The sequence below is a fragment of the Schistocerca nitens genome, chromosome 6 (genome assembly GCF_023898315.1).
Source record: "Schistocerca nitens isolate TAMUIC-IGC-003100 chromosome 6, iqSchNite1.1, whole genome shotgun sequence".
In the NCBI taxonomy this organism is placed as follows: Eukaryota; Metazoa; Arthropoda; class Insecta; order Orthoptera; family Acrididae; genus Schistocerca; species Schistocerca nitens.
In genome coordinates, this window is record NC_064619.1 from 170,466,969 (window position 1) to 170,539,057 (window position 72,089).

Genomic DNA, 72,089 nt, shown 5'->3' on the forward strand with positions numbered 1-72,089 from the left:
GTCCGATGGCGTCAGGTCTGCAATTTGGCGACGTGTTCCGGGTTTCTGAGACTTCTGTGTGGGCGTGCATTATCGTGTTGGAGCAGGATTTCTGTTGGATTCTTGTCGATCGAACTCGTCGGAAATGGTTCTTGAGTTTAGTTTTCACTTATGCATCTGAATTGATGGTTGACCCTCTTGGCATCACATCCACGAAAATGACGCCATCACAATCCCAGAAGACTGTCACCATGGCTTTTGCTGCAGAGCAGGTTGTCTTGAATTTCTTCTTCTGTGGTGAATGAGGATGATGTCACTCCATGGACTGCGTTTTTGGTTCCGGCGCAAAGTGGTGCACCCAGCTTTCGTCCCCCGTAACGATCTGTAACAGAAAGACCTCTCTGTCGGTCTCGAAACGCTCCAACTATTCAGAGGAAATTGCCTTTCTTAGAATCTTATGGTCTGCTGTGAGCATTCGTGGAACCCATCGAGAGCACCTCTTTAAATATCCGAGTGTCTCGATCATTGCAGACGCACTTCCAATGCTGACCAAGAACTGTAGAGCCAATTGTAGAGTTATGATGCGCCATTTGGCACGAATAATGGCATCCGCACGATTCAGCACGTCTGGAGCAGTGGCTGTGACAGGACGTCCCGAGGGTGGCTTATCATGGAGCTCTGTTTCCGCACTTTCTAAGGCTGTATCTTCCTTCACCCATCGTCCTACTGTACTGCTATCAAAGGGAGCATCGCCATACACTGCACACGAATGTTTATGGATGTTCAACACGGTTTCTTTTTCTGCACACAATAATTCAATAAAAGCACGCTGCTTGTAACGTGAGTCGTATGTAGACGCCATTTTGACAGTGTACTATGGCTCTGCCATGACCCGCCAGGCTAGCCGAGAGCGCTAATGCGCTGCTTGTATGCGCGCCAGTCCCGGATCGAATCCGCCCGGCGGGTTAACGACGAGGGCCGGTGTGCCAGCCAGCCTGGATGTAGTTTTGAGGTGGTTTTCCACATCCCACTAGGTAAATACTGGGCTGGTCCCCAAGTCCCGCCTCAGTTACACGACTCGCGGACATCTGAACACGTTCACACTATTCCATGGATTACACTGGACACAGACAGCTGGGGTACACTAATTCCGTCTCAGGGGAGGGGGGAGGGGGGGGGGTGGTACGGGGTGGCGGCAGAAAGGGCATCCAGCCACCCCTTAACATTAATCTTGCCAAACCCGAAACCAACAATGGCGACCCTACGAAACCGCGGGATATAGGCACCAAGTGACAGATGACTTTGCCATCTGCCCAACGGTTCAAAATTTCACTGGTACAGAACAAACATCAAATGTGAAGCACCAACAAGGACGTCGGTCTATGTATATTTATTGCTTTTTTTTTAAAAAAATTGTCAGGCATTACTTATTGAACGAACCTCGTATTATGTGGCGATCGCAAGTGTACACTAAGCAGCCACTGTGAAAAACCCGATAAATCAAGCCACTAATTCAACACACATTTGTGAATATGCCTTTTATTTGAAACATAAGCACTTGATTGGAAATAAAAGTAGAAAGTAAGAGAGCGAGTGAAAATGGCGCATTCTTCATTGTCCTCAGAGGAGGGCGCGGCTCGCGCCGCTGCAGTCGCCGCCACCCCCGCCGCCCACGCCGCCTCCGGCGCCCTGGACAACAGCACATCGGCCGGTGTGTGGGGACGGGCCCCGCGGTCGCCGTGTTCCTGCGCCGACGGCCAGTGCGGCTGCTGCACCGGCTTCCTGCTCTCGCAGCTCAACATCAACCTGCGCCAGAGGGGTACGCACTTACCTTACCTCGAGAGTTCTCACAGGCACCGCAGGCAAGTGTCTGGGAAGTGAGGAAAAGCCAAAGATGGACACTGCTCGCCATTAAAATTACAACACCAGGCGAGTTAGCAAATAAGGAAATTTTACTCATTTTATGTAGCCTACACAGTGTAGTAGGAAGAATACAGCATTAAATTTGTACACAATTTGAAGGTATGAAGAGAGATTTTGCTGCAGGAAACAATCCCTGAAAGGGTAAGGAATAAATGAAGGTCATATGGACGTATGGGATAAGACCATTTCCATGGGGGGGGGATATACACTTCCCACTTGAAGCTGGAGACAAAAGATATTTGACAGTTATCCAAATATCAACAGGAAGCAGATGTCGTACCAGCATGTGGTAAGTCACACGACCGCGTGGAACATTCTCCAAGACAAATGTCACTATCTGTATCACATTCTTTCGCTGGTTCGATGCACAGGCCAGCACGGAGATGGGATTTCTGTGATCCATCGTACCCACAGATGAAGCTAATTCTACTAGGGGCAGTGTAGTCAACCTCCAACGTTGGGCTATATAGATATCCCACGACAGGACGATAGCGGATCGTCAGCACTGGGTCAGCCTCAATGTGTGGGTTGCGATTACTGGCGACCGCTTCATGGGGCCATTCATCATTCTACAACGCCTTAAAGGCGAGTCACATCTGCGCTTCCTATGCGTGACCCTGCCTCCCTGCTGCAAGATGTGCCTTTGGTGGTACAAACAGTAATGTGGCTTCTACATGACGGTGCTCGAGCTCATTCCTGTGTCAAGTGTGGAGCTACAACACTAACATAGACAAATAATTCTTCTTGCTTAGTACATCCTCGTCCTGCTTTCATTTTTGAAGCATATACTGTTAATGATCTTTTCTCTTCAAGTGCGTGTACCTCCCTTGGAACAGCTTTCTGGCTGTATGTCCATATCTCACAGCTTTTCCCCTTTTAACAAAATCGCCCTGCATACTCTGCGGAATTACATACACAGAGCTGTCACCTCTGTCAGCAGCAGCTCCAATGGCATCGAAATGAAGTGAGCTTTGATGACAGGTATGTGTACGCTATTCCATGTCACTTCATCTCTGTGCTAGACTTCACTAACGGTAGTGGATGCTGAGTGGTGACATATTAGTCTCCTGGCATCCATGGCCAAATGTTTTCAGTGGATCAGAGGTCTGAAGAACGTGCTGGCCGGGGTAGTACTCAAACACCCCCTACATCCAGGTAGATCAAACAGTATGGGTTACGTGTGGTCTTCTGTCATCTTGCTGAGAGATAACGTCACGGAGATCTCGGAAATAGGACACAACCACTTACATCAACACGTCAGAAATTTAAAGCCTGTTATTCAAATTACCAGCTATCCAAATCAGAGGTGTGCGTGTAATGTATCCAAGTGCAACCTATACCATCACACTAGGTACAGGAGCCATGTTAGGGTGACGAATGCAGTCTGGCAGCATTCGTTCATCTTGCAGCCTCCTCTTGCATATTCACCCCGATGGTGATGATGCACGCAGAACTGACGGTATTCTGAAAAGATGACGTGGTGCCGTCCTTGCACCCAGTGTTCCCGTCGGGAGCAAAACCGCCGGCTTGCCTCCCCTGCTACCATGCCAAGGGAAGCCAAAACACTGCTCGCCGTGATGCCACACTGTAAGAGCTCCACACAGTGCCGTACCGTAAATCTGGACACTTGTCTCGCTGCAAACGAGTCTATTTACTGACTCAAGGTATGTGACGTGGCTGAGTGATCCCACGCAACCAAGCAAACAATGTGACTCTCCTCTCGGGCGCTAGTCGCGTCGGGCCGTTGAGATTCTGCAAGCCGTTGAGTACTGCTCCCCTGAGCCCATCGATTCCATATCCACATGTCTGGAGATATATTTACTGGAAAGATAAATGCAGCGTCAATGGGTCAAAACCATTCCACTGTCGGACTGCAGCACGTGCCATTCGGTATCTCCTTTGAACACGAAGCATAATGCGATTTTCTTCCAAACAAACAACATTCAAATTTGATTTCTGAATGAGAAACCCACTGCGTAATTATGCCTTAGAATCTACACTGAAGCGCGAAAGAAACTCCTTTAGGCAAGCATATTCAAATACAGAGATACGAAAACAGGCAGAATATGGCACTGTTGTCGCAATGCAGACAAAGTGTCTGGTGCAGCTGTTACATCAGTTACTGCTGCTAGAATGGCAGTTTATCAAGCTCTGAGTGAGTTTGAACGGCGCCCGAGCGATGGGACACAGAATCTCAGAGATAGCGATGAAGTGGGGATTTTCCCGTACGACCATTTCACGAGTGTACCGTGAATATCAAGAATCCGGTAAAATGTCAAATCTCCGACATCGCTGCGGCCGGAAAAAGATCCTGCATGAACGGGACCGACGATGACTGAGGAGAAACGTTCAACGTGACAGAAGTGCAACCCTTCCGCTACTTGTTAAAGATTTCAGTGCTGTGCAATCAACAAGTGTCAGCGTGCCAAACATTCAACGGAACATCATAGATATGGGCTTTCGGAGCCGAAGGCCTACTCGTGTACCCTTGATGACTGCATGACACAAAGCTTTACGCCTCGCCTGGGCCCGTCAACATCGACATTGGACTGTTGATGACTGGAAGCATGTTGCCTGTTTGGACGAGTCTCGTTTCAAATTTTATCGAGCGGACGGATGTTTACGGGTATGGACACAAACTCTTGAATCCATAGACCCTGCATGTTAGCAGGGGTGTGGTCAATCTGGTGGAAACTCTATAATGGTTTGAGGCGTGTGGAGTTGGAGTGGTACGGAACTCCTAATACACCTAGATACGACTCTGAAAGGCGACGCATACGTAAGCATCCTGCCTGATCAAATGCATCCTTTCATATCCATTGTGTATTCCGACGGACTTGGGCAATTGCAGCAGGACAATGCGACGCCCCACACGTTCAGACTTGCTGAAGAGTGGCTCCAGGAATACTCTTCTGAGTTTAAACACTTCCGATGGTCACCAAACTCCCCAGACATGAACATTATTGAGCATATCTGGGATACCTTGCAACGTGCTGCTCAGAAGAGGTCTCCATCCCCTAGTACTCTTACGTATTTATGGACAGCCCCGCAGGATTCGAGGTGTCAGTTTCTTCTAGCACTTACTTCAGACATTAGTCGAGTCCATGCCACGTCGTGTTGCGGCACTTCTGTGTGCTCGCCGGGGCTCTACACGGTATTAGGCAGGTGCACCAGATTCTTTGGCTCTTCACTGTAGATGGCGTTACTCCAACCTGCTTTATGAGGTTGCACTGAAAAGCTGATCCTATACATATCCAAGTGTGCAAAAGACTTCATGCCAAATTGACGTTTGTTGCCTGCCTCTTTCGTGTATCCGTTATTTTAATGGGCAGCAGTGTACAAAATTGTCTGGAGTAACAAACGGAAGGGGACATAATTAAACAGTGATGAGAAAACAGACAATGGGCTCCTTATATGGAAACATTCAGTAAATGTTTCCAAACATCATTTGTCATTTTATATGTAGCACTTATATCCACCATGGAAAGTAAGCGAAACAAGTACCTGATAGGGCAATTTTTACGCTTTCTTAAGATAGTGTCACTAGTTTATTTCAGTCCTTTAATATTGGGACAACAGTCATGTGTACCTCACATCTAGCATAAGTTACTAGTGCCACGAAAGCTTCTACTATTCAAAATATCGATTTCAGTTGTACAAAAAAATAGATTCCTGCTTCGCAACAGCCTGTATTCTATTCGTTAAGCTCTAATAGCAGTGCAACTGCATTACTTAGTTTCATCAGTAGGTTAACTACCAACAATTTATCCGTTTTTTTATGTTAACAGGTTGTGTAAATGTGACATACGATCCGGATGATTTTGCTATGAACATGGCGTTATACTTCAACGATCGTGTACTTTACTCCAATACGGTGTCAGGTAAGTACAAGATATATATTTTACTAGTTATCATACAATCTTTGTTACATTACAAACTCTTCTGTTACAGAACAATTTTCAGCTTTACAAAATACCTGTAGACACTAAATTTGGTTACTGTTAACTATTTTTGTTACACGTCTGAGTGTGCTTTTCTGTCAACGACAGGGAATAAACGGTTCATAAAGACAGTCTAAACGGCTTGAGCAGTAAATCAACCATCAACCAAAAAGTTAATTTGAATGTAACGTCATGCACGATAGGGTGGTTGAATTTCGGTTCCAACTGGTGCTGTTGTCGTAACAGACATCAGTTTGAGATAAGTTTTGTATCGAACTCACAGTATGTTATTTAATAAACTCATGTGTTTTCGTATATGGTACACTACTGGCCATTAAAATTGCTACACCGAGAAGAAATGCAGATGATAGTTATTCATTGGACAAATATATTATACTAGAACTGACATGTGATTGCATTTTCACGCAATTTGTGTGCATAGATCCTGAGCAATCAGTACCCAAAACAACAAACTCTGGCCGTAATAACGGCCTTGATACGCCTGGGCATTGAGTCAAACAGCTTGGATGGCGTGTACAGGTACAGCTGCCCATGCACCTTCAACATGACACCACAGTTCATCAAGAAAAAGCTGGCGTATTGTGACGAGCCAGTTGCTCGGCCACCATTGACCAGACGTTTTCAATTGGTGAGGGATCTGGAGAATGTGCTGGCCAGGGCAGCAGTCAAACATTTTCTGTATCCAGGAAGGCCCGTACAGGACCTGCAACATGCGGTCGTGCATTATCCTGCTGAAATGTAGGGTTTCACAGGGATCGAATGAAGGGTAGAGCCACGGGTCGTAACAAATGTGAAATGTATCGTGCACTGTTCAAAGTGCCGTCAATGCGAACAAGAGGTGACCGAGACGTGTAACCGATGGTACCCCATACCATCACGCCGGGTGATACGCCAGTATGACGAATACACGCTTCCAATGTACGTTCACCGCGATGTCGCCGAACACGGTTGCGACAATCATGATGCTGTAAACAGAACCTGGATTCATCCGAAAAAATGACGCTTTGCCATTCGTGCTCCCAGGTTCGTCGTTGAGTACACCATCGCAGGCGCTCCTGTCTGTGATGCAGAGTCAAGGGTAACCGCAGCCACGGTTTCCGAGCTGATAGTCCATGCTGCTGCAAACGTCGTCGAACTGTTCGTGCAGATGGTTGTTGTCTTGCAAACGTTCCCATCTGCTGACTCAGGGATCGAGACGTGTCTGCACGATCCGTTACAGCCATGCAGATAAGACGCCTGTCATCTCGAATGCTAGTGATACGAGGCCGTTGGGATCCAGCACGGCGTTCCGTATTACCCTCCTGAACCCACCGATTCCATTTTCTGTTAACAGTCATTGGGTCTCGAACAACGCGGGCAGCAATGTCGCGATACGATAAACTGCAATCGCGATTGGCTACAATCCGACCTTTATCAAAGTCGGAAACGTGATGGTACGTATTTCTCCGCCTTACACGAGGCATCACAACAACGTTTCACCAGGCAACGCCGGTCAATGCTGTTTGTTTTTAATAAATCGGTTGGAAACTTTCCTCATGTCAGCACGTTGTAGGCGTCGCCACCGCCGACAACCTTGTGTGGATGCTCTGAAAAGCTAATCATTTGCACATCACAGCATCTTCTTCTTGTCGGTTAAATTTCGCGTCTGTAGCACGTCATCTTCGTGGTGTAGCAATTTTAATGGCCAGTTGTGTATATGCAGTGACGGAAACGTAAAGTATTACATCAAGGACACCTGGACCAAAACTAGCAAACTGATATTCCACTACTTCCACACGTGTGGGACATGTTAAAATTTCATTCTTATACGACTTTCTTTTCGGTGCAGTAGTATGGTATGAGTACATGCTGGCTATTGGATGTGTCCATCGTTACTGGAACTTCTCGGGCGGAGATCACAACACGATTTCTCCAGAGGAGGTGCATGTGCAGCTGATGCATCTCTTGCTCTTTGAGAAAGGCCAAATGATTGGCGTGAAGGAATTGGAAGTATCATACTAACAGCAGAAGAACCACAGTACGGGAAGGTCGTAGGGTCGTTCCACTGGCTCTGACGAATAGACGGATGGTACCAACTGAGATGCGGACAGAGGTTACAGCCAGAGTGTCACCACGAACTGTCGGGAAGAGATTACTGGTGTCCGGGTTGAGATCTCGCGTTGCAGTGCGCCGTTTACCACAGACGGCAGAGGCTTGCAGGGTGTGGAGCGGAAGTCTATTGGAACATTGGGTGGCATCTGTAATATACAGTGATGAGTCTCGCTTCTGTTTGTCTTTATCAGATAATGTGCCTGTAGAAGAACTGGTGAAACGTGCGGGCTTTCAAATAATATAATGAAATTATGTGATGTGTGGCCCTTAACTACGTACTCTCCGACTCAACGTTGCAATATTATAAGTTTTGGCTGGTTTCGTTGTCTAGGGGCTGGGATACGTAGTTGCCGCATTACAGGCCAAATAATGCTGAGTCTACAGTATACGATAAGAATACACAAATGAATCGAATGGACGAAGGTTTCTATCACTCGGCAATTGCGAATTATGAATGTAACATATAAATTTATAAATGAAAGATTGCAATTAAATAAAATCTGCAAGGTACTATCTTAACGACCTTAAATGATGAGTACGATAGTAGAAGTACTTTTGAGAATGCGGTATATTTCTGCAAAACACTTATTGGTGTCAATGGTCCAGCAATTAAGTAAAATATAAGTTGAATAACAGGAAAACAATATATTCCTACTGCAAGTAATTAGCTATAACAACATAGCTCCCGAGATATTCACTTCTAAACGTACACTACGTCTTCACTGTAGAAGCCACGGAAATCTCACAAGTGCACAAGTCGGCATTACAAATATTTCTATCTCTCGCGACCACGTGCAAACTGCTCCACTTCAAGTCTTTCCCACGGCTCCGTGTCCTTCGCGCCGTCGAGTCCAGCACTTTCCGTGTCCTCTGCCCCGTACTCCCCGTCCAGAACTGCCCCCCCCCCTCCCCCGAGTCCTATCTCGAAACGATCCTCCTCTCCCACTTCCATACAGTCTCACCATTAACGAGCGCTGTGATTGGCTAGGGCGCTCCCTCCATGTCTACAAGCGAACGTACACTCACAAACTTACACTCCTGGAAATGGAAAAAAGAACACATTGACACCGGTGTGTTAGACCCACCATACTTGCTCCGGACACTGCGAGAGGGCTGTACAAGCAATGATCACACGCACGGCACAGCGGACACACCAGGAACCGCGGTGTTGGCCGTCGAATGGCGCTAGCTGCGCAGCATTTGTGCACCGCCGCCGTCAGTGTCAGCCAGTTTGCCGTGGCATACGGAGCTCCATCGCAGTCTTTAACACTGGTAGCATGCCGCGACAGCGTGGACGTGAACCGTATGTGCAGTTGACGGACTTTGAGCGAGGGCGTATAGTGGGCATGCGGGAGGCCGGGTGGACGTACCGCCGAATTGCTCAACACGTGGGGCGTGAGGTCTCCACAGTACATCGATGTCGTCGCCAGTGGTCGGCGGAAGGTGCACGTGCCCGTCGACCTGGGACCGGACCGCAGCGACGCACGGATGCACGCCAAGACCGTAGGATCCTACGCAGTGCCGTAGGGGACCGCACCGCCACTTCCCAGCAAATTAGGGACACTGTTGCTCCTGGGGTATCGGCGAGGACCATTCGCAACCGTCTCCATGAAGCTGGGCTACGGTCCCGCACACCGTTAGGCCGTCTTCCGCTCACGCCCCAACATCGTGCAGCCCGCCTCCAGTGGTGTCGCGACAGGCGTGAATGGAGGGACGAATGGAGACGTGTCGTCTTCAGCGATGAGAGTCGCTTCTGCCTTGGTGCCAATGATGGTCGTATGCGTGTTTGGCGCCGTGCAGGTGAGCGCCACAATCAGGACTGCATACGACCGAGGCACACAGGGCCAACACCCGGCATCATGGTGTGGGGAGCGATCTCCTACACTGGCCGTACACCACTGGTGATCGTCGAGGGGACACTGAATAGTGCACGGTACATCCAAACCGTCATCGAACCCATCGTTCTACCATTCCTAGACCGGCAAGGGAACTTGCTGTTCCAACAGGACAATGCACGTCCGCATGTATCCCGTGCCACCCAACGTGCTCTAGAAGGTGTAAGTCAACTACCCTGGCCAGCAGGATCTCCGGATCTGTCCCCCATTGAGCATGTTTGGGACTGGATGAAGCGTCGTCTCACGCGGTCTGCACGTCCAGCACGAACGCTGGTCCAACAGAGGCGCCAGGTGGAAATGGCATGGCAAGCCGTTCCACAGGACTACATCCAGCATCTCTACGATCGTCTCCATGGGAGAATAGCAGCCTGCATCGCTGTGAAAGGTGGATATACACTGTACTAGTGCCGACATTGTGCATGCTCTGTTGCCTGTGTCTATGTGCCTGTGGTTCTGTCAGTGTGATCATGTGATGTATCTGACCCCAGGAATGTGTCAATAAAGTTTCCCCTTCCTGGGACAATGAATTCACGGTGTTCTTATTTCAATTTCCAGGAGTGTATTTAAGCATATATGAAATACTGGAGTTACATTTAAGTAACTTGAAATTAAGTAAATATTCCTATGGCTGGAGCATAAACATGCTCTAACACATATTATTAGATACACGAACAAATTAAATATATATCAAAGGAATAGAACAAAGGGTAGGCCAGTAGCCTAATATCTCTGTGCTTTCTAAAACACAGTAAATATTTAACCAATTTCTTGATGAATAGTATATATCGGATATAAACAAAGACATAGATGAATAAATATATTTATAAGCATGCTACTACCTTTTTTTCGTGTAACTGTGGAGTACTTATGGCCTGACGCGATCGATATTAATCGGCCACTTTGACCTCCAATAACTCATGTACTATTTCAGTTACATGCCTGTAATTCATACCAATTTAGGTTTACACTAATAGCTTTCTAAAGCCATGGCAATCAACAAAATCGGATGAAGCGTTTATATTTTGGAAATTCGTTGCTGGGTGTTACCTGTATAATTTACTGTCAGATACTAGACTTTAAACTAATAATGATATTGAAAATCTGATTACACCATCAGAATTGTTGTGCAAATAATAGTAATGCGCATGTTTCTGCTGTGTTGGCAGAAGAGCCAACACCGTGTTGCTAGAGGAGGCCGAAATGCACGCGTTTAATTACACGCAGACTGGCGTGAGGTCTGGAACAGTTAAGGGAATTTTTAGTAGCAAATAAAGTACGTAGTTGATGTAATACTTAACTTTAATCAATAATTGTAGAACATCGGTCTGACGGTACAGGCATCACAAGTTAAATATCTATTGATAATGGCGCCTTGCTAGGTCGTAGCAAATGACGTAGCTGAAGGCTATGCTAACTATCGTCTCGGCAAATGAGAGCGTAATTTGTCAGTGAACCATTGCTATGAACGTCGGCTGTACAACTGGGGCGAGTGCCAGGACGTCTCTCTAGACCTGCCGTGTGGTGGCGCTCGGTCTGCAATCACTGACAGTGGCGACACGCGGGTCCGACGTATATTAGCGGACCGCGGCCGATTTAAAGACTACCACCTAGCAAGTGTGGTGTCTGGCGGTGACACCACAGTTTCTTTTTGAGGTATCATGATTCATCTGGCTGCTATTAATTTCTATACGAACTGTGAAATTTCTGTCAAGAAGGTTTCACAAAGTCCGCCATCTTTGGCACTCTCATCGACACAGCGTCACCATGGAATTCCCAACCACGCGGTTCTTGGACCCCGGTTAAAGTTCGGCACCAAGCCGGGCCCTGGCTTGCCGATCAGCCTGTGCGGCCACGCCAACTCCGAACTTAAAATATTTCCAGGGCGCCACAACTCGCCCGTTACCTCACACTCTACAATACAAGACATTATAATAGCGCGTCTCGATATTTTTAAGCATATAAAGCGCCTCACATCAATATGATATTCACTATTAGAGACTTGTAGTAAGTACCCATGAAAAGTAACAGGTCCTCCTTTCACGTACTTCTCTTTACATCTGTATAACAACAATACTGCACCGTGGCTGTTATTACTACTAAAACGTGTAGAAACGTAAGTAAAAACAGGTGAATACATGTAATATTGAAGTTTCGCTGTTACCACAAATTGCAGACAAGCAGCGACGTCCCAGTACTGCGAGACTAGCCCAGTTTGATGTTGAGAACATGCGCAGTAGGCTACGCTCACTCCTCAGGTATTTATACTCTGTGATTTTAGCCATGGAAAACACCCCCGTACAGTAGCACCACCTCACTGTCGGCAGTACAAACGGCGGTAGTAATTTTCTCCAGGGATTCGCCAAACATAAGCTCTTCCATCCGATTGCTACACGGTATAGCGTGATTTCTCCAAATCACTCTTTTTCCAATCGTACAGTGCCCAATGGCGCCGCACTTCACACCACCTCAAGCGCTGCTTAGCGATGTCTACAGAAATGTGCAGCTTATGAGATGAGGGTCTGCCCGACCACTGTAGCCCACTGTTTTTAATTCTCTTCGCGCTGTCATTATCCTAGATGGACTGCTAGCAACAGTTTCGAAGTCATGACATCTGCCTGCTCTTGGTTTAGAGTGACTGTTCCTTCGTGCTCCACTTTAGAGTCACATCACCAACAGTCGACTTGGGCAGCTGTAGAAGGTCTTAAACGCCGCTGATGGATTTGTTACTCAGGTGCCATCTAGTGACCACCCCACATTCGAAGTCACTCAGCTCTCGTGACCGACCCAGCTGCTGACAACACGGTACTGGGTGCCTAGTCTGTATCTTTCCGCCATTGTGCCGATAGCTTCGGTACTCAATAGCACCGAACGGTCTAGTACTCGAGTTAGAGTCCCTGCGTTATTCAGTATGCATTTCGGTAGCGATACCGTTCGGGTCTAGAGAACCGAAGCGCTGTTGTTGGTTCGTGTCGCGCAAGCCAATCAAAATCAAGCGGCCGCAGATCCGCGCATGCGCACTGCAGCGCGCACAGCGCCACGAACAAAAAGCGGCTAGCAGACGACACAGGCGCGCTATTCTTCCAAGTACCGAAAATTGCGTTCACGTTGCCATAACGCATGACGCCGCATTCCATCGAGCTGACGTGCCCGCCTTCATCGCCCTTGCCTCCTCCATAACAGTATCACGCGCAGTATATCAATTTCCATGATTCTCAGCTGAAATGCATAAGAATTTTTACAGTTTCTCTGACCACATGTTTCCATTTGACTGTATTCTGCAGATTGTCGAAAATGCCGCATTACGTCATCTTATTCTCTTTCGCACTGACATCGTGTTTTGGATTTTACGTTTCGGAAAATGAGTTAGGAGTAGTGTGTAGTACCACATTGTACTAATACATCTACAAAAACACCCGAAAAATTGATTCTGAGAGTTTCAAAGAATAAGAAAATAAACAGAATGTGGTTATAACTCGCTCCTAGAGATCCAAATGATTAAGTAGCCCACTTCCCTATATGATGCGTCAACGATTTGGATCTTAAAAACAAAATTGAAAAGAAAACTCATTTTCGAGAGCTCCTGCAGTTCGTCGAAGTTTATAACATTCATCTCATGAATGAAAATGTTTCGTATATGGTGCTATAGTCTAAAAATATTACGGCAGAGATGGTTCATCTCTGTCTGCTGTGGTTGAGGATTCGAGTGCATATAAATACTTGTGACAAACAAGATTATGAAGATGACTGCTGCTAGTTACACTCCTAGTAATTTAAGCTGTGCTCTTAGATTCCTGTCTAACCGCATGCTCGGAAATCGCTACATATTCGGAAAAAATTGTGAATTATTTCTGACAAGAAAAAATATAAAGGTCACTGTCGGTTGTTTAACTCACAGCAATTTCATCTCCAAAAATTTCATATTTCATATTTTAAACACACAGGAATCACGAAATCATTAATGTGGAAGTGCGCTCTTAAGTGTAAGTAATAACGAATATTGCAGAAAAATCTTAACTTACACGAATAACAATGTCTCAGAACGTGTTGCATATATGACGATGAAAAAAATTTTTCCATCTATCCATGCGCGAACCTGTGACCTTTCCTATCGCATTCCCGCGCGCTACCCACTTGGCCACGTCAAACAACAGAGACACAGTGCTCATTTGTTTTAGTATCGTGTAGAGGAACGTAGGATGACTTCGTTGCCAAACGGTGCTGCGTAAATTATAAATGCGTGATAGTTTGGAAGGTTTCCAATATCAGGCTTCGCATAATTGCTTCCCATTGTTACTTGAAAGTTGTAAACACGTTTCAATAGTTACTAACTAACCCATTTATGGGAAAAAGTACACAAAGGCACTAGTAACGTCAGTTCACACTCATGTAATATACGTAGGCAGAGTCGATGTCTTGAAGTTTTATGATCTTTAAACTCATATTTGCATAAAAGTAACACTATTTTGAGAGAATATTGACCGAAAACCTTTTTTTTGCTGTAATCATTCACAGTAACAACCTAACCTAACCACATTTCTAACAAAGGAAAATAGTCTATTACGAACTCACTTTTCAACTGGATGCGTTCTCTGGTGATTCTTTAGTACCACAGTCGCTAAATCCAAAGCTAAAACCGCTAAATATGTTTAAAATAACAAATTATAGGTGTACATAAATCACAGCTTACCGATCGACAGGGCCAGACCGAAATCCAAAACCTCTCGGTACAATTGTCGTAAAATCGGTGGGAGGACCGTTCGGTAACAAGTCTCAGAAGCTTACTGAATAGGATATATTGGTTAAAGAACCGAAAATGACGTCACTACCGAGACTAACCTACTAGACCGATCGGTATGAACGATACAGAATAGCGCCCCTGTTTGGCTCCTTTTATACTGGCGGGTCCGCTTCTCGTGACATCTACCGGTCAATTCCGCATTACACAGCGGTGTCCAGATCCTTTTGATCAGATAGTCTATCTCCCTGCAAACAAATAAATAATTAATTACGATACTGTAGTTCACGGAGATGGTAATCAAAACTTTATGACTGCCGCTAAACTGAAGTGGCAGCTGCAGCAGGTGGCAGCGATGACTAGCCAGTGTTCTCCGACAGGGAAGAACCCGCGGCCGGTGTGCGTGTCGGTGCCGCGGCTGCCGATCCTGCAGATGTGCGTGCGCTTCTCGAACGTGTACCTGGCGGGCCGCAACATCCACGCGTGCGTGTCGCTGCTGGCGCGCTGGGATGGCGACCAGGTGTTTCGGCGAGACCTCGACTGCCTGCGCCTCGGCGCCGACGGCGTCGCCGTCGTGACGCCGGAGCAGGGCGGCGGCCTGCCGCTCGGCAGCACCGGCGGCGGCGACGACGACGACGACGACTACGACGACCCCGAGGACCCGGACGCGCAGAGCGCGGCCGCCGACAGCGACGACGACGACGACGACGATGATGATGACGATGACGACGACGACGACGACGATGACGACGACAGTATTTTGTAGACTCCCTGTTTTGCTGGAAACGCTCTCGATCAACTGTGCAGCTGCGGCTGCGTTATACATCTCAGTCAACATGATTGTGAACAGGACTCCAATATCATCGAGACGGTGTTCAATCATTTTTCAATAAAGAAACGTGTGGCGATGTGACTATTGTAGTGTCAAGCTGTTTTAGAATGTGAAGGCAGAATAGCGCAAGTTTAGTTGTAAAGCAGATTATTTTGTTTCTTCTGTAGACTTCATACAGGGCCAACACCATCGACAAAATTGTCCGACGGTATTTTGCGAATATAATGGACCCCTTGTCCACAGTGTTTCTACTAAGTAATTAGATTCCAGTTGATCTCGTAATCCATTTTTGTGTCTGCATTACACTACAAGTACCTGTACAACAGTGTCAATGTCGACTGTATGCACTTTGTACGTCGTTTCGAAAAAAGTTTTTTCCAGTCATTCACGGTACTTGCTGCTAACATCGGTAATGTCCACTGCACTCTTGAACCTTGCATTCGGTACTGTTCAGTTTTGTCAGGGGTTTACTTTTCTGTTAACAGAGATACAAAACTCTATGGCTAAGTTCATAGATATGCTCCTCGTGTATGGGTTCACTGAGTGAGTGCAATGGAAAAGCTTCACAATGCACGACATGCAACTCTATCTCTCAGCGTGGCAACGACGTCACAATACTTTTGCATCTGAAGGCTGTCGCATTCATACACAATTTGTGTTGCACTTTTTGGTGAATGTATATTTCCGACTTTTTCACCGTTCTGAAGTTTTTTTCACAGAAGCGAAGTTAATGGGTTAACAAACCGAGTACATTATATTTACATTATCATTGATTAAAAGGACACCGGAAATCATGGGTCTCTTATCCAAAAATAACCTTACTAATATCTCTGAGAAATTTGTGAAAATTTCACGGTGGAGTTCGAGTTCTCCCAGTATATTACTTTGGAAATCTGAGCTCAAATCGTCTCAGCAGACAACTATAGTGTTGTGATCGAAAGCTCTTTTGGCAAATGCGTTACGCGAAGTATGTTAAAAAAAATAGTCGAATTTTTAGTTGAACTGTGTCTCCTCCAGAGTAGCCCTCCACCACCACAACCACCATCACTCGTCAAGTACTCTACTCAGACACTTCCCGCGTTGTTTCCACTTCGCCACACAGCTGAAAACCTTAATGTGGAACGTCCTTCAGTTCAAAAAATGGTTCAAATGGCTCTGAGCACTATGGGACTCAACTGCTGAGGTCATTAGTCCCCTAGAACTTAGAACTAGTTAAACCTAACTAACCTAAGGACATCACACACATCCATGCCCGAGGCAGGATTCGAACCTGCGACCGTAGCGGTCTCGCGGTTCCAGACTGCAGCGCCAGAACCGCGCGGCCACTTCGGCCGGCCGTCCTTCAGTACCCTCCTTATTGTCGGACCCAAAACTCGCATATCGTTAAAGCTAAGTGATGCAGGGCGTTGTCATGGTGAAGGGACGACAAGTTATTGCAAACTTTGTAAAAACAAACTAGCTGAGATCCTAATCTCATCTGCAATTTTTCTGATAGACGAAGAATACTTCCACCAGTGTCTTAATTTTCTGAACGTGATTACTACTTGTTGAGGTGGAAGACCTTCCTAGTCAAGGGTCATCTTCATTTAATACACAACAACTTTTTTATGTGGTGCACCATACGTAACACCGCGTTCGTTTGAGAGTATCGTCTCCGTAAGCTTACTTCTGAATCTCAGACGTCTTCGTGAAGTTGCAGAGTGAATCTCTCACCCTGCAGCGGAATGTGCCCTATTTTGAAACTCGCTGGCAGATTAAAAATGGTGAGAGCAATGCTCGAGGAAAGCAGGATTCCAGGTTCGAATCCCATTCCGATGGTTTTAGTCCCCGCAAATATTTTCCCCACTTCCGCACAAAAGTTTGCGTTGCAACTTGGTGCTCTTAAGTCTGCCACTGCAAAAGCCGCAGAAACTCTACCACCTATCACTCAACTGACAACTGTTCGGAAATCAACGAAGTAATGAGCAGTGTTAAGCAATGTGATTCTTGAAGTTTACCCGGCGGATAGAGTATTCCACCATCTTTCGGGCGTGTATCCGGCGCAGCAATATTTCTTCTTCCAGTAGTTCTGCTGATGCCTAGAAGATTGCTGTGCGGCTATAAGCTGAAATATCGGAAGAAAAAGATTTGCTTTGTCGGATGCATTCCCGAAATATGATGGGATCGTGTAACACAATGTGGCTACTCAGGGACTGTCACTTATTCAGTGCTACCAACGGGACATCAGTCATTTTTTTGAATAGAGTTGGTTGGCATTGTTCACATGTACAGTTAAATGTATCGTTCACTACCATCTTGTGAACGAAATTGATGAAACATTACGATAACCTGAATGTAATGCTATATTTAAGAGATTTTACACTGTAGTGATGAAAAGCGCATAATGGTAATGGTTGGTGTAAACCAGTGCATTCTATTTATATTAATTTATTTAAATATTATTTATTGTCTGCGGTTGCAAATTGTATCATATCTCTTGCTAGTAGGCACATACTTTGAAATCACATTGTAGAATCATTTTGATGAATAAAGTCACTGTCATAATCAAGAATTATTCACAAAATTTCGAGGAAAAAACCTCCGTATCATGTTCCAAGTGTAAGGGGGAGTCAATGGCGATTAGTTTTGAACTAATAAACAGTTTCCTTACTTTTTTTCAATCTGTCTCGTTTTCATTTCACTGTCCCTCTTAAATGTGTAGTTCTATTACGTTTTTGTAGTGTATCACACTCTCTGTTGTTTGGTATAATTACGTGACTTCTTTTTCAGATCCAGAAGTTCTAATTTGGTTATTATGTGATGCTCTCAGTAATGACTAATTCACTTGTCACATGCAAAGACCATATAGATGGTGCAACCCAAGGCCCAGGAGCACACACATTTCCAGTTGTCCAACAGTGGCACTTGATTAGTGCATTGCACTTATGACGATGTGTACCGCCGCTTGGCAGTCGTACACTACTCGGTGCATTTCGTAACGATGTATTTCGTGTCATGGAACTTTTATATTAGTAATTTAAACGTCTGTACCTCTTACAGGAAATTTTATACACAGGGTGTTCATAAAGTCCGAGAACACTTGCAATTATTTATTGCACAAGAACCAAACATTGCACAGATATCATACATATGTCATTTTGAAGATAAACCGTGAATGTTTGGTAATTTGCCGATAGTCAGCGCTAGTCGCAAACAGGGCGAGTTCAGGTGCGGGGCGAGCTTTCTGTGTGTTGGAGTTCGAGAAAACCAAATTTGCTACAGCTGTTCAACCGATGGCTGATGCCTCAAGTGTAATCGGACTCTCCGTTCATCTTTTAGCAGGATAGGGCTCCACCCCATTTTCATAGTGAAGTTCGTGGGTACCTGAACACGGAGCTGCCACATTGATGGATCGGCCGTGCTACAGAAGGGGACAGCTGTTTTATGAAATGGCTTCCCCACCCACCAGATCTCACTCCGTGTGAGTTTTTTCTGTGGGAACTCATTAAAGATCTAGTGTATGTACCGCCTCTACGACGTAACGTAGCAGAGCTCCCGGAGAAAATACGGCAAGCGACTGCCACAGTCGACGATGCCGTGCTGGGACGGGTATGGCAAGAATTCGATTACCGTATTGACCTCTGCCAGGTCACTCATGGTTCGCATATCGAATGTTTGTAAAAAAAGACTTTCAGAGTTTCTCATATGTATGACATCTGCACAATGTTTAATTCTTGTGCAATAAATACGAGGTGCGGCTAGAAAAAAACCGGACTGATGTTGGAAAAAACATTTATTTATAATTATTTACAATTTCATGTTATCTCCTTCAATGTACTCTCCTCCTCGGTCTCTACACCGCTCCATACGAATTTTCCACTGTTCATAGCAATGCTGCAGATCATTTTCGGTAAGTCCATACATTACGTCCGTCGCTTTTTCTTTTTCTGCTTCAACAGTCTCAAATCTAGTTCCTTTCAAAGCTGACTTGACTTTAGGGAAAAGAAAAAAGTCACAGGGGGCCAAATCAGGTGAGTAGGGTGGATAATCTAAGATGAGAATGTTGTGTTTTGCCAAAAACGTCTTCACTGACAACGCACTGTGAGCTGGGGCATTGTCTTGGTGAAGGAACCATGACTTTTTTCTCCACAAATCGTTCCGTTTTCTCCGTACTCGCTCACGTAGGGTAGCCAGGACGCTAATGTAGTAATGCTGATTCACTGTTTGTCCCTCTGGTACCCAATCAATGTGCACAATCCTTTTGATGTCAAAAAAAACAATCATCATTGCCTTGAATTTCAATTTTGACATTCGTGCTTTTTTTTTGTCGTGGAGAACCAGGAGTTTTCCAATGCATCGACTGGCGTTTAGTTTCGGGATCGTAAGTAAAAAACCACGATTCATCGCAAGTAATAACATTTTGGAAGAAGGTGGGATCACTTTCAATGTTTTCCAGGATGTCAGAACAAATCATTCTTCGGCGTTCCTTCTGTTCAATTGTGAGACACTTTGGAACCATTTTTGAACACACTTTGTTCATGTTGAAACTTTCATGAAGAATCTGCCTAACACTTTCCTTGTCAACTCCTGTTAACTCAGACACTGCTCTGATTGTTAAACGGCGATCTTGTCGAACAAGTTTACCGATTTTTTCAATGTTTGCATCAGTTTTTGCTGAGAATGGTCTGCCAGTGCGAGTGTCATCACTGGTGTCTTCGCGGCCATCTTTAAATCGTTTAAACCACTCAAACACTTGTGTTCGCGATAAACAATCATCGCCGTACACTTGTTGTAACATTACAAACGTTTCACTTGCAGATTTTTCTAGTTTGAAACAAAATTTGATGTTAACACGCTGTTCTTTCTGTACACTCAACATTTTCCGACGCACAGACAAAACCTCAACTACTTAAAACAGACGCCACGGGCAGACTGAGTGCAGGAGGCAGATGAAACTCGAGCAGTAGGCGGAGCGAGAGTCACGTGACAGGCCACGCGACTTTCAGCCTTATTGCATTCGTTTTATTGTTTCACCAGTACTAGTCCGGTTTTTTTCTAGCCACACCTCGTAACTGAAACTTGTGATGGCTTGTAGATAATCCGAAAGGAGTTGGTTGGTTGGTTGGTTTGGGGAAGGAGACCAGACAGCGTGGTCATCGGTCTCATCGGGTTAGGGAAGGATGGGGAAGGAAGTCGGCCGTGCCCTTTCAGAGGAACCATCCCGGCATTTGCCTGGAGTGATTTAGGGAAATCACGGAAAACCTAAATCAGGATGGCCGGACGCGGGATTGAACCGTCGCCCTCCCGAATACGAGTCCAGTGTCTAACCACTGCGCCACCTCGCTCGGTCCCGAAAGGAGTAATCAAATAAAATTACATTTGCGACCTTGAATATTAATATTTTTCTGAATAAACAGCTTTGACTATGTCAAATAATAAGATATTATTCACTGAAGCACCAAAGAAGCTGTTATAGGCATGTCTATTCAAATACAGAGATATGAAACAGGCAGAATACGACGCTGCGGTTTCCAACCCCTATATAAGACAACAAGTGTCTGGCGCAGTTATTAGATCGGTTATTGCTGCACGTTGGCAGGTTATCAAGATTTAACTGAGTTCGAACGTGGTGTTAGAGTCGGCGCACGAGCGATAGGACACAGCAGCTCCGAGGTAGCGATGAAATGGGGATTTTCCCGTACAATCATTTCACGAATGCACCATGAAGATCAGCACTCCCGTAAAACATCATATCTCCGACATCGCTGCGGCCGGAAAAAGATCCTGAAAGAACGGGACAAACGACGACTGAAGAGAATCGTTTAACGTGACAGGAGTGCAGCTCTTCCGCAAATTGCTGTATATTTCAGTGCTGGGCAATCAACAAGTGCAAGGGTGCCAAACATTCGACGAAACTCATCGATATTGACTTTCGGAGCTGAAGGCCTACTCGTGTATCCTTGATGACTGCATGACACAAAGCTTTACGTCTCTCCTGCGCCCGTCAATACTGACATTGGACTGTTGATGACTGGAAACATGTTGCCTGCTCGGACGAGTCTCATTTCGAATTGTATCGAGCGGATGGACGTGTACAGGTATGGAGACAACCTAATCCGTGAATGGGAACAGAGGACTGTTCAAGCTGGTGAAGGCTCTGTAATGGTGTGGGACATATGCAGTTGGAATGATATGGGACCCCTGATATTGAAACTTCTTTATTTAAATGTGTGTGTCTGTACTTAAATTGCTGAATGACTGAGAACATGAAACTTCTACGTTATTTGATTCTGGAACAGCTGAGTAAAACTGAACGTACTGAGCCTACTTCCTCTTTACTTTTTCTTATCATGGCAACACTGATCCACAATTTTCTAGCGCAACGCAGTCTGTCTGTTCAAAAAAATTACAACTTGATTTCAAATAATTAATTCAAAAGAATGGCCCTGACTAAAAAAAATTCTTAACAATGACCTATACATTTCATTAAGCACTTAACTCACAAAAATCTTCATTACGCGAACTACTACAATACATCGAGCATCAATACTGCCAACTAAATAAAAGATTCTAACTGCTGAAGCCACTAACTACCAATAGGCGTGTGGTTAGCAAAGGAAAGATTTTGTTGCAAACCAAATAATGTATTTTTTTTACCTTAATAATGTGACATCCAGTTCAAACACGAATATAAATCGTATTTGACATGCAGTACAAAGATATATAATCATGAATAATTTTTAATCTCAAGGTCGGGTACTTCCAGATTGTTAGCCTACGCCTAGCACTTCAGACCTCTACCCTCCATCAATGCTAACTTCTCACATTTAACATCCATCACTGCTGGCTGTTCACCTGTAACTGCCCAACACTACTTCCATCACTGCTGGCGACTAGCTTCCAACTGCCCAACAGTACTGGCGATTAACTTCCAACAACGAGTCCGACCAGCCACAGAGTCTCTTACAAAGAAAGCGCATCAGAAATCCAATCCATAACGCTACACAGCGCTGCCAACACAGAAGCAGTGTATTTCGACGGACTTGGGGAATTCCCGCAGGAGAATGCGACGCCCCACATGTCCAGAATTACTACAGAGTGGCTCTAGAAACACTCTTCCGAGTTTAAGCACTTCCGCTGGCCACCAAAGTCCCCAGACATGAACATTATTGAGCATATCTGAGATGCCTTGCAACGTGCTGTTCAGAAAAGGTCTCCACCCTCTCGTGCTAGACATTAGTCGAGTCCGTCTCACGTCGTGTTGCGGCACTTCTGCGTTCTCGCGGGGGCTCTACACGATATTAGGCAGGTGTACCAGTTTCTTTGGCTCTTCAGTGAATTAGTAATGCCATCATATGGCCTACTTCAAGGACGGTAGTGGCAACAGAGCTATTAGCACTAGTCGAGTTATCATCTTGAAGAACAGATTAAGGCTACAGTATTCAGTGCTTCAAATTCACCGATACTTACAACAAAAATTTTCGAAAAATGCGTCGTCTGCTTTAGTTAACCCATAGCTATGAGGAACAGATGAGGACTGCAATATTTAGGGATCAATATACGAATACTTACAATAACTGTTTTCAATTAAATGTGTTACGTCTGCTGGATTAAATATGTCTGGAAAGGTTACGTAAACTAGCAATAAATACAGCGGCAATATCATCTATTGGAAAACTATGTAAAAATTATAATTCTTTGAAGTACAATAAATAAAGAGAGAATAAGGTATATATGTAAAAAGCCTGTTTGGTCAGTTCTCGCAGGCCTCAAGTAGCAGGTGGGTTTTCCGTCACTGAATATGAAAGCTAGAAGTCGTTAAGAGGCACGTGTCTCTGAGGCAGTGTTGTTTCATACATGCTAGTGGTTCATAAATGTATGACACGAATACATCGAAGAAATACGGGGCATTGCAAAAAGATTATATCTTCTACACGAATGAAGACGGAAACGTGGAAGAATTTTACTTTACGCCTAGGGTTACAAGTTTCCATTTTCAAGAGAACATTCGATTTTACAACGGTAATTTTTTTACACGGAAACACAAACAGCCGTATGCTATTTTCAGAAATGTTGTTTCGGATAAAAGTTTTATCTCTCACAAATATGTCCTCCATTGGGCTCACATCAGACATTCAGACGATAGTCAAACTCTCGCCACATTTTATTACATAAAAAAGCGTAAGTTCAGAGACCTTGGATGCCAAGGGGACCTTAGATGCCAGTAGAGCAATGCGAGACCAGCACTCACCTACCGGTGCCTTCTTCGAATGCTTTCAAGTGTGGGACGTGAATTGCTGTGCCCCGACGAACGTCACGTCGCCCGGCCGGGGTGGCCGAGCGGTTCTAGGCGCTACAGTCTAGAACCGCGCGACCGCTACGATCGCAGGTTCGAATCCTGCCTCGAGCATGGATGTGTGTGATGTTCTTAGGTTAGTTAGTTTTAAGTAGGTCTAAGTTCTAGGGGACTGATGACCTCAGATGTTAAGTTCCATAGTGCTTAGACCCATTTGAAACATTTTGAACGTCACGCCGCGCGCAGTTGCAACTGATCTGCACGTGTAGAAACGGAGAAAGCGAAACTCCTTTTGTTGCTGCGTTACCGCCGTCTCCACTTCACGCACACTGGGCTACGAACGCGCTGCACCTACCGGTAACCACGTGGACCAACAGCTTGCAACTGCTGCCGAGCAAGCTTTAAGTTTTTACTCGCAACTAAAAATTCACCCCACTTTTGCCTCACCATTCATGTGGAAGATATACTCTTATGAAATCGGATGACTCTTTTAAATCATTCCGTATTTAATCTCAGTTAATCATACCAACTTAAGGGATTGAAGCATCCATTATTCAACAGCCATACGTGTGAACATTTACCTGTTTCCTTATTGTGAGCCTAAGGCGTAAAATAAAAGCAGATAGTTACTTACCTGAATAACAGTAGGGAGCAGTATAAAAACTATAACACGTCAGTTTTATGTAGACCATTAATATTAAAGGTTGGTTGGCACGACGTGGAGAACCACGCGCTATTCCCTGCATCAAAATTGAATTAAACAAGCAGTGCATTATATGCCTTTCAGTTCCCTTCAATACTCTCCCATTCTATGAAACTGTGTGTAACATATAAATTCCATGCTGTCTCACAAGACAAACGAAGATTACGTAAGAGGATTGCGTCTGACCATGATATGATTTGTAATATGAACTGTAATTCAAAATTTGGAAAGATGAGGCTGCCTTTTCAGTAGAAAGATTTCTTGATATTTTAAACATCTTGTGGCTGTGAGCTCAGCAAACGTGTATGCAATTATATACAATGTAATATTCAGGCAACCGGTTGCGCGCAATTTAATTTTATTTAAAAAACACATTAACCAGGCTTCAATAATTCTAAGACTATCTCCATCAGAATGGTGATTTCATGTAACTTTTACCATTCTGATGAAGACAGCCTTACAACTATCGAAACCTGGCTAATTTTTTTTTAAATAAAAATAAATTGCGCGCAACCAGTTGGCTGAATATTACACTTCATGCAAAGAAAAGATTTCTACTGAAACGTCCCCTTAGAAAAATTATACATGACTGTGTTTAAACTGACACACAATATTTTTTAGCGCAACGCAAGCTGACTTTCAATAATCCCTACAAAAGAATGGCCCTGACTAACATTAACCTATATCTTTCACAAATCACTTACCTCACAAAAATCTCCGTTACTCGAACTACAGCAATACAGCGAGCGCCACTACTGCCAGCTAAATAAAAGATTCAAACTACGGAAGGCACTAACTACTGATAGGCATAGTTAGCAAATGAAAGATTTTAATAGAGAACAAACAATGTATTTACCTTAATAGTCATAATATATATAGCAGTTCATGACATCCAGTCTTACAAATTTCAAAACTCCGCCATCTCTCTCCCCACATCCACCACTGCTGGCGGCTCACCTCCAATTGCGCAACGCTACGTGCTGTTAACATCCAGCTGCCGCTGCCCAACACTACAATGGCAGACAACAATGCAAACTAGCCACAGACTGCACACAGCACAGCCAGTGATTTTCATACAGAGCGCTACGTGGCGTTACCAATAAGAGAACATAAACAGTCTACTTACATAGCCCCCATGCTCCCCATAAAAAAGTTTACAAATTGTTTTGGGCAGTGGCCAATAATGATTTGATAAAATTTTTCATAATTACACTAACAAATATATCAAATGCACACACTTATTGATACAATGTTGGTCAAAAGCTAAAATTTTCCCACAGTCCATAAAGACAGTCCTGATCGTTCATCACAGTAAAATAGCAGCGTTTTTCTCAAAGTCTGAGCAGTAGAAGAAAATGCACATGGAAGTAGTGGATTTCCATGCAGTCTTGAAGAAGTAGTGTTGTCCTTCCAACGGAAAGACAGTGCTGACTCTTGACATGCAGACAGGTAATGGGCCACAACAGAGCAAACCCACAGAAGAGTCAGTCGAAATTTTGAAGAGTATTGGTAGGTAGGTCAACACAGAGCAGACCCACTGTAGTCCTGGTAGAGATTATGGTATTGGTGGGCCACCAGAGGTGCAGACCCACTCCAGTCCTTGTAGAAATAATGGTATTGATGGATCATCAAAGGTGTAGACCCACTGTAGTCCTTGTAGAGATGGCCAGCAGCCATCTGCTGCGACTGTGCAGGTGCACAATCACCATCGAAGAGTCTTGCAGACAATATATCAAGTCCATAACCACCACTTGTGCACTCACAATTTTTTTTTGAAATGTCCTTAGAACCAGCAATGCTGTTATCCAGTCCCTTGCTGAATTATCAACACACGTGCAAGCACTAACAGTCCCAACTTCTCTCATACTGTGCATATACTATGACCAACAGAAACGTGTGCAATGAAATGTAATTTACAAGTTACTTAATTTGATGAACTGGTGTCAATTACAATTTTATAACATAATAATACATTAACAAAGGTACAAAATACATCATTAAAAACATAATAATACAGATAACATTTGTAGTAATACAGGCTTTACAAAAGATAAGAAATAAACATATAAATCAATGTTACAGGAATTATGACATAAGTAAATATATAAAATAATGAGAATAGTTTTTGAAACATTAATTTCACATATGAGCATTGAAACAGAACAGAATTAATAATGTCTAAACATCTTTACAAAGTAAATAACATATTATTAATGCAAATTATATTTGAGGATAACAGTATTCCTCATCATAATGAATGTGGCGTAGTATTAGAAGAGAAAAAATTTTATGAAACAGTACACAGAGACAGGAAGAAAACAAATACACAAGGGTAGACAAACACATAGTGGGATAACACAAAAGGAAAGGACAGGGTTTGTTTTCAGTGTAACATTTGGTACTGCAGTATTTTGCAAACAAAACTTTCTTTACTTCTTGGAGATCTCCCTTCATTCATCATTATTCCCAAAAAGTCGTATCTATACCTCCTTCCTGTATTCTATTCATATTTCTTTCAAAATAATTATTTCTCATTGTATAATACTTATTTTGGCCAAAATCTTTTTCATATAACTTCTCAATGCATTCTTTCCCTATTCTCCATAATCAGTTTCTTATATAGTCTACCCCTCTTAAGCTAACTTAGATCTACTGAACTCAGATGCTAAACTAAGGGACGAGGCAATGCAGCAGCACAAAACAATTAACGCAAACAGCAATGAAAAAAAATGCAGATTTGCGAAGCAAGCAGCATTATAGAAATTAGCAAAGCAATTGCAATATTACAACTAATATAAGGCAATGTGCAGCAAACAAGAAAAATAAATCAGTAGTAACCTGGCATAGAAGAGTAACACAAATTAAAATTCAGTAGCACTATGCCAGGCAAACAGCAGCAGCAAATGCAATAACTTATATCTAAACATGACAAAGCAGCAGAAAAAATATGACAGTAAAAATGGCCATGTTTAATACCTATGTCACATCTTAACACTAGGGTGATGCATCACCTTAACTTACACTACTAAATAAGTTACCCAGTCATTGACAAAAATTATGTATGCAATTCCTGTGAAGGGAAATGACTTTTTGTGCTCCCTCGTTTTTTTTAAGTAGATTATATAGTTATTATGTACTGGATCTGTAGGCATAAAATATTTATATTAGTACATCTATAAAATTTTATTTTAACCAATGCTGCAGTGCAGCTAGAAACTAGATATTAAATAAAATGAGCAATCTCTAAACTGCAGAGACAATAGATGTAAAATGTTTCTCATCGTTTCATTAGGCATTTTAGTAAATATCATAAATTAAGAGCTCCACAGTGTAATCATATGTTTTCAAGTTTGAGCGTGTCGTATTTGCGATGCTATCGACAAAGAAATGTCAATAGCGAGGATAATAGCCTTTTTTTTCTCTCCACCTAATGGCTTTCCCTTGTCAGACGACTATCTGTCAGCTGGGCGCCCAAAATGCATTACGTCAAGGTCACTTACCTTTCTCACTGAAATATTTACGACAGTAGTTTCTGCTACAGTGGCAGTCTCATATAAAGAAATTCCACAGGTTGAGAATTTGCGTTACGAATGTGTAGAAAATAAAATACTATAAATATAACAGTGTCCAAAAAATTTTCGCCAGCATAGTGATACATTCACGCATTTACATACATTTCATAACTCTTAAAGTACGATTCTTGGTTTCCAACAACCTTTTTCACAAACCAGAGTCCCTAACCACTACTCATTATTCCTTACCTTATTACACATATACATATTCGTCGACACTTCCTCAATATTTCATCATAATAAACATTCCTCAACAACATAATACACATTGTTGTCGTAATAATAACATCATAACACCTCAGTCAAATCTCAAAAACGTCGTAGCTTTCTGCAATAATTTCAAACCCTAAAAAATATTCTCTGCTCATTTCAATAGTGTCATCTACCTCAAACGTACCTTAAAAATCATAATGTCATACCAAATACATCATTCAAAGCTCTCATAGAATCAATGGTTCCGAAAAAAATATGAACAGTTCACAAAGTACAGACAAAATACAATTTCGTAAGTGTGAAGTTATCCAACTGTGTAATTACGCAAACATCTGTCACTGACGTAGTACAAAAAATGTTTCTTTCTCTGTTAAATGATCAGATAGCTGTGTAATTTATGTGTTAGAGAAATATGGTACCGATGTGTAAAGTTGTATAAGCAAATACCATATTAGCTAGGGCTCCTTGTGCTTGCCACACACATGGTACACAAAGTAAGCGTGTACCCCCCTGAGGATTAATGTAATTATACCCTCAGGTGTTACAGATTACAGCAATGGAATGAAATGTATCACGGAAAACTTTCTTTGTAATTCAAAAATCTTTAAAAATAAATGATTTAAGAACAAAATTAATCACTCAAATACGTGTCCTGTAGCGCTAAACTGTGCTCTTGTTGTAGGATAATCTCTGTGGAAGTGTTGTAGTTATCGTCCTCTGAAAGCTAAGTTCCACAAAAGTCAATGTACTTACCTCATGATAAACAAAAGTGAAATGCTTTGCGTATAGATATCGTAGTTATTACGTACACTACCGTGATCAAGAAAGTACTATACTGTAACGTATTTTTGTGCTATGAAAAAAGGCTGTCACATTGTAGCTATACTGCAAAAGTTACTACTAAAACATGTTTTACTTTCCAGAATAATACATAAAACTGTGCAGATATAAAACAGAAACACCGCAAGAGCAACATTGTAAATTGTCACTCATTAGTAGCGTCGCGATAAAATCGTGTACCTGTCACATAAACTAACGACTGTGTCATCTGGTATCTCACAGAAAGTACTTTAAATCCAGAATGTATTTTCAAGTAAACCAAAATGTTGCATTAAAATCTCATTAGCAGTACCAGTATATGTTCTAAGTTTGTAAGTCTTATAGTCGTTACGTAAACGTGCAACTAACAAGCAAGAATGTACACACACAATAACACTGTGTCGTCTGTTCACCATAACAATGCATTCGTAATTTCTGTTTAAATATGTTCTCTTGGATCTTGACTGGATATTTAACTTCAAACATTGTTGCATGTTAACAGTTTCTTAAGTCTTACAAAGCATACTAGAAATGCGAAGTGAAAAATTTTATGGCAAAGACTAAGTTAAAAAGCAGATTATCTTTCAATAAACGGTTTTACATGAGAAATGTGGTGGAAACCTTTACTCTTCCTAGTACGAAGAGTTTCAACTTCAACGCAATTATCGTGCAGTATACGTCGGTAAAGAATACTGGAATTTTTCTGAAGGTTAGCGTCTATGTTATTTTTCGCTGAGCCAGCCGGCGCAGGTGGCTGCCTGCGGTGCGAGTCATTGTCTGTCTCTTTGTTGGCGCGCGTCGTTATTGGGATTAGGAGACCTAACTTCTACAAATTCACCTTGTCGAGAGGGCCCTGCTCTGTTTGAATCCCGCCAGTTCTGATGCAATTCAGGTCTGTCGTTACGATCATATCGTCTGTCGTCATGTCGGTCACGTGGTGAAGAATTTCTCCCTGAATCGTAACTGCGCGCTGACCTGTTGCGTCCGAAATTATTCTGTCTCCCTTGATAATAATAGTTCTGGTTACCATATTGTCTGATTCTATGATTGTCTCTGTGATAGTCACTACCGCGGAGAGGTGATCTTTCCCTGTAATTATTACTACTCTGCCAACGGTTGTCATATGGGTGGTATCTGTTTTGGTCACGATTTGTGCTGTGAGAATAGCCTTGTCGTGTCCATTTATTATTTCTGTCATCGCGGAATTGTGACAGATGTGACCTGTAATTGTTGTGCTCCTGTTTTCGCGTTCGGCGATTGTCAGTGTCAATTTCCAATTCTTGTAACAGTCCCTGAAAAGCTTCAATGTCATCTTTGCAACGTCCAGCCAAAATAATATGTCGTAAATGTTCAGGTAGTTTGATTAAGCAAATGCGGATGAGTTCTGAGGGGCTGTATGGGTTTGACAGGTACTGATTCTTGTGCAACATGTCTTCAAAATATTTCACAAGACTGGAAAATTCAGATTGTTCGAAACGTTTCATCATTATGATGCTATGTTTTACTCGGTCTTGTGTAGCTTGAGACCAATACGCTGAGAGGAAGGCATGGTAAAATTCTCCTTCACTGTGACAATCGTGAATGACCGATCGCATTCTTGCAGCTGGTTCATTATCCAAGTAGCCACAAATAAATTCTAACCTGTGCTCCAATGACCAGTTGGGAGGAAAACAATGAGAGAATTGATGAAGCCATGTTTCTGGATGAATGTCGTTGTCAGAATTCTTAAATGTTTTGAATTTACTTGTAGTAATGAACAGCTTATAGTCAAAATCATCGTGTCGGTGAGTCGCACATCGCTCATTGTTACTTCGTTTCGGCGGTTCCATCTCAAAATCCAATGCACCTAGCAAATTTCTTTCATAATTTCCGAAGTGTCCTGTGTTATTATTTTGTGGTTGTTCCGTATTTCTATGTCCCTCTTCCCGTACTGGAGCGAGAGTGTCCTCTGAAATATGTAATTCTTGTATTACTTGTGCCAAATGATCTTGTACTTCCCGGATTTCTCTTTTGTACTGTGTATTGATTTTATTTTGATTTTGTTTGAATTTTCTAATTTTTTCATACTCTTTAGTGTCCGTGAAGGCTACAGGTGTTGTGTCATTCAGATCATCATCTACCTTTGTAGATAAGTTAGTAAACTGATCTGAAAGTTCGGCTACTTTATCCGTTAGTGAAATTATTTCCTCTGTGTGTTTTTCTGAACCAAGTTTCAGAGTGTCCATTTGTGTTGAAATCGTATCTACTGTGTCCTTTAAGTTTTCTAGAGTTTTTGCAAGTTGCGTAACCGAATCGGTAGATGCAACTGAGTCAATTTTAGCTTGCAAGGTGTCGTGATTTTCTTGAACAATAGTTTGCAGTTCTTTTATGGCTGCTTCGTGATTCTGTAATGCATTTTCATGAAGCGAAAAAATAGGTTGGAAATGCTCACAAATTTGTGTTTTTACGTCATTACAGACTTTTTGACATTTCGATTCAATGTTATGTAACTCAGTAGTTAAATCTTCACGTGTTTGTTCAAGCGTGGTGTCTAACTTTTGAAGATTTTGTTCCTTAGTGTCTAACTTTTTAAGATTTTGTTCCACTATGTCTAACTTTTGAAAATTTTGTTCCATTGTGTCTAACTGTTGCTGTGTTTGTCTCTGGTGTTGTTCCATTGTGTCTAACTTTTGAAGATTTTGTTCCATTGTGTCTAACGTTTGAAGCCTTTGTCCCATTTGTTGCATTAACTGTAATAACAGTGCACTGGTGTCTGAAACATGTTCCTCAGTGCTTTTCGGCAATGAATTTGCACAGGCAACTTTCACATTTTGACAAGCAGAAAATGTGTCTTGACTTATTTGAGAAAACGGTGAAGACCCAAAACCGGAATCTAAAGTATTTGCGAAATTGTGTCCTGTCATTTCGGATTCCTGAGGCGAGCTATTGCCGACCGATCGATCGATAATGCTTCCCTGTTCACTAATTGTTTCACTGCCTACACCATTATTTGCAGCCCGCACCATTTCCCTATGCACAATTACCAAATTACTACTTTGAACATTAGTTAATTCATTACATGGTGGCGCTAACACACAGCTTTCGTCTTCAGTGTCATTTCTCAGTTTACTTTGGAGCCTAGTATTACGTTTTTCACACGCCATTATTGTCACAATATTTCACACAACAACACAGAAAAACACAATTTGAAGAGCAAAAATAAGAGAACACATTAACATAGCACTGAAAAAAATATCTAGTTAATTGCAAGCGCAGCTGCGAAATACTTGGTGCAAATTTACATGCGTGCCACACCTGTTTTACTGTACAACAATGAAAGACTGCAACTACAAAGGAGATTCTCTCTACAATTACGCACTAGCAGTAAACAAAATCTACACTAATTACACAAATTACAAGAAAAAATCAGAAGATTCCAGTGAGATATCCTCGGCTAAGGGTCGACATATGAAACGTCCCCTTAGAACAATTATACATGACTGTGTTTAAACTGACACACAATATTTTTTAGCGCAACGCAATCTGACTTTCAATAATCCCTACAAAGGAATGGCTCTGACTAACATTAACCTATACCTTTCACAAATCACTTACCTCACAAAAATCTTCGTTACTCGAACTACAGCAATACAGCGAGCGCCACTACTGCCAGCTAAATAAAAGATTCAAACTACGGAAGGCACTAACTACTGATAGGCATAGTTAGCAAATGAAAGATTTTAATAGAGAACAAACAATGTATTTACCTTAATAGTCATAATATATATAGCAGTTCGTGACATCCAGTCTTCCAAATTTCCAAACTCCGCCATCTCTCTCCCCACATCCACCACTGCTGGCGGTTCACCTCCAACTGCGCAACGCTACGTGCTGTTCACATCCAGCTGCCGCTGCCCAACACTACAATGGCAGACAACAATGCAAACTAGCCACAGACTGCACACAGCACAGCCAGTGATTTTCATACAGAGTGTTACGTGGCGTTACCAATAAGAGAACATAAACAGCCTACTTACACTACTAGAAAGCAATCACAATGAAAAACAATAACTTTAAAATACATTAAACCGCGCGATCCGAGTATAATGCATGAGTTTTTTTAATATAGTTATTACAAGGCTACGGCTTCCAGCTGCCGTATATGGCCATTTTGTCATACTGTCAGAATGAAGAGTTGTGATTAAACAAGTGTAAGGAGCTGCTGAGGAAATTATTATATGGTACGAATATGAAAGCACATAGAGATTGAAACCAGCTACCTTGTAATAATTGTAGCGATTTAGATGTATTTTAGAAAAAGTTATGGAAATGTGTAATGTACATGACAATTCTGTTGTTGTTGTTATTGTTGTGGTCTTCAGTTCAAAATGGTTCGGAGCACTATGCGACTTAACTTCTGAGGTCATCAGTCGCCTAGAACTTAGAACTGATTAAACCTAACTAACCTAAGGACATCATACACATCGTTCGGTTCCAGACTGTAGCACCTACAACCGCACGACCACTCCGGCCGGCGTGGTCTTCAGTCCAGAGACTGGTTTGATGCAGCTCTCCATGCTACTCTATCCTGTGCAAGCTTCTTATCTCCAAGTACCTACCGCAACCTACATTCTTCTGAATCTGTTAAGTGAATTCATCTCTGGGTCTCCCTCTACGAGTTATACCCTCCAAGCTGCCCTCCACTACTAAATTTATGATTCCTTGATGCCTCAGAAAGTGTCCTACCAACCAACTCATTCTTCTAGTCAAGTTGTGCCATAAATTCCTCTTCTCCCCAATTCCGTTCGGTAACTCCTGATTCGTTACGTGATCTAATCTTCAGCATTCTTCTGTAACACCACATTTCGAAAGCTTCTATTCTCTTCTTGTCTAAAATATTTATCATCCATGTTTCACTTCCATACATGGCTACACTCCACACAAATACTTCCAGAAAAGACTTCCTGACACTTAAATCTATACTCGATGTTAACAAATTTCTCTTCTTCAGAAACGCTTTCCTTGGCATTACCAGTCTACATTTTATATCCTCTCTACTTCGTCCATCATCAGTTACTTTGCTTCCCAAACAGCAAAACTCGTTTACTACTTTAAGTGTTTCATTTCCTAATCTAATTCCCTCCACATCAACTGATTTAACCATTAACCTCGTTTTGCTTTTGTTGATGTTCATCTTATATTCTCCTTTCAAGACAGTGTCCATTCCGTTCAACTGCTCTTCCAGGTCCTTTGCTGTCTCTAACAGAATTACAATGTCATCAGCAAACCCGAAAGTTATTATTTCTTCTCCTTGGATTTTAATTCCTACTCCAAATTTTTCTTTTGTTTCCTTCACAGCTTGCTCAATATATAGATTGAATTCTTTCATAACCTTTTCAAATAAACTAATTTTCAAACTTCCTGGCAGATTAAAACTGTGTGCCCGACCGAGACCCGAACTCGGGACCTTTGCCTTTCGCGGGCAAGTGCACTTGCCCGCGAAAGGCAAAGGTCCCGAGTTCGAGTCTCGGTCGGGCACACAGTTTTAATCTGCCAGGAAGTTTCATATCAGCGCACACTCCGCTGCAGAGTGAAAATCTCATTCTGGAAACTAATTTTCAGTTTGAGGTAAATTTAAAGAAAAATGTGACACACACAAATCAGAAATAAATACATGAAACAAATATAGCCCTACTCATTTATTATCAAAATACTGTATACTAGTTGGACATTTACACACGTTATTAGAGACGCAGTTCCACCAGAGCTCTACATCCGAGGAAAATAACCATGTAATAGCCTTTGGAGGGCCTTTCATGAAGTCGTTTCTTGAAATCGTCTTATTGGTAATTCACTAATAATGTGTATAGGATAAACAAAATTCTTTCTCCTTATTTCCAACCTATCGCAACCAAATAACATGAAGAACTAAATTTTTAGTTAACGCCATTCTGATTGTATTACGTCGCCTCTATGAGAAATAAATTAATGTGAATAAAAACTGTTGACTGAATATTGATTTTCCCTACTCAGATTAAATGTTAACATCTCCCAGTATTAATATATGTACACACCCATGACGGAAGTGGTTTGGGAATTGTCTTATTGGTTAAATTGTATTTGCAAGTTCATAGTCCGACATTGTCTCAGCGGCAATGATGGATCTTCTTATGTTTTCACATGCAAACAGACATGCTCTGACCAGACTCGACCACAATCGAGAGGAAAGCATACACTATCTGATCCAGACAACTGTTAGCGGGCATTAATAAGGGCTGTGTCCAACCTTTGCCTTCACGATGGCTTAAAATCTGCTGGGGACACTTTCGATGAAGTGTGTGAATGTCTGTGGCGTAAATACAGGGAATTCTCACTCAAAAGTGGAAACCAGAAAGTCTGAACGTTGGGATCTGGACCGAAATCGACGTTCTAATTCATCCCAGAAGTGCTGCATTGGGCTCTGGTCGGGATTTTGGGCAGGCCAGTCCATTTCAAGAAAGTTGCTGTCCACAATCCTCTGCCTCACAGGTGCTGCTTTGGAACACGGCTTACTGTCATGCTATTACAGTCATCTTCTCCGAACTGTTACTCTGCTACACCCAGTACACAGCCCAAATTTTAAGCTTCGTTTTCAATAAATCGTTGAATCAGGACAATAGTAGAAACCGTCATTGGACCATCGGACGGACTCCCTTATGGACGACATAGCAATAAGCATCCCTGGCGTAGAGAAACAACTGAAAGATTTGAAAGAAAATAAGTCCAGATGAAATCCCAATTCAATTTTGCAATGAGTACTCTACTGCATTGGCTCCTTACTAGCTTGCATTTATCGCGAAGCTCTCGCCCAGCACGAAGTCACAATCGACTGGAAAAAAGCGCTGGTGACTTCTGTGCGTAAGAAGGATAAAAGAACGGACTCGCAAAATTGCAGACCACTATCCTTAACTTCGGTTTGCTGCAGATTCCTTGAACATATTCTCAGAATATAATAAACTTTCTTGAGACTGGTAAGTTTATGTCCACGAAGCAGCATGGTGTTGGAAAGTATCGTTCGTGCCAAACTCAGCTGGCCCTTTTCTCGCATGATATGCTGCGAACTATGGATGAAGGTTAATAGGCAGATTCCATATTTCTAGGTTTCCGAAAAGCGTTTGACGTGATGCCCCATTGCAGGCTGTTAACGAAGGTACGAGCTCATGGAATAAGTTCACAGATATGTGAGTGGGTCGAAGTCTTCTTCAGTAATAGAACGCAGCATGTTGCCCTCGGCGGCGAGTGTTCATCAGAGACAAAGATATTGTCAGAAGCGCCCTAGAGAAGTGTGATAGGACCAATTTTGCTCTCTGTATACTCGCACATAAATGTTTTGGCGGACGGGGTGGGCAGCAGTCTCAGGTTGTTTGCTGATGATGCTGGGGTGCACGGTAAGGCGTCGAAGTTGAGTGACTGTAGGAAGAGGCAAGATGACAGACAAAATCTCTGGTTGGTGTGATGAGTACAGTTAGCTCTAAATGTGGGAAAATGTAAGTTAACGCTGATGAGTAGGAAAAACAAACCCATAATATTCGGGTACAGCATTAATAGTGTCCTAAATGACACAGCCAAGTCGTTTAATTTGTAAGACGTGTATATTTCTATTGTCTATTGTCAAACCACAATTTATGAAAGATGTTTATATTTTATTAATAGGATTAAGTAGGAATAATTAATATTTGTCATGTTGGAAATAATTGTGGTAGCAGGGAATATCTGCACCAAAGTATTATTAGCAAGAGAGACCGCACATTGATATCATTTTTAAAAGGGCGGGAGAGACAGCGTATGGATACATTTTAAGAAAAGAGCGGGAAATACCGCGCATTGATACATTTTGTAATGGTAGCAGGGATTGTCTGCACCAGAAAGCATTGTTGGCAGGAGAGACCGCACTTTAGCGTTCGTAGGAAGTCAGTAGTAAGCGAGAAGTGAAGAGAGTCGGTAGAAGGTCTGAAGCGAGAGGTTGAGAGGAGCGGTGTGCCTGCCAGCCACCAGCTATGATTTACAAGAGATTATAAACGGATGTACAGAGACATCAGCTAACTATTATCATAAGAGGAAATAATAGTATTGAAATTTTTTTTATTTTTTTTTTTCAGGAACTCAAGACTATTGAAGCGCAATGCTAGTTGTAAGATTATTGTAAAAAGAAAGTTCCATTTGAACGTTTGTAAAATCATTTAATTCAGAATATAATTAATTTTAGCCAGCAATGTTGCATTACTGATTATAATTCATCCCAAAAACCATTAACGTAAAACTTTGCAAAATTTTATTGTTGTCAAGAAAAAGTTTAACTATGAATTACGTAACGTCGGTCAAATTAATTAAAGAATAACGTCAGCTTTGCTATTAAAGAATAACGTCAGCTTTGGTAATAAATACAGCCATTTATTATGATAGCCCACCAACAGCTAATAAAGTATAGTATAACAGAGTAAGTATATTCATGTCGCAGTTCGATGTAGCAGTCAGATGGCGATCCAGTAACAGTAAAAAAAGATAAGGAACAGTTTTGGGTTATTGCAGATAACGACTGAGGGCCACAATGACGACACATTCTATGTTTCGTCGAAATAATTAGAGAATCACTTTTAATAAGCAGCAATTAAATTTGTATGCGAAGATTGAGAAAGAGAATTAATTTCAGAGGGAAGATTTCATTTGTTATTATTAAGCAAGAGGTAGACATTCAAAGGGAAGGTTTAATAGGTTATTGTAAAAGGGAAGGTTGCGCAACAAAAGAGATATAGAGGAGAGAGGAAGGTTTCAAAGTATCTAGGCCTAACGTTGCAAAGAGATATGAAATGGAACGAGGATGTGAGGATTGTGGTAGGGAAAACGAATGGTAGACTTCGGTTAATTGGGAGAGTTCGAGGTAAGCGTGGTTCATATGTAAAGGAGACCGCATATAGGACGCTGGTGCGATCTGTTCTTTACTACTGCCCGAATGTTTGGAATCCGTACAAGGTCAGGTTGAAGGAAGACATCGAATGAGTTACGAAGTGGGATGTTAGGTTTGTAACCGGTAGGTTCGAAAAACACGTAAGCGTTAAGAGATGCCTCGGGAACTGAAATGGGAATGAGGCTTTCTTTTCGAGGAACATTTTTGAGAAAATTTAGAGAGCCAGCATTTGAAGTTCACTGCCTAACGATTCTACTACCGCCAACATACATCGCGCATTAGACCACAAAAGATAAGATACTAGAAATTATGGCTTACACGGAGTCGTATAGATAGTCGTTTTTCCCTCGCTCTATTTGCAAGTGAAACAGGAAAGGAAATAACTAGTAGTGGTAGAGGGTACCCTCCGCCACGCACCATACTGTGACTTGCGGAGTATCTATATAGACGTAGATTTGTATACTTAGTGTTTTCTAAAACGCAATAAGGGGATTGCACCCTAAGCACGAGGAACATCACCATACTATAACACCACCTCTTCTATACTTCACTGTTGGCGCTATACATGATGGCAGGTAACATTCTCCAGGTTTTCTCCAAATCCAAACCCTTTCATCGGATTGCCACAGGGTACAGTGTCATTCATCACTCCTAATCACACGATTCCAGTCATACACTGTGGCGTTCGCCTTTTCGCCGCCTTGAGTGTAGCTGAGAATTGACTATAGTAGGAAGTGAGACATCTCATCGGCAACGAGGTTATTCGAGACCGTATTGATTACAGAAAAATGTGACTTATGAGGAGCTGCTCGACCTTTGCACCACATACTTCCTCTCCCAGCACAGTCTGAACTGGTGGCAGCAATCTGGAACTCACGTGTGATGATTTCATGCGACTTTTTACAATCACCCTCAGCAACGCTCGGCAGCCCCTGTCCATAAGCGCATGACGGCTGTTTGGTTTAGCTGTGACTGTTCCTCCTCGTTTCCGGAAATTTCGGAAATTTGTGGTAAGGTCTTATAGGACAGAACTGATGAGGTCATCGGTCCCTAAGCTTACGCACCACTAAATCTAATTTAAACTAACTTACGCTAACGACAACACACACGCCCATGCCCGAGGGAGGACTCGAATCTCCGATGGGGGGAGCCACCCGGACCGTGACAAGACGCCTCAGACTGCACGGCTACTCCGCGCGGCTCCGCGTTTCCACTTCACAGTCACATCGCCAACAGTGGACTCGGGAGGGGTTGAAATACTCCGATGGATCTGTTACTGAGGTGGAATCCAGTGACTAGACCAGTCCACATTCGGAATTACTGGGCTCTCCTGACAGACACATTCCGGGTTACTGCCTCGCTACTGACAAGATGTCTCGGCTCCTTTTACACTGGCGTAACCGCCTCTTGTGATAACTAGTGCTGAATTCAGTATTCCATAGCGGAGTATGGGTATTTTTAATCAGATCTGTACACCTAACGTGATCAATTTTGTACATGTTGCGCACATTTATGATATCAATTTTGTAATGGTTAATACTGTGATGTGATTCATTGTTAGATGCTAATTGGAGTGAGAGCAGATATGTTATTTTACAGTATTTAACGTTTTAATAAAATTACATAAAAATGTAGGTTTTTACGGAAACTGACAAGCAACTTTCCGTATGTTCCATAGATATATATTTGGTTGGTTGTTAGTCAACCATCATCCATTTATTATTCTGCAACATTGTGATCACGATTATTAGAATCTGCAATATATAATTGTACAAGGACTATTCACATAGAAACCTTAAAAATGCTAAAATATTTTTAATTTTTAATTGTAACAATGAACAAAAAAAATTAAATGTCATTTTGTCCTAGTCTCCCAGACGTTGAATGCACGTATTTCTCCACTTTGGAAGTGCTTCGATACCTCAGTCAAAGAATTCTTTTGGTCATGTGTTTGGCCAGCCATGCATTGTGGTTGTCACCTCTTCATCATTTCTGAAATGTCTGCCTCACATTGCTTCTTTGGGTGCAGTGAACAGATGAAAGTTACTAGCAGCGAGGTCTGGTGAATAAGGAGGATGTATCATACATTCAGATTTAATTTCCTGAATAGTCTCAACTGTCCTACAGGTTGTATGCAGTTGGGCATTTTCATGCTGTTGCAATTATCGTGAAATCACAACTCCTCATCGTTTACTCTTGACTGCAAGGTGAAGCTGATTTTTCAGCGCATCAGAATAAGAAATACTGTTTATCATCACTCACTTATCCATGTATGCCCCACAATTACTCCATTGGCACCCAAAAAGACACTGTGCATGACTTTTCCAGCAAAGGTTAAGTGGGGAATTTTTTTTTAGTTTCGGCGATGAGCTGTGGCACCATTCCTTGCTTGAACTTTTCGTTTATGTTTGGTGATAGTGGACCCAAGTCTCATTGTCTGTAACATTTTTCCCAGAAAAGCATCGTCTTCGACATGGAAATGATGTAGAAGTTCTTCACAGGCACCGACGTGACGATCTTTCAATTTGGCAGTCAACTGACGTGGCACTCATCTTGCAGACAACTTGAATGTGCAAAAAATATTCTGTGTTGAACCAATGCTAATTTCAGACTTGTTGCTATTTCGTTCAAAGTTACAAATCTGTTCTCCTTTACTAGCTCCTAGACTAAAAAAATGTTTTCATCTGTCACTACACAGTGAGCCTGCCTTGGTCTTGGGGCATACTCCACAGAAGTTACACCACTTTTAAACTTCCTCCGCCACTCTTGCACTGCCTGAAATGACAGAAACGAATCACTGTACTATTCTATCTTTCCGCGATGAATTTCGGTTGGTTTGTCACCTTCGCTACACAAAAAACACTTGACACATGGCTGATCAATCGCTATGGATGTTAACAGTGGGGCAGCCATCTTGTTGTGGACGCTGCTGCCTTCTCTTGCGGTGGAGCATCATTCCCCATACCTGTCGGTCACTTCCTGAATCTCAACGAACACTGCTGCCTCCTACCAATCCCATCACACAACTTTTCGAAATTTTATGGAACTTTTAAGGTTTTCATTTGAATCACCCTCACATCAGTCAGTTAGGAGTCTCATGGGAACCCATGTCGATGGACGAACTGAACGCATGCACGTGTTTAAACTATTCTGACGCGAAAATAATCTAAAATGAAATCATATTTATCAAAAGAATGTGGAAACAAGGACTCGTAAAATTTTTAATGTTTCCTCTGACTGTGAAGCATTAGGAATCTCTGTCTATATACAGTTCGAAACATAAGTTCCACACGGCGAACATTTCGGAAATTTTGTTACTTAAGTTAGTAAGTGAAGTCAGTTAATTAGATAGCTACGCGAAATAAAAATAATCGCTGACAAAAGCGTGCAACAATCTTCTCTAAAAAGCCAGAATTCATTGTATTTTTTTAAAATCAAATGTAATTGCTCTGTTAACGAAGTACAAATATTTTCATTAAATAATCATCAATGCATTGTGTACCCATACTCACGTTTTGACGTCGTTCGCAACTAACAAGGGGAGCACATAACTAATGGGTCACGGCTTTTGCTCATCTTTCCCACGGCTGCAGTACATACTTGCAATTAGATGTATTGCCCTTGTATGATCCATTTCTCAAGAATATTCGAGAAATCTAAGTTCAAAGATTTGCGAGCGTGTTGAAAACCATACGAGAGAGCGAGCCGTCGAGCGTCGACGTTAGTACAACTTCATTTGAGTGTCGTCATTTGTTTTGTTAATCTTCTGCAAACATTTGTGTCGCTACAGCTAATCATTTTTCTTTGGTAAGGTACTGAGTACTCGATTCTCTGGAGGGTTATTGACCATTTCTTACATTTAGTGTCTAAACATCACTGAAGTAACATATGGGTTTCTCTGAACATCAAGTCAAAAAAACTGTAATTTCTTCCCCATTTCTGTTGTTTTTTTCTTTTCATACGTGCCTGATGACAACTTCAGGACGCGAAACTGGTTGTACTAATAAAGGATTATTCAACAGCTGCTGCAATTTTACGAATATATAATAACAATGATAATAACAGTGGTACATTCGTGAGGAGGTGTTATCCATGTACAATAATGAAACAAACATTTATTTATCGATACGTTCATGCGCATATTTAAAAGACTCACAGGTGAGTAATTACAGTTATAATTTTTCGTCGTCATTGAAATGCACATTATCTCCAGCCAGTCATCACGCAGTATTAAAAATCCAAGATGACGGAAAGATTACAACTGTACTAGCGGAAAATTAAAATCCCCCTGCACTCCCTGTATCTCCAACCAACCACAGCGCAGTGTTCCTCATCTAAAACCAGTCACAGCGCAGTATTAAACATCTAAGGTGTTGGAAACAAATCAGTTGTCCTATAAACTTCACAGCCCCTCTTCCCTCCTCTTTCCAGTGCAGTATTAAAATCCAATTGAGGGAAATAGACCAACTGTGTGCTTTATACTCCCCTCTTCCCTTTCCTCTTTTTCCAGTCAACCAACCTGAGTGTATGTTAGAAAATGGAGCCACATATGCTGTCCAAATTATGTACCCTCAACTTGAAAAGCTTGTTATTTCCTTGAAAGTCAAAGATACGCATTATTTCAACCATAAAAATATATTATGTTACATTATTTACGTACACATACATATATCTGTCACGTGATATTACACTGATCTCAGTGTCAAAGCTATGCACGTATACAGTATAGCTCTGGCTTAATACTGAAATGACTCCAAGGTCGAAGATAAGCATAATATACATCCATACACACATATGTCTCTATATAATATGTCAGTACTGATTTTTCTGTCCCTCTGTCTGTCTCTCCCTCTCTCTCTCTCTCTCTCTCTCTCTCTCTCTGCGATTCCATTTCTCACAGCAATTAAAAATTATCTCAACTTTTTTGTGTGATGTTAACAAAAAAGTATAAATACTCGCATCTCTGTCTTTTTTTCAGCTACTCACAGACACAAGTAGAATACACACGTCAATGCAGCGTACTCTTGTTACCATGTGGCAGATACAGCTGAGGGCAGAGAGAGATACCTCCACACGTTTCAGCTATCCTAGTAAGATACAGTGTAGCTGACATGAGAGACACTCGCTAACATTGTGTGAAAGAAATAAAATATAGAAGTAGTAGAATATATAATACAAACACAAGAAATAAGCTACATACATAATTTATTACAAAAAGAACTGTTTATCCATACAATATTTTTTCATAGAGTTGCATTATTTTCACATTTTTCAATACACACATTAATTTTTTTAAAGTACTTACATTAGACACAATCACCATTTTTTAAATTATTTACATTATGTATACATTTTTCAGATACTTACATTTTACAGTAAAAATCAATCACATATTTACATTGTACTGTATCTAATCACCACTTTTTTCCAAGTATTTATGTTATTTATACATTGTTTCAAGTATTAATATTACTACAATAAAAACCAATTCGGTTTTTTACATTGCACACAATCACATTTTGAGGTATTTACATTTTTACAATAAAAACCAGTTATTTACAGTCGTCTTTTTTTATGTGGTTATGTCCCCAGGGCCAGTGTATTTACCGTATCGGGAAATATACACCGTTAGTCATTCGAAGCAGATAGATTTTAAGTTTTTAGTAGTCAAAACCGTGCTGCTTCGAATGAATGGCAAACTGCTGAGTTGTTTTCACTTCCGAATCTAAAATGCACTGCTTGTAATCGTCAACGGTGCGCGTGTTTGCAGATGATTGTTTTGCACTTTTTGCTCTGCGCATTACGTATGCCGACTCGATTTCAAGCGCATACATTTTTGCGTGAAGGCCCGCAAATTCTACGTTAGGCTCATCATTCAGTTCGTCTTTCATCAAACCAACCACTTTTTTATTCAGCAGGGGAATACTGTAGGCTATTTGTTATTCGCTGAGAATCCTGAAGTCTCGAACCACGTGTGCATATTACCCCTGATATCCTCATAGATTTGTTAGTCTTGATGTGGTATATGAGACTATCAGTATCAGTGTAGTACAGTTTTTCACAATTTCGTAGGAATTTGTTTAGTGTATATATCCAAAATAGCAATCAAAAAGGAGCGTTACCGAATTACTGTGCCTGAAACTGCCATTCAAACTGCGACTGGTTTGTCGAAGATATTTTGTCGGAGGAGTTCAGTGGCGACAATATCTGCGTTAAAAATATGCACATTTCAAAAATGGTACCTTTTCCACATTAAAATTTTTATGCACCTGAAGGAGGCCATTCAAATTTATATAAGAGGTAGATGTTGAAACATCCTCCAGCTATACAAACTATTCACGTCAGTGTATGTTCATCGATGTTTTCATCGTAATCGCATGTCAATTGTTGGTACTGCGTGTCTAAAAGAACAGTAAACAGTTCCCTATCTCGATGGTGTTGAACCACAGTCATGCAATACTTTTTAAAAGAGTAAAGCGCCATTCGACTGTGTATTAGTACATTTATCTTTTGTACTATCCAGATTTCGGCTTTTACTCCATTATCAAGTACAATGTTAACGTTCTTAGGCCATTATTAAGTCATATATATTAAGGCAGTCCTAAGCCTCAACACAGTCAAATGGAGGTTTACTCTTAAAAAAAATTCCCCCTTGATGTCTCGTTCCACAAGCTGGTGTTGTTTGATATATTTCTTCTTCAGACATTTTCGGCTGAGAATCCCACGCCAAACCAAGTGCGGTACAGTTCATATGTCTTAAGGCAAAGACGGCGAAATTTTGCTAACATGTCAGCAAGGAAAAGCACATCAATTTTTAAATATAAATCGTAGTATAGTATCCTCCCAGTGCTTTGCGCTTGAATGCGTTTCATAAGCTGCACTCTCTTTGGTACTCAGCTTCTGTTACCATGTCGCCTGTTAGCAAACACTTGGACTTTTCGATTGAGGGCTGGTGATCTTCCAGAAGAATGTTTTCATTGTTGGCGCACTCTCATGGGAAAATTCCCTTCTGGTTACGAAATTAAAATCAAAATCGTCTTGGGTATTTTGCTTCTGGTTTCCGGTAAGATGCACACTGTTAAAGGAAACAAGTCAGAAAATTTAGTGATATAATAAAACGGAAATTTATGTTGCATTTCTTCTCCTGATGTATTATTGAAATACTCTTTGTGAAAGATTTATATTTTTCGTGTTCGATGGTACCATGTAAAAGAAACAAAATCTGGATGTAATGTAATTTTTTCATCATCACAAGTTGTCTTTTGTTTACGCAGGCTCGTGATGAAGAAATGCCAGTCATAACTGCTCGGATTGTGGAACACAGTACAGTGATGCCTATGATTCACACTGCAGCAGGGATGTGCTGCCCCTCGGTATACAGCTATGAGGCGACGATGATCCCGGTGCTTCACATCGTCTTCCGGAAAGGGTTTCTCGCAAATATGGCAGACTTTTGCTGGACAAAACGCTGATTCTCGGGGCTTAATATAATCATCTGATTTTGTAATAAAAAGTTATTTACAGTCTCAGCGATTGCGTAGACCTGTTGAATAAACCATTCCACGCAGTCGCTGTCTCTGTACAATTTAAACTGGGAGTATTCCTCGTCACAGCTGCATTGTACGTAGCAGGCGACAATAAGAGGTCTATTCAAATGTTTATGATCAGAATGATATTGTTGTTGTGGTCTTCAGTCCTGAGACTGGTTTGATGCAGCTCTCCATGCTACTCTATCCTGTGCAAGCTTCATCATCTCCCAGTACCTACTGCAACCTACATCCTTCTGAATCTGCTTGGTGTATTCATCTCTTGGTTTCCCTCTACGATTTTTACCCTCCACGCTGCCCTCCAATACTAAATTGGTGATCCCTTGATGCCTCAGAACATGTCCTACCAACCTATCCCTTCTTCTAGTCAAGTTGTGCCACATACTTCTCTTCTCCCCATTCCTATTCATTACCTCCTCATTAGTTATGTGATCTACAGCATTCTTCTGTAGCACCACATTTCGAAAGTTTCTATTCTCTTCTTGTCTAAATTATTTATCGTCCGTGTTTCACTTCCATACATGACTACACTCCATACAAATACTTTCAGAAACGACTTCCTAACACTTAAATCTATACTCGATGTTAACAAATTTCTCTTCTTCAGAAACGCTTTCCTTGCCATTTCCAGTCCACATTTTACATCCTCTCTACTTTGACCATCATCAGTTATTTTTCTCCCCAAATAGCAAAACTCCTTTCTACTTTAAGTGTCTCATTTCCTAATCTAATTCCCTCAGCATAACCCGACTTAATTCGACTACATTCCACTATCCTCGTTTTCCTTTTGTTGATGCTCATCTTATATCCTCCTGATCGCAATACAAACCAGAATCTGTATGTTGGGTTCTGAATCTCTTTTTCAAGTTTTAACTAAAGTAGGGCTTAAGGGATATCTACAGAATTGTCGTTTTCCAACACCAAAATTGATTATTAGGGACGTCTCATTGATGTCCATGACACTCATCCCTTGACTAAGCATTTAGATGACATTCGGAGATTATCTTCTCTTAAAAATGTGCTGGGACTACCAGCAGTTCTTAGAGAACTTACCTACAACGTTAAATTTATTCCGAACGCAGCGCAGATCTCTGCTACTTTACATAACCTCCAGCATACAAAATATTACTTTCCAAATGACTAAAGAATGCGATCATTTCTAAGATTGAACAGTGCATCACTTAGTCGACCACGTCTTATTACGATCCATAAAAACTGGTAGCGCTTGGCATTGATGCACCATCACAAGGAATACGAGCATATCTATCTCACAAGGTTGTAAACGCTGATCGCCCCATAGTATTCACATCTAAGACGTTCAATAATGCCCAAATCAACTACACTCAGCCAGTTGTGGTGGCCGACCGGTTCTAGGCACTTTAGTCCGGAACCGCGCGACTGCTACAGTCGAAGGTTCGAATCCTGCCTCCGGCATGGATGTGTGTGATGTCCTTAGGTTAGTTAGGTTTAATTAGTTCTAAGTTCTAGGCGACTGATGACCTCAGAAGTTAAGTCCCATAGTGCCCAGAGCCATTTCATCCACCCATTAACTACACTCAGCTGGAAAAGAAATCCTTAGCCTATGGAGTCATGAAATTTCATCGCTATCAGGATGGCAGAAAATTTTTTTTTCTCGTGAATGATCATGATTCACGGTCTGCTCTTTTTCATCTGACCAAAGATGCGCCTGAGCATGCAGCACAGAAGCTGCATAGTTGGTCATCACGTCTTTCGGATTACCAGTATGAAATTGTTTAACGTTCCACGGCTCAGAACGCAAATACAGAGGCTCTGACTGGTTTACCTATGGTAAGTGATCCGGAATTGGATGCTTCTCGCCTTTAAATTTGTTACGACTTCTACACCACTCGTTAGCAGCAGACACAGTGGCTGCGCCAAAGACTGAGATAGCGTGGAGTTTTACAGTTATTTATTGAACTTTCTTTACAATTTCTCCCTCGTCGTCGCTGCCCAGCCCTGCGGATCCCTCCGCCTGGCTGCTGTTGTGTAGATTTTCCGACAATGCACGCAACGCGCGCCGCTGATCGCACTCGGGAGCCTCAGGCCACCAGTGCTCCGCTGAAGCCAGGATGCCCTGTGGTTGAGATGAACTCGTCGCCGTTCGGCGCCCTAGTACGGGCACGCCCACGGAGCCGCGTCGCCGTGAGGTCAGCTGCCGACGCCTGCTGCACCGGCGGCAGGGAAGCCGTCAGTCGCGATGTCCGCGAGGTCCCGTCATGGACAGACCACGCGCCGTGGGGCCGGGTTGCCGTGAAGTCCGGGCGTCAGTCCCCGGCGGCGCCTGAGGCCAAGACCGCACTACGGCCGCTCCTGCTGGAAGTTCTCACTGTAGTTAGTCAGCCATGGTGCCGACCGAACTCGGGCCGACCTCCAGAGCTAAAGTTGACATCTGGCGGCAAACGGATGACTCCTGCGAGCTGGAACAGACTTCTGGAATTGTCACCTATAAAGATTGAACATTTGGACACGGGGACACGGAACGGGGACACGGACCACGTCCGTCCTCAGATCCGTACTGCTTCCTAATGGCTTCTCTCTGCCTGCGCTCCACTATTTATATCTCGCAGGAGGACCTTTTCTACCTTCGGTGGTAGCTTTTTTTATTACTCCCATAGTATATTGCAGCGTAACTTAGCGTGCTGGCCTCACTTCCCCTTACTCCGCACTCTCCAGGCTTCGCTCGGCGCTCGGTCTGTGTGCGTCCTTGCGTCAGCCTGTTGGTAGACTGCTGCTGTCAGCAAAGGCTATCTGTGCATGCTTACTTCGCAACGCCTCGGTCGCCGGCGTGCCTCTGTTTCGCCATTCTCCATTGCTTGAAGTAACGCTTACTATATGTGGCCGCAAACAAATTAATCAGGCCGATTCGCAAGCACTGCAGGCTTTTCTGACAGACTGTCAGTGGATCGCACAAGATACTGAACGCAATCTGTCGCTACGCTCAAGTATTACATTCAGATATGTTAGCCTCGTAATCCGAAGTCAACTTTACATGCAGCAGTGTGCAAACACCACGGACACCATAACAGCCTCTCTCTTGAAGATGCTGTGACTTTACTGCATACTGCTAAAGAAACAAACGTCATGATTCCTGTATCGTCCTAATAAAACGTTTTGAGACTTTGACACAGAAGGCAGTGGAAAATCGTTGAAAAGCACTTTCAACAGATGACTGCTCATTACAATGGTTGCGTGGACGACCAGGAAGTGCTTTGACTGGCCTCGACTGTCGGTCCTTGACAACGTATCCACATTCATTTTTCTGATCCTTTCTGGAACACACGATGGCTTATTATCGTCGATGCGTACAGCAGACATCCATTAGTCATCCCAATGACTGGCTTGCCATGAAATATCGTTCCAAACGACAGGACGCAGTTTTCTTCATTGGAATTTCAACAGTTTTGACAAGAAAATGGGATTCAATGTGTATGAATGACACTGTTCTTTCTTCAGTCAAACGGTGGAGCCGAACGTTTCGTTCACACTTCCAAAGCCCAGATGTCCAACCTTCATTCTTCGCACTCGAAAGAAAATGCTTTGTTATTAATAAAATTTTCTCGCTCTTCCAGCGTGTCAGGTGGCTAAAAACCCATTGTCACATGGTGAATGACTGCCGTGTCACCGTGGCCTCGCTGCTACATAGCCATTCTGCCTGCTGTGACGTCGCTGGTGCCCTCTTCCTCGCCAAATGTGGTACTGTTTTCGTCCCGCATCCGGCGTACCCGCTTCAACCCCATGATGTGCAGAGCTGCCAACCGCCATCCTTATTGATGGAGTTGTCAGACATATTTATTTCTACCGCTTCTTTTATGACGCTATCCCAAAGTGCCTTCGACCTCATAATGACAGATGTTTCGTCGAACAGAATTCGGAGTCGATTTTCTAAACTGTGTTCCGCCAAGGCTGAATTTTCAGGACAGCTTAGGTGTAAGCACGTCTCGTGTTGCTCCACAGCCAACGTAGCAGCAGCCACAGTGACATAGTGCGTATTCTGTACACTCCAGGCGTTCTAAGCCCTAGATCTTCCTTCACAGGCCGCATAAGCTGCCAAATTTTTGCTGGGGGCCTGAACGCTGATGACACACAACTGGCCATTAAAATTGATACACCACGAATATGACGTGCTACAGACGCGAAATTTAACCGACAGGAAGGAGATGCTCCGATATGCAAATGATTAGCTTTTCAGAGCATTCACACAAGGTTGGCGCCGGTGGCACCATCTACAACATGCTGACATGAGGAAAGTTTCCAACCGATTTCTCATACACAAAAAGTAGTTGACCGGCATTGCCTGGTGAAACGTCGTTGTGATGCCTCGTGTAAGGAGAAGAAACGCGTACCATCATGTATCCGACTTCGATAAAGGTCGGATTCTAGCCTATTGCGACTGCGGTTTATCGTATCGCGACATTGCTACTCGCGTTGATCGAGATCCAATGACTGTTAGCAGAATGTGGAATCGGTGGGTTGAGGAGGGTAATACGGAACGCCGTGCTGGATCCCAACGGCCTCGTATCACTAGTAGTCAAGATGACAGGCAACTTATCCGCATGCCTGTAACCGATCGTGCAACCATGTCTCGATCCCTGAGTCAACAGACGGGGACGTTTGCAAGACAACAACCATCTGCAGGAACAGTTCGGCGACGTTTGCAGTAGCATGGACTATCAGCTCGGAGACCATGGCTGCGGTTACCCTTGACGCTGCATCACAAACAGGAGCGTCTACGATGGTGTACTCAACGACGAACCTGGGTTCACGAATGGCAAAACGTCATTTTTTTCTGATGAATCCAGGTTCTGTTTACAGCACCATGATGGTCGCATCAGTGTTTGGCGACATCGCGCTGAACGCTCATTGGAAGCATGTATTCGTCATCGCCATACTGACTTATCACCCAGCGTTATGGTATGGGGTGCCATTGGTTACACGTGTCGGTCACCTCTTGTTCGCATTGACGGCGCTTTGAACAGCGGACGTTACATTTCAGACGTGTTACGACCCGTGGCCCTACCCTTCATTCGATCTCTGCGAAACCCTACATTTCAGCAGGATAATGCATAACCGCATGTTGCAGGTTCTGAATGGGTCTTTCTGGATACAGAAAATGTTCGAGTGCTGCCCTGGCCAGCACATTCTCCAGATCTCTCACCAACTGAAAGCGGCTGGTCAATGGTGGCCGAGCAACTGGCTTGTCACAATACGCCAGTCAATACTCTTGATAAACTGTGGTATCGTGTTGAAGCTGCATGGACAGCTGTACCTGTACACGCCATCCAAGCTCTGTTTGATTCAATGGCCAGGCGTATCAAAGCCGTTATTACGGCCAGAGGTGGTTGTTCTGGGTACTGATATCTCAGGATCTATGTACCCAAATTGGAAATGTAATCACATGTCAGTTCTAGTATAATATATTTGTCCAATGAATACCCGTTTATCATCTGCATTTCTTCTTGGTGTAGCGATTTTAATGGCCAGTAGTGTATGTTGTGTCTCTTCAGGAGCGCCTAATCTTGCTCCACGCCAACCAGTGTGGCCGAGCGGTTCTAGGCGCTTCAGTCTGCAACCGCGCGACTGCTACGGTCGCACGTTCGAAACCTGCCTCGGGCATGGATGTGTGTGATGTCCGTAGGTTAGTTAGGTTTAAGTAGTTCTAAGTTCTAGGGGACTGATGACCTCAGCTGTTAATTCCCATAGTGCTCAGAGCCATTTGGACCATTTTTTTTCCTTGCTCGACACTTTGCCACGGAAAGACAAAAATGCAAGTTTCTTGTCCTCTTCTTTGGTGGTGTTTGTCCTGCGTGTCTCTCCATAAGTGGCCTCCTGTGATCCCTGGTCGTGATTGTAGCCATTTTCCCGGAAGACCTTTCGGGCATGACTTAGTTCTAGTGGCAGACTTTTAATGTCTGAGACGACTTTAGCACAGCGGACGATGGTGTTCAGAAGGCCATGTTTTTGTGCCGGATGGTGCTGGCTAAGAGAGTGCAGGTACTGATCCGTGTTTGTAGGCTTGCTGTAGACACTGTGGCTGATGTGTCCATTTGTTTCCCGGCGAACGAAGACGTCAAGGAAGGGCAAGCACCATATATGCCTACTTCCGTCGTAATAGGAATGTTCGTGAATGCCATTCAGGTTTCTAAGATTTCTCCCAGTTTTTCACTTTGTAAGTAGGCTGTTTATGTTTTCTTATTGGCAACGTTACGTAGCGCTCTGTATGAAAATCACTGGCTGTGCTGTGTGCAGTCTGTGGCTAGTTTGCATTGTTGTCTGCCATTGTAGGGTTGGGCAGCGGCAGCTGGATGTTAACAACGCGCAGCGTTGCGCAGTTGGAGGTGAGCCGCCAGTAGTGGTGGATGTGGGGAGAGAGATGGCGGAGTTTTGAAATTTGTAAGACTGGATGTCAATTATGACTATTAAGGTAAATACATTGTTTGTTCTCTATTAAAATCTTTCATTTGCTAACTATGCCTATCAGTAGTTAGTGACTTCTGTAGTTTGAATTTTTTATTTAGCTGGCAGTAGTGGCGCTCGCCGTATTGCAGTAGTTCGAGTAACGAAGATTTTTGGTGAGGTAAGTGATTTGTGAAAGGTATAGGTTAATGTTAGTCAGGGCCATTCTTTTGTAGGGGTTTTTGAAAGTCAGATTGCGTTGCGCTAAAAATATTGTGTGTCAGTTTAAGCACAGTCTTGTACAATTTTTCTAAGGGGACGTTTCATATGTCGACCCTTAGCCGAGGATACCTCACTGGAATCTTCTGATTTTTTCTTGTAGTTTGTGTAATTAGTGTAGCTATTGTTTATTGCTAGCGCGTAATCATAGAGAGAATTTCCTTTGTAGTTGTAGTTTTTCATTGTTGTACAGTAAAACAGTTGTGGCATGCATGTAGATTTGCACCAAGTATTTCGCAGCTGCAATTAACTAGATATTATTTTCAGTGCTATGTTAATGTGTTCTCTTATTTTTGCTCTTCAAATTGTGCTTTTCTGTGTTATCGTGTGAAATATTGTGACAATAATGGCGTGTGAAAACGTAACACTAGGCTACAAAGTAAACTGAGAAATAATAGTGACGACGAGCGTAGCTTATCAGCATCACTGTGTAATGAATTAACAGACATTCAAAGTGGTAATTTGGTAATTGTGCATAGGGAAATGGTGCGGGCGGCAAATAATGGCGTAGACAGTGGAACAATTAGTGAACAGGGAAGCATTATCGATCGATCGGTCGGCAACAGCTCGCCTCAGGAATCCGAAATGACAGAACACAATATTGCAAATACTGTAGACTCAGGTTTTGGGTCCCCTCCGTTTTCTCAAATAAGTCAAGACACATTTTCTGCTCGTCAAAATGTAAATGTTGCCGGTGCAAATGCACTGCCGAAAAGCATAGAGGAACAGATTCCAGACACTAATACATTATTATTGCAATTAATGCAGCAAATGAAACAAAATCAGAGACAAACACAGCAACAGTTAGACACAATGGAACAAAATCTTCAAACGTTAGACACAATGGAACAACACCAGAGACAAACACATCAACAGTTAGACACAATGGAACAAAATCTTCAAAAGTTAGACACAATGGAACAACACCAGAGACAAACACAGCAACAGCTTCAAAAGTTAGACTCATTGGAACAAACTCTTGAACAAACACGTGAAGATTTAACTACTGAGTTACATAACATTGAATCGAAATGTCAAAAAGTCTGTAATGACGTAAAAACACAAATTTGTGAGCATTTCCAACCTATTTTTTCGCTTCATGAAAATGCATTACAGAATCACGAAGCAGCCATAAAAGAACTGCAAACTATTGTTCATGAAAATCACGACACCTTTCAAGCTAAAATTGACTCAGTTGCATCTACCGATTCGGTTACGCAACTTGCAAAAACTCAAGAAAACTTAAAGGACACAGTAGATACGATTTCAACACAAATGGACACTCTGAAACTTGGTTCAGAAAAACACACAGAGGAAATAATTTCACTAACGGATAAAGTAGCCGAACTTTCATATCAGTTTACTAACTTATCTACAAAGGTAGATGATGATCTGAATGACACAAGACCTGTAGCCTTCACTGACACTGAAGAGTATGAAGAAATTAGTAAATTCAAACAAAATCAAAATCAAATCAATACACAGTACAAAAGAGAAATCTGGGAAGTGCAAGATCAGTTGGCAGAAGTAATACAAGAATTACGTATTTCAGAGGACACTCGCGCCCCAATACGGGAAGAGGGACATAGAAATACGGAACAGCCACAAAATAATAACACAGCGCATTTCGGAAATTATGAAAGAAATTGGCAAGGTGCACCGACTTTTGAAATGGAACCGCCGAAACGACGTAACAATGACCGATATGCGACTCGCCGACATGATGACTTTGACTATAAGCTGTTCATTACTACACGTAAATTCAAAACATTTAAGAATTCTGGCAACAACATTCATCCACAAGCATGGCTCCATCAATTCTCTCATTGTTTTCCTCCCTACTGGTCGTTAGAACACAGATTAGAATTTATGTGTGGCTATTTAGAGAATGAACCAGCTGTAAGAATGCGATCGGTCATTCACGATTGTCACAGTGAAGCAGAATTTTACCATGCCTTCCTCTCAGCATATTGGTCTCAAGCTACACAAGACCGAGTAAAACATAGCATCATGATGATGAAACACTTTGAACAATCAGAATTTTCCAGTCTTGTCAAATATTTTGAAGACATGTTGCATAAGAATCAGTATTCTTTCAAACCCATACAGCCCCTCAGAACTCATCCGCATTTGCTTAATCAAATTGCCTGAACATTTACGACATATTATTTTAGCAGGACGTTGCAAAGACGACATTGAAGCTTTTCAGGGACTGTTACAAGAACTGGAAATTGACACTGATAATCGCGGAACGCGAAAACAGGAGCACAACAATTACAGGTCACATCTGTCTCAATTCCGCGATGAAAGAAATAATAACTGGACACGACAAGGCTATTCTCACAACACTTATCGTGACCAAAACAGACACCACCCGTATGACAACCGTTGGCAGAGTAGTAATAATAACAGGGAAAGATCACCTCTCCGCGGTAGTGACTATCATAGAGACAATCAGAGGATCAGACAATTTGGGAACCAAAATAATTATTATCAAGGGAGACAGAATAACTTTAGACGCAACGGTCCAACGCGCAGTTACGATTCAGGGAGAAATTCTCCACCACGTGACCGACAAGAAAGAAACTATGGAATCTACCGACATGACGACAGACGATATGATCGTAACGACAGACCTGAATTGCATCAGAACTGGCGGGATTCAAACAGAGCAGGGCCCTTTCGACAACGTGAATTTGTAGAAGCTAGGGCTCCTAATCCCAATAACGACGCGCGCCAATAAAGGAACAGACAACGACTCGCACTGCAGGCAGCCACCTGCGCCGGCTGGCTCAGAGAAAAATAACACAGACGCTAACCTTGAGAAAAGATTTAGCATTCCTTACCGGTGTATAAAAGATGACAATTGCTTTTCAGTTGAAAGTCTGCATACTAGGAAGAGTAAAGGTTTACACCACATTTCACATGTAAAACCGTTTATTGAATGATAATCTGCTGTTTAACTTAGTCATTGCCATAAAACTTTTCACTTCACATTTCTAGTATGCTTTGTCAGACTTAGAAACTGTTAACATGCAACATTTTGGTTTACTTGAAAATACATTCTGGATTTAAAGTACTTTCTGTGAGATACCAGTCGACACAGTGGTTAGTTTATGTGACAGCTACACGATTTTATCACGACGCTACTAATGAGTGACAATGTTACTTTTGCGGTGTTTCTGTTTCATATCTGCACAGTTTTTCTGAATTATTCTGGAAAGTAAAACATGGTTTAGTAGTAACTTTTGTGGTATAGCAACAATGAGACAGCCTTTTCGTGGCACAACAATAGGTTACTGTACAGTACTTTCTTCATCACGCCAATAAGCATAATAACTACGATATCTATACGCAAAGCATTTCACTTTTGTTTAGCATGAGGTAAGTACATTGACTTCTGCAGAACTTAGCTTTCGGAGGACGATAACTACGACACTTCCACAGAGATTATGTTGCAACAAGACGCCCATTTAGCGCTACAGGACACGTATTTGAGTGATTAATTTTGTACTTAATACATTTATTTTTAAAGATTTTTGAATTATAATGGTACAAAGGTTTTATGTGGTACATTTCATTCCATTGCTGTAATCTGTAACACCTGAGGGTATAATTACATTAATCCTCAGGGGGGGGGGGGGTACACGCTTACTTTGTGTACCATGTGTTTGGCAATCACAAGGAGCCCTAGCTAAAATGGTATTTGCTTATACAACTTTACACATCGGTACCATATTTCTCTAACACACAAATTACACAGCTATCTGATCATTTAACTGAGAGATAAACTTTTTTTTACTACATCAGTGACACATGTTTACGCAATTACACAGTTAGGTAACTTCACACTTATGAAATTGTATTTTGTCTGTACTTTGTGAACTGTTCATATTTTTTCGGACCCATTGTGATATTATGAGAGCTTTGAATGATATATTTAGTATGGGATCACGATTTTTAAAGTACGTTTGAGGCAGATGACACTTTTGACATGAGCAGAGAATTTTTTTTAGGTTTTGAAATTATTGGAGGAAGCTACGACGATTTTGAGAGTTGACTGAGGTGTTATGATGTTATTATTACGATGACTATGTGTATTATGCTGTTGCGGTATGTTTATGATCAATAAGCTGATGCTATATGAGTTATTTGAGTATGCTACGTATCTGTTATGATGAAATATTGAAGAAGTGTCGACAAATAAGGTAAGGAATAATGAGTAGTGGTTAGGGACTCTGGTTTGTGCAACAGGTTGTTGGAAACCAAGAATCGTACTTTAAGAGTTATGAAATGTATGTAAATGCGTGAATGTATTACAATGCCGACGAAAATTTTTTGGACTCTGTTATATCAATAGGATTTTGTTTCTACACACTTGTAAAGCAAATTCTTGACCTGTGAAATATTTTTATATGAGACTGTCACTGTAGCGGAAACTGCTGTCGTAAATATTTCCGTAATAAAGTTAAGTGACCACCTGTACGTAATGCGTCGTGGGCACCCAGATGGGCGACAGTTGCCTGGAAAGAAGTCATTAGTGAGTGCCTTTCAGAGGCACAGGTGAAAAAAAAAGAGGCCATTATCCTCGCTATTGACATTCCTTTGTAGAAAGCATCGCAAAAAACGACACGGTCGAACTTGAAAACATATGATTATACTGTGGAGCTCTTAATTTATGATATTTACTAAAATGCCTAATGAAACGATGAGAAACATTTCACAGCTATTGTCTTGCTAATTGAGAGAAATGCCATATGGCTTGCTTTATGTATTTATTTACTCATTTTGTTTAATATCTAGTTTCTAGCTGCACTGCAGCATTGGTTAAAATAAAATTTTATAGATGTACTAATATAAATATTTTCTGTCTACAGATCGAGTAAATAATAATTTTTTCAAAAAAATGAGGGAGCACAAAAAGACATTTACCTTCACAGGAACTGCATTCATAATTTTCTTTTCATGTACTTGGTAATTTATTTTGTAGAATAAGTTGTGGTGCACCACTTTAATAACATAGATATTAAGATGTGAATAGACATTTACCTTATCTGCATTGTTGTCTTTACTGTAATATTTTTCTGCTTGAGCTCTGTCATGTTTAGATATAATTTATTGCATTTGCTTCTGCTGTTTGCCAGGCATAGTGTTACTGAATTTGACTTTGTATTACTCTGTTAAGCCAGTTTTACAACGGATTTATTTTTCTTGTTTGCTGCACAGTGCCTTATATTAGTTGTAATGTTGCATTGCTTGGTAATTTAGATTTACTGTAGCTTGCTTTGCCATTTGAATTTTTTTGTCATTGCTGTTTGTGTTAATTGTTTTGTGCTGCTGCATTGCCTCGTCCCTTAGTTTAGCATCTGAGCTCAGTAGATTTAAGTTAGCTTAAGAGGGGGTAGGCTATATAAGAAACGAACTATGATTAATTGGAAGAAATGCATTGAGAAGCTATAAGAAAATGGTTTGGCCAAAAAAAAGTATTTTGAAAGAGAATATGAACCAAAAAAGTAGGGTTTAGGGACAACAGGTTTAGGTAGGATTTTCTTGGAAATAAATAATGAGGTAAGAAATATGTGAACATATAAATACAGAAAGCATGCTTGGATAGAATTTTTTTGGTGGAAACAAATGTTGAAATAAGACGAAAGATCTATGGAATGAAGTTTTGGGTTGGACTGCAGTACCAAATGTTACACTGAAAACAAACCCTGTCCTTTCCTCCTGTGTTATTCTGGTATGTGTTTGTGCACTCTTGTGTATTTGTTTTTCCTGTCTTTATGTGTTTATCTGATAAGAGATATGTTGTAGAACTTTTCAAATACTATGTTATTTTCTTTGTAAAGATGTTTAGACATTATTTATTCTGTTTTGTTTTAATGCTCATGTGTGAAGTTGATGTTTCGAAAGTTATTCCGATCTTTTATGTATGTACTCATGTCATAATTCCTGTAACACTGACGTATATGTTATTTCGATTCTTTTGTAAAGCCTGTACAACAAATGTTCTCTGTATTGTTATGTTCTTTAATGATGTATTTTGTACCTTTGTAATTGTATTCTTATGTTATAAAATTGTAATTGACACCAGGTCATCAAATTAAGTAACTTGTAAGTTCCATTTCACTGCACACGTTTCTGTTGGTCATAGTATATGGACAATATGTGAGAAGTAGGGACTGTTAGTGTTTGCACATGGGTTAATAATTCAGCAAGGGACTGGATAACAGCATTGCTGGTTCTAAGGACAATAAAAAAACTTTGTGAGTGCACAAGTGGTGGTTTATGGACTTGCTATGTTGTCCGCAAGACTCTTCGATGGTGATTGTGCACCTGCACATTTGCAACAGATGGCTGCTGGCCGTCTCTACAAGGACTACAGTGGGTCTGCACCTTTGATGACCCACCAATACCATTATTTCTACAAGGACTACAGTGGGTCTGCGTCTTTGCTGACTCACCAGTACCATTATTTCTACAAGGACTGCAGTGGGTCTGCGCCTCTGGTGGCCCACCAATACCGTAATCTCTACCAGGACTACAGTGGGTCTGCTCTGTGATGACCTACCTACCAATACTCTTCAAAATTTCCACTGACTCTGCTGTGGGTTTGCTCTGTTGTGGACCAATACCTGTCTGCATGTCAAGAGTCAGCACTGTCTTTCCGTTGGAAGGACAACACTACTTCTTCAAGATTGCATGGAAATCCACTACTTCCGTGTGCATTTTCTTTTACTGCTCAGACTTTGAGAAAAACACTGCAATGTTATTGTGATGAATGATCAGGACTGTCTTTATGGACTGTGAGAAAATTTTAGCTTTTGACCAACATTGTATCAAGAAGTGTGTGCATTTGATATCTTTCTTACTGTAATTATGAATTTTTTTTTCAAATCTGTATTGGCCAGTGCCCAAAACAATTTGTAAAACTTTTTTGTGGGGAGCATGGGGGCTATGTAAGTAGGCTGTTTATGTTTTCTTATTGGCAACGTTATGTAGCGCTCTGTATGAAAATCACTGGCTGTGCTGTGTGCAGTCTGTGGCTAGTTTGCATTGTTGTCTGCCATTGTAGTGTTGGGCAGCGGCAGCTGGATGTTAACAGCGCGTAGCGTTGCGCAGTTGGAGGTGAGCCGCCAGTAGCGGTGGATGTGGGGAGAGAGATGGCGGAGTTTTGAAATTTGTAAGACTGGATGTCAATTATGACTATTAAGGTAAATACATTGTTTGTTCTCTATTAAAATCTTTCATTTGCTAACTATGCCTATCAGTAGTTAGTGCCTTCCGTAGTTTGAATATTTTATTTAGCTGGCAGTAGTGGCGCTCGCCGTATTGCAGTAGTTCGAGTAACGAAGATTTTTGGTGAGGTAAGTGATTTGTGAAAGGTATAGGTTAATGTTAGTCAGGGCCATTCTTTTGTAGGGGTTTTTGAAAGTCAGATTGCGTTGCGCTAAAAATATTGTGTGTCAGTTTAAGCACAGTCTTGTATAATTTTTCTAAGGGGACGTTTCATATGTCGACCCTTCGCCGAGGATACCTCACTGGAATCTTCCGTGGGGCCAGATGATAAAAGTGTCGTCAACGTAACGATAAAAGCAACTTGGCTTATCAGGAGCATGTCCAAAATGACGTCTTCAGATTTCTCCATAAAAAGGTTAGCCATGGCTGGAGTTAACGGACTTCTCATCGCCACACCGCCCAACGGGCTGAAAGACTGGCCGCCAGATAGGAAATACGATGATGTCAACGTGTGCTCAAATCGTCCCAGAATTGTGCGATTGATAAATCCATCGGTGTACTTGATGTGATGCACACAGCGACCCACATGCAGCATAAGGAGGCCGGCCAGACGTTTTGCCAGTTTGTAAGCTGGTGACCCAATACTGTTCACAATGGGGTGGAGAGGAGAACCCATTTTGTGGATCTTTGGTACCCAATAAAGCGTACATAGTCTCGGCGCCTGCCCGAGGATATTTCATTCATGTCGTGGCGAGACCATACATATTGGTTTGTTTTGTTATGTTTTCCAGCACGTTTCTCAGTCTGCCTTTCGACGATGGTTCCCGGCAAAACTGTTGCATCGTCCTCGTCACTGCACTTTGCGTCCTCGACACCCTGCTTCAGATGCCGACTTCTCAATGAAATCGTGCACAGAGGACAGAGATCTCTATCGCGCTATAACAGACCTCACAACTGGGAACCATACGTTGCCACGCAGACAGTTGGGCAAGCTTATTATACATTCGCGGCAAATTAGGCACCGAACGACGGCACCAGAACCAACTTCGTTTTCCTGATCATTGTTATCCTGCCATAGATTTTGCCTTTTCAAATACGCTGCCTGCATCCCAGACTGCTGCCCATGAGCAGCCTTTGCCAGATCCTGATGTTGGGGCACATGTGTCAGCAGACGCCTCTGGCACGGATGACGACCTCTGCCCGCCTGCCGCAGCCACCACGTCTGTCGCCGTTCGCAGCGGCGTCAGTCTCGGACAGCGAGCCCGCATCCAGGCCTAGCGCCACTCACTGCTGCACCCACCTTGGCGATGGGTCGACTCTCTACATCTGCGGTTTTTTTTGTTTTTTTTTTTTTTTTTTTTTTTGGGCAGAACTTCCCAGTGGTTCGTAAGGCAAATAATGTCACGACGCGAGTTGGCGCCATCTGCCATCGCTCACATCCAACTCCGTCAGCTGCACCACAGAAGGGCCCTTCCCCAGGACATCGCCCGCATCCCCACTATGCGACTACGGTGCGCATCGACGGTGTCTGTGCCGACCGCACACATTTTCGCAGAAGATGCTTCATTTATACACCCCGCCAGCAGGTGTCGCCACTATCTGCAGGGCTCGCTGTGTTCGTCTGGATGGCGCTATGGAGCCACAAGAGTAAGCCGTCTATGTTTCTGGTCACTGCATGCAGATGTATCCGTCCACACATCTCTTTAGGGTGCTGCGCACCAAATCTTATTATGTTGTACACATACTGTAAATAAAAGTGCTGATTTTTTTAATTTTAATAGTCAACAGCTTCAGTTGCCCCGTTTACCTAGAATTTACCTAGGTTTCAGTCGGGATAACCCAACCTTCTTCAGAATAACAGTAACTACCGTTTGTCCATAGTGGACATCGTAAAGCTAAAACTACAAATCCATAAAATATCGTCAGATTGTAAAAACTTATGTGAAACTGCCTCGGCCCCACTTCGCGACCGCGATGCGGCAGCCACGAGTTCCAGTAGAGCGCTCGTGGCTGCCACATCTCGGTCGCGAAGTGGGGCCGAGGCAGTTTCACATAAGTTTTTACAATCTGACGATAATTTATGGATTTGTAGTTTTAGCTTTACGATGTCCACTATGGACAAACGGTAGTTACTGTTATTCTGAAGAAGGTTGGGTTATCCCGACTGAAACCTAGGTAGATTTCTAGGTAAATGGGGCAACTGAAGCTGTTGATTATTAAAATTAATATTTGTATAGTTGCTGACAGGGCCGAGAAATGTTGAAGATATTTATGCTGATTTTTTAGTCATTTATTAAATGTTCGGAGCGTTAAACGTTTGCCCAACTACCTCGCACAAAATACTAACACAACAAGACCTACAGATCATCTCCTAAATCTTCACACACAACTGTACAATTCGCTGTTCCGGTTCTTCAACAGTATTATGAGGTGCGGCTACATTTTATGTGTCATACGGAGTGAGCTGATCGTAAACCAGTGATTTTAATCTGTGATTCTGGTTAAGAATACGCAAAAATGGGACTTGAATACATTAACTTAATAATCCCTATTGCTTTTTTATAATATCCACTGATGCTGGTGTCATACCCCATAAGTGCAGTCGTCACACTGTGGTTAAGTAAAGTAGGAGAAATTTCTGCCATAAAAGTTCCGACGCAACCGAACCAAGCAGCAGAGTGTAACTTTAGGGGGGGGGGGGGGGGACCAAGAAGAGCAGTACCTCTTGTAATACTCAACCTGTTGCCTGATGGACCAGAAAATGATCTGGGAGGTTGCCTGATGGACCAGAAAATGATCTGGGAGGTGTTAATTTAAACCTTGAGATTTATTATAATTACCTGTACATGAATGAAGTTTAATTGTGTAAAAAACAACTTTGATACATGCTACTGTCCCTTGCTAAATGCAGACTTGACAAAGTGGTCGTTATGGGCGGGAGGGGGGGGGGGGCGGATGCCTGTATGGGAACAAGGGAAAAGATTTATTAAGCTTGTGCGTGATCCAACATGCTGTAACAGAGATTAGCATTGCTGAGGGCAAAGCACAAGAGAGAAAGTTGTTATTACTCATTCACATAAATTCGCGCTGCTCATGAACTGAAAACTTCTCTAACCGATTTGCATGGGACGAGAGAAAAATTGATGCTAATTACAGTAACCAAAACGAGAGAAGAGCCCACTGCTCAAGCCAAGACAGGGTGGTGCACAGAATTTAGCTTACGACACACGTGGCAAAGATTTCGCCATTCTGAGAGTGTTTGATAGAAAGAGTTGTGACTGCTAACAAGCTCTGATCGTGACATAACTAATGGTACGCCAGCAAGCAGTTGCATTGCGTCTCACCAGCAGTACCACGTGGTACACCTGCAGACCGTGTCCCCATCGGCCAACAGCATCTCCATTGTGTTTCGCCCGTAGCACATTCAGTATTCCACTGCCCATTCACTCTCCTACACCTCTGAGAGGACCCACCTTTTGGCGCACCTGCCGGTCAGTTACAACCCTAGCTTCTGGGCGCAAAACAAAGGCCCAATCAGCTTCGCGTCCATACTTGACCTCAAAAGACATTCCTATTGTTCGACAGCCCCCCTGTTCACCTGATATGAGTCCTTGTTACTTTTTCTTTTCTGAAAATTGAAAAATCTCTTAAAAAGACATCATTTTGGGATTTTAGAGAACATTCAAAGAAAGTGATCCACATGGTAGAGGCCCTACTAGTTAAAAGCCTTCCAGCGCTGCTGCCAAGACTGGGAGCGACGACTCCATCGGTGTATGGCTGCCATGGGGAACTGCTTTGAAGGGAAACAATATTGTTGTTTGAAAAAAATAAAACCCTTGTTAGATAAAATATCAATTTCATTACTTTACTCGCACACCTCGTACATAAAAAGTTAAATTAAATTGACGATTCCAAAACAATAAAGTTAGTAGGTGACAACAGCGCTGAAGAATAGGTTCAGGAGGTATTACATATGGAAGGTGTGAGTTAATGAGCATTGCGCTCTCATTTAAGTATATACACTCCTGGAAATGGAAAAAATAACACATTGACACCGGTGTGTCAGACCCACCATACTTGCTCCGGACACTGCGAGAGGGCTGTACAAGCAATGATCACACACACGGCACAGCGGACACACCAGGAACCGCGGTGTTGGCCGTCGAATGGCGCTAGCTGCGCAGCATTTGTGCACCGCCGCCGTCAGTGTCAGCCAGTTTGCCGTGGCATACGGAGCTCCATCGCAGTCTTTAACACTGGTAGCATGCCGCGACAGCGTGGACGTGAACCGTATGTGCAGTTGACGGACTTTGAGCGAGGGCGTATAGTGGGCATGCGGGAGGCCGGGTGGACCTACCGCCGAATTGCTCAACACGTGGGGCGTGAGGTCTCCACAGTACATCGATGTTGTCGCCAGTGGTCGGCGGAAGGTGCACGTGCCCGTCGACCTGGGACCGGACCGCAGCGACGCACGGATGCACGCCAAGACCGTAGGATCCTACGCAGTGTCGTAGGGGACCGCACCGCCACTTCCCAGCAAATTAGGGACACTGTTGCTCCTGGGGTATCGGCGAGGACCATTCGCAACCGTCTCCATGAAGCTGGGCTACGGTCCCGCACACCGTTAGGCCGTCTTCCGCTCACGCCCCAACATCGTGCAGCCCGCCTCCAGTGGTGTCGCGACAGGCGTGAATGGAGGGACGAATGGAGACGTGTCGTCTTCAGCGATGAGAGTCGCTTCTGCCTTGGTGCCAATGATGATCGTATGCATGTTTGGCGCCGTGCAGGTGAGCGCCACAATCAGGACTGCATACGACCGAGGCACACAGGGCCAACACCCGGCATCATGGTGTGGGGAGCGATCTCCTACACTGGCCGTACACCACTGGTGATCGTCGAGGGGACACTGAATAGTACACGGTACATCCAAACCGTCATCGAACCCATCGTTCTACCATTCCTAGACCGGCAAGGGAACTTGCTGTTCCAACAGGACAATGCACGTCCGCATGTATCCCGTGCCACCCAACGTGCTCTAGAAGGTGTAAGTCAACTACCCTGGCCAGCAAGATCTCCGGATCTGTCCCCCATTGAGCATGTTTGGTACTGGATGAAGCGTCGTCTCACGCGGTCTGCACGTCCAGCACGAACGCTGGTCCAACTGAGGCGCCAGGTGGAAATGGCATGGCAAGCCGTTCCACAGGACTACATCCAGCATCTCTACGATCGTCTCCATGGGAGAATAGCAGCCTGCATTGCTGCGAAAGGTGGATATACACTGTACTAGTGCCGACATTGTGCTTGCTCTGTTGCCTGTGTCTATGTGCCTGTGGTTCTGTCAGTGTGATCATGTGATGTATCTGACCCCAGGAATGTGTCAATAAAGTTTCCCCTTCCTGGGACAATGAATTCACGGTGTTCTTATTTCACTTTCCAGGAGTGTAGATGGAAGAGCCTTCAGGAATTGTGAAACGAGTCCTGTCGTCCAGGATAGGTTGCCACAGGGGCGTAGATTCGCCACAAGATAGGGAAACTCACAGGCGTCTAGGCGTCTATTGCCTATTGAGGCCTAGCTGCTGTAGTGTGTGAGTGAGACAGACGAGAACCTACGACATAGGGAAACCCAGTAGATGGCTTTTGTGGGCGAGGAGACATATTTAACATATGGCGGACCTAAGAAGTTATGAAAACTATTTAATTCTGTAATAATGCAGGGAATCAAGGCACAGTAATTTTAATCTGCCATCTTCCATAAATTTTCACGGTGATCCCAATAAAACTTGAATATTGATCATATCTGTAATAGTTTCTAACATTCTGCGTGGTGTCTGTTTGTTCTATATCGTATCTCCCTACCACTTTCACGCAACGACGCTCTGAGCGTGTTTTTTAGGGAATTGACTAGTTTGAACCTGGGACCTGTTGCTGGTAAGTAGACGTCAGACCACACATGACATGTAGAGTTCAGAAGAGTTCAGTGAGACTAGCGATGATATAACCAAATACTTAATGATTTCAGCGTCAGCTCCACTGCACTCCCTGTAAAGGAATCTTAATACTAACTAAATTTAGTGGAAGGGGTTCAAGGCTTTCCTATTTTTAGTTAGCTGGTAAAATAACGTCGAAAAAGCAGTTAAGTTTACCATTGGAAATTTTATTCTGCTCACAAAACATTGTTTATAAATTGCACTATTGATAAAATGAGATGTTTTAATACAGGATGATAAAAACCAACTGCGTTCAACAAAAATGAACGAATATTCCCTGAGTGGGTTTCCAAGTTCTACAGTGGATCTGGTCGTGCGGTAGCGTTCTCGCTTCCCACGCCCGGGTTCCCGGGTTCGATTCCCGGCGGGGTCAGGGATTTTCTCTGCCTCGTGATGGCTGGGTGTTGTGTGCTGTCCTTAGGTTAGTTAGGTTTAAGTAGTTCTAAGTTCTAGGGGACTGATGACCATAGATGTTAAGTCCCATAGTGCTCAGAGCCATTTGAACCATCTACAGTGGATCGAAGGATGACCTATGCCATATCACGTCTATAATCTAGGTTTAAATAAAGTTTCACAAGAGAGAAAACTATCAAAATGGTCTACAGTACCCCTCAATTATCTTTAATTACTTATCTAACTTGTCGTAAATTACAGTGGCTGATGTGGCTTCTCAGTAACTATATAACAGAAAAATCGTCGCGTTTCAGATTTTTACTTCAAGTGGCAAATGTGAACACCATGAGCTGTAATTGACGATCGACACTAGTATTACGCAAATAGGGAGTGTAACAGATGAGACTTCTGCAGTTCTGAGTGAAACTTTATGCGCTGTTATGCGGCATCGCGTGCGTTTATTACCTTGTCGGTGTTCGTCAGGCGGCAGCGGGCAGCACAGCTCCGCTCACCTCGCCGTCTCGGAAGCAACTCTCCCCTAACTTCTCCTTACTACAATTTACCGAAGTTGGTTTAAAAAAACTATCTGGCTGTGTTTTCATCTGACCAATCAGGGTCTCACTGTTAACCTTAAGCTCCGCCTACAAAAATTCTGTCTATCCAATGAGAAACGTTATACTTTTCGTGGTGGGGCAATGTTTTTAAAGTTTGCAACATAACAGAGACGCGAAAAAGTCTCACGCTAAAACTTGCAGCTGTTGTGGTCCTTTTAGTGTTATCGTAAGATCTATACTGTTCTTCTGGAGGGCTCTAGCTTTTAACATGGGCTGGGGGGTGGTCCTAGCGGTTAGCTGGCAACGTGGGTGTCCGTCCCTTATCGTAGGGCCTTCAGCTTAACACGGTTCTGCTCTCGGCTTCTGTTCTCGTTTCTCCCCTCGGAACTGCGTCTGTCTCACGGTGGGAAGGTATGACATGGATTTAGGCATACTTGTGTTAGTCTGTGGTATTCCATTTGCTCACTCGTTACTCGTATTACTTTGGTTAATTTAATGTCACGATTTATTCGGAGCTATGTGACATACTACTGGATTTGCTTATCATGTCAGGGTTTTCATGGAAGGCGTTGGATTTGCCTGACACCTTACAAGTTTAGGATTCACTATTAAAGTGAAATTAACAAGTTTTGTAACAAAGACCTGAATGCTAAAATATGAACGCTTTGGTCGATCTTAACGACTGGCATTTCATATAGAAGCGCATCATTAGAATGGCAAACGTTGTAAACATCAACTGTGTAACTTTATTTGTTTAAAAGATATAGTAAATTTAAATTGTCAGTATTTACAGTTAAGCAACAGATCGTCGTTTCCTCCGCACAAAACACACAGAACGGTGACAGCATGACATCTTATTGAATCATAAAAGCACTCCGTCTTCATGTCACAAGTGGCCTGCGGGGCCATCCGACCGCCGTGTCATCCTCAGTTAAGGATGTGGATAGGAGGGGCCTGTGGTCAGCACACCGCTCTCCTGGTCGTTATGATGGTTTTCGTTGACCGGAGCCGCTACTATTCGTTCGAGTAGCTCCTCAATTGGCATCACGAGGCTAAGTCCACCCCGAAAAATGGCAACAGCGCATGGCGACCCAGATGGTCACCCATCCAAGTGCCGGCCACGCCCGACAGCGCTTAACTTCGGTGATCTCACGGGAACCGGTGTACCCACTGCGGCAAGGCCGTTGCCACTATTGAATTATAAGGTAAGAGAACATATTTTATAAAGATTAGTGCATAATAGTTACTCTTGTTCTTTGTTTATTTATCAGAAAGTAAATGGCTCTGAGCACTATGGGACTTAACTTCTAAGGTCATCAGTTCCCTAAAACTTAGTACTATTTAAACCTAACTAACCTAAGGACATCACACACATCCATGCCCGAGGCAGGATTCGAACCTGCGACCGTAGCGGCCGCGCGGTTTCAGACTGCAGCGCCTAGAACCGCTCGGCCACCCCGGCCGACTTATCAGGAAGCACATTGGTGCAAGGCTACCGGCCAGGGAATTCAAAGCTAAGAAGGAAATTGTATTAGTTTTATGTAAAATAATTTAACGTTTATTATCTAATGGGCATTATTGTTACTTTATTTAGAATGTGAAAGTGGTCAAGCTTTGATTATTTAAATAAGTTAAAATGTAAAGTAATGTAGAACAAGCTGTAGCCAATCAGATGGACGGCTTCAGGAAAAGGAACTGCGCTAGTCAGTTGAGTGAAGATGCTCGGCGCGCGGGAAACGCGGCCGGGTACGGACAGAAGAGTGCTGCTCTAGACACCAAAGAGGACAGTTCTGGTCGAGATGCCAAAGGGGACGGTTCGGACTGAGACGCGAAAGCGGACAGCCGGTCTTCAGTTAGCTAGGAAGGGAAACGACTTAGGAAATTTGGCGTTGTGTGGTATCGCGGGACTTAAGTCTCTTAGCGGCGAGCAGCCGCGCGCCTGGCGTGATCTCTTAACTTTTCGTGTAAATATCGAGGTGGAGTATTGGACTCGTGTTTCGCGATGAGATTGTGAATGATCGAACTGTGTCAAATGGATATGCGCTCGTGTGTAATAGTAACTCTAAATACGATCACTTTTGCGATTAGTTTGCTTTCTGAATAAACATTATTATAATCAGATCGCAACTGTGTGGCCTACATCATTTATGGGTCGTTAATTTAGTTCCCGATATTATTATTACTGTTATTATATGTTATATTAACTTTGTATTTCGCAATTTGCCATCAGCCAGACAATTTAAACAAAGGGTCACAAGTGTCTAATTTAGGGCGTATAATGTGACACGTGCGGTGCAACCCCTAGACGAGGAACCGGATGTGAGCCGGATCATCTTTGGGATGTCAGCTCGCAAAGATGATACAGAAACAAAGCAATAGATAGAACTGACAATTGTAACAACAAAATATATGTTTTAAATAGTCAGCCACAACAAAAATGGAGGACTAGGATCATGGACGACCGCAGAAATTTTTCCAAGAGTGGATAAGATTCAAAGCTTACCAGTTGTGCCCCAAGAACTAAATTTGAAAACAAGTACATAAAATGTGTTGTATATCAAAAGATCGATAGTTATCTACTTAGTATTTTTAAAGCAAGTTACTTTGGTGCCTAAACAATAAGCCTATTTCGATAACACAAGAAAAGTATGTTTTTTATGGTATTAATATCACTGTTGTAGTGGAAGTGAAAAATTAGTGAAAGTAAACCTTCCCTAGTGGATGGACACCATCACTAAAATGATCAGTGAGAGCTTACCATAAACTGAAAAAACACATCCACTAGTGAAGGTGAACCATCACTGTACTCGGATAGGGAAAGTATACAGCAGCATATTATCCGCTAGTGCAGGTTTACCATCGCTGCGCCCGGGCTATTAACGGTGCGTCCAACAATGCTACCATGTCCAAATTTATCTTAGTTTGTGTGACCCTTGTTTATAAAAACAAAAGGGTTAGAAAAAAGGAACAGTAGTGAACCCAATACTGTTCAAGGAGATGTCAAGATAACCTCATCGATTTCCAGTCGCAACCAGATGGAGATTACAAATTCGTTATGATTTATCAGGACCACCTCAATAAATTCGTTGTTCTCAGGCCACTGAAGTCCAAAACAGCTGAAGAGGTATGCGATAACATTATTGACATTTTTACATTGTTAGGCGCTCCTTCAGTATTGCAGTCTCACAATGGTAGAGAGTTCGTTAGCAAAATAATGAGCAGCTTAACTGAACTATGGCCCAATTTTAAGACTGTCTACGATAAACCTAGACACAGTCAGAACTAAGGCAGCGCAGAACGAGGAAATCAAGACACAGAAAATGTGCTACCTACATGGATGCAGGAGCAGAACATCACGGAGTGCAGCCGTGCGTTAAGATTTGTGCAGCTAATGAAGAACAGCGCTGTACATTTTGGAATTAAAAAATCTCCTTACGAAGCGATGTTTGGCTGCCATCCTAAACATGGTTTCAAAAATGGTTCAAATGGCTGTGAGCACTACGGGACTTAACATCTGAGGTCATCAGTCCCCTAGAACTTAGAACTACTTAAACCTAACTAACCTAAGGACATCACACACACACACATGCCCGAGGCCGGATTCGAACCTGCGACCGTAGCAGTCGCGCGGTTCCGGACTGAAGCGCCTAGAACAGCGCGGCCACCGCGGTCGGCTAAACATGGTTTGTCTTCAACAACTTTACCTCCTGAAGCACTGATGAACGTTCACTCTGAGGATGACCTTGAAAATACAATTAATCGAGTAAGTGTTAGCAGTGAGCCAGGGACTGAAACGTTGCAGGATAATGAACACAATGAATCTCGATTCCAAGAGGATAACATACCAACAGGAACAGAGAGAAAGAAAGTGTTCCTGACAAGAATGACTACTGCCTGGCTAATTTAGACGAGTCAACTCGTGCTATTAAAAAAACACAAAACTGAAGCGTACAAGTGCTTAGAAGAACAAGCGCAGAGAATGCGGCATTGTTCAGATCGCTACTTTACAGCAGTCTAAAAGGGCTGTATTGTGATGGTTCCAGATCTCGAGTTCGATAGAGGAACAGGAGATGCTAGGTCGATCTTTCGTGTCGTCCTCGAGACAATGGCCGATGGCTTCTGCTGAATCCGGACGAGAGATGGTGTGCTCAGCCAACTATACGCACAGTAATAAATTGTTTGTTTTTAAATGATTATGGAAGGGACGACACGATATGCCACTGCGGCTACAACTACAACATTTTGTTTCTGGTCCCAGTTCAGTACTTGGCACCTAAGAATAATTTCAGGGGAGGAAGTTCCAGCACAGAAAACTGTTGCGACGTCTCAGTCGATGGGAAGTGGGCAGGGACTCTTCAAATGCAATTGCCAGCAAAAATGGCCGACTCAGAGATGCTTTTGCAAAAACAAAAATGTGTTGTGCAACTCAGAGTGACATTATGCACATCCTTGCTGCAATGAATGAATTTTACATAATATGACTACAAGTGGTAAATGCAACTTTCGAAGTACGGCGGTGGCCGTGCGGTTCTAGGCGCTGCAGTCCGGAGCCGCGGGACTGCTACGGTCGCAGGTTCGAATCCTGCCTCGGGCATGAATGTGTGTGATGTCCTTAGGTTAGTTAGGTTTAAGTAGTTCTAAGTTCTAGGGGACTGATGACCTCAGATGTTAAGTCCCATAGTGCTCAGAGCCATTTTTCAACCTTAGCTCTTGACAATGAAGGTATACTTTCAGTAGTGATAGTGCACTATCCCTAGTCAATGTTTATTGTTTGACAGAACTGGAATCAGTAATCCACTAGAACTAAATAGGCTAGTGAAGGTGCACTCACCAGTGATGGTATAGATTCAGTGATCTGAAATTACAACCTGATGTGATTAAATCCAGGTTCCCAACGAGTTATGAAATAAAGTTAGAAAATATTGACAAAAATTATTTCCTCATACTCCCATAATGTTAGGTTGCATCCAAAAATTAAAAATCTGAAATAGCAAAAAAATGAGAGTGACTGATAAATGCTGCTGGATATAGTTACAATTCCACATTAATCATAATAATAAACAGGGAATAAATGTTAAAAACCGCATATTCAACTTTGTTGTCATCTGTAACACTTTGTCTGCTTAGAAAACTTCGCATCGGTTCACATTAATGGGTATATTGCATTGCTTTCGTGATTTATATTTCTCAGTGTCGACTGACATAACTGAAGTTGAAGAAAATGTGCCCCGAAAGCTACATTTTTTTGTGTCGGTTAGGTTAAACGTAGCCAGGGCCAATATACGACCAAATAAATGTGGGAAAAATCCGAAAACCATTATCCAGTTCGCCGATAGAAACAAATTTTAACTGCCTAGGACTGCACCGCGGTAATCCTCGCCTCTACACTGTACTCGAATTTGGGAGGACGACGGTTCAATCCCGCGTCCAGCCATCCTGATTTAGATTTCCCGTGATTTGCCTAAACCGCTTCAGGGAAATGCCAGGATGGTTCCTTTGACTGGGCACGGCAGACTTCATTCCCCGTCCTTCCCTAATCCAATGAGACCGATGACCTCGCAGTTTGGTCTCCTCCCCCAAATCAACGCAACCCAACCCCCTCGCCTCTCTAGTTAGTCACGCTATTGTATAGCCATACCAACTGGAAAGCAGAATTAATAGTCGGGGAGTGACCGCAAGGGGCGCTGTATTGCTCCCGTAGACTTTGAGATGATCACATTCCTGGAGAGAACGGTTTTTAACCTTGGAATTTCA

General features: G+C 42.6%; 1 protein-coding gene and 1 pseudogene across 1 annotated transcript; one reads left to right on the forward strand and one right to left on the reverse strand.

Annotated features, from left to right (window-relative positions):
• Positions 1–1,578: 1,578 nt before the first annotated feature.
• LOC126263275 (uncharacterized) lies at positions 1,579–60,679 on the forward strand. Its single transcript, XM_049960360.1, has 4 exons — positions 1,579–1,798; positions 5,691–5,783; positions 14,966–15,264; positions 60,515–60,679. Exons 1-4 carry the CDS (start codon positions 1,579–1,581, stop codon positions 60,677–60,679), a joined length of 777 nt encoding a protein of 258 aa, XP_049816317.1.
• A 6,727-nt stretch (positions 60,680–67,406) lies between these two features.
• LOC126263814 (5S ribosomal RNA) lies at positions 67,407–67,524 on the reverse strand (annotated as a pseudogene).
• Between the last annotated feature and the right edge of the window lie 4,565 nt (positions 67,525–72,089).

What these genes read in the sequence shown, in the direction of transcription:
- LOC126263275 (XM_049960360.1), top strand. Translation starts at nt 1,579, where the DNA reads ATGGCGCATTCTTCATTGTCCTCAGAGGAGGGCGCGGCTCGCGCCGCT. An exon ending in CATCAACCTGCGCCAGAGGG is followed by an intron (nt 1,799 to 5,690) that starts GTACGCACTTAC and finishes TTATGTTAACAG; the next exon opens with GTTGTGTAAATGTGACATAC. An exon ending in ACCCGGACGCGCAGAGCGCG is followed by an intron (nt 15,265 to 60,514) that starts GCCGCCGACAGC and finishes CCTGCATCCCAG; the next exon opens with ACTGCTGCCCATGAGCAGCC.